Raw genomic sequence first — 52,064 nt, forward strand, 5'->3', positions numbered from 1 at the left:
AAAGATATATAGAGGTGTAGATAGGAAAGTATGTAGTAAAGTTGAAATAAGCTATCTTGATAAATGGTTAAAATTAGTATTTAAGTTTATTTTTATAGGGTAAACACATGGGGTTGTAAACCTAAGAGCATGTGGTTTCGTATTCTCAAAAAAATCCTCTTTGAACGTTCAAAGATTTCCTAGATTCTCTTAATCTTAAATTAATTAAATAAACCTAGAGCATCCCATCGGTGCTCTTGACAAAGAGCACGGATGTGAGCCCGGACCAACTTTTATTACTTTTTTACTCCCTACTCTTAGGCAAGAGCACAACACCACATCCATGCTCTTCCGCAAGGACATGCTCAAGGGTCCCACCATTCTATTATACAATTTAAATAAAAACATTTCCACAATATTAAAATGCATTAAAAATATCCGGAATACTATTACAAAAGAATTAAAAATTACATAATTAAAATATTAAAAATTAAAAATTACATAATTAAAATCCAAAAAAATAAAAAATACATAATTAAAGGATAAAAAATACCCCCGTAGAAGACTATTCCTCTGGCCCTATCCCCAATGTTCTTCGAATATCTCGTATTATTGCCAAATGTGAATCAAGTTGCTCGATGTCATATTTGACCTATCGGCCAAATTGAGTTGGGCAAAAAGGGTCCACAATGAGTTGGTGGGGGGTTGAGGTGGCAAGCGGGAGTGGGGGCGGATGGAGTCGCGGCGCGACGGCGGTTGGTCGTCGCCTTCTTCCTTCCTTGCGGCCGGCGTTGGGAACTGCTCGGGCCGGCGTCGGGGCTACCCAAATTAGCTCCGGCGAGCTGGCTAGCCACCTCATCCTCGCTGGCGTCGGATAGCGATACCGACCTCGACCGTTTGCTGGAGGAGGATGATACGTCTCCCCTATACTTCGGATGCACACGCATCTCCTGCCAAGCGCTGAGGTGCTTGATCGGTTTGTAATTTATGGATTGGTAGGTCGCCAAGGTGGCACTAATGATGTCGAGCTCGCTCCTACCGCTCCCCGCCGACCGCTTTTCTTGGAGGTAATACCCCTGGAACTTTTGGATTTCTTCGTTGGCTCTAAATATGGCATTGCGCACCATACTCTCATTGCGCTCGATGGTTCCAGTCGGGCGGTTTTCATTGTACCGGCGAGAGACGCACCACCAAAACCTATCACCGCTTTGGTTCGTGCCTATCTCCGGATCTTCGGAGATAATCAAACAGGCTTGAATAATTGATCAATATCCGTCGGAGTGTACGGGGTGCGGACACCACGAGGAGTAGGAGTAGGAAGAGGAGAAGTTTGAGAGCCACCGCCGCCGCTCCCTCCCGATCTGGGTTCGGGTGCCCACCCGTATCGCCCATCGGGGGCATCTTGGTCGTCCACTGGGTAAGGCCGGTAGCCACCCGGAACTTGAGAACCTTGGGTTTGAGGAGGAGCCGAAAATTGCGTTTCCGGACTAGGAAATGGTTGTGAGCCGAACCATTCGTGGTTCCAACCGCGGGAGTCAGAGTGGTGATCGCCGGAGCCAGACATTTTTTTTTTGTAAGTAAGAGTGAAAGATTGAGAATTGATAAGAGAAGATGAGAGAATTTAGATGAGAATTGTGTAGTGTGGTGTGAAATTTTTTGTGTGGAAGTGGGGGTATTTATAGATGAAAATGTGAATTTTGGGGGAAAAATTGAAAAATAAATTAAAAGTGAGGAGAAAAGGGATATAATTTTTTGGGAAGTGGGAAAATATTTTTTTATATTTATTCGGATTTTTTAATTAAAATTCGATTAAAAAAAAGAAATTGCCAACGACAATCAGGAAACGCCACGTCAGTTGCTCGCTGGCACGGACGTGCTCGATGCATCGAGCAGCGTCGTGCCAGCGATGAGCAGGGCGGTGTTGCCCCAGCGGCACAGACGTCATCCGTCAGGGTGAGCACCGCTGCTGATGCTCTTATAGATATAGTATTAGTTAATTAATTAATAGGCTATTCATTGAAAAATAATCACTAAAATTTTGTTTCTTGAATGATCCTTAGAGTGAAAACCAACCGCATAATAAATTGAATACTAATTCTATATATATTGCACTTGTTAAAGTATTTACAAAAGTGAAAAAAGAGTTACGAGTATATATTGAGTCGGTTGTAACTTGTAAATATGAATTCTTTATAAGATCGAGATGTATTTATAAAAATATATATGTTTAAAATAAAACCTAAAGTGGAAGTTAATTAAACTAAGTAAATATATAGAAGAATGAGAAAAGGGAAAGGGGATGGTTTGGTAGCTTTAATGTCCATAATTCCGAACCCATAATATATAGAGGATGAAGCAGAGAGATAAACTGATTGGTATGATCAATGTCAGAAAACTGTCACTGCCACTCCTCATATATATAATCAATTCGAATAATTGATGTATATACACATGTTTATTTAGAGAGAGAAAGATAGATTGAATGAATCCTAAGATAGAGAGTATTGTGTTTGATCAGGTGGGGATTGATTTGCAGTAGCAGAAGCGGCCTTTACAGACCCATAACTCTCTCACATTCTCATCTTTATCACACACACACACACACACACACATGTATGTATTAATATAGTCCTATATCTCAATCATCATCAAACTCCTCCCTCGCTGCACACGGGACTCTCTCTCATAACAATAATTCATGTATGGAACTGACACAGACACTGCATGTAATAGCTTTAAGGATTTCTAATTTTGATATATACATATATATGTTCCACTATTTTATTGTTTAAAATTATTATAGGAATAGTTTATACTACTACTATATGACTTGAATTTTAGCACTAGCTTGTTAAATTTAATATTCCAACGTCAATTTATTTTTAAAATAGCCTTATTAGTTTACAAAATTGTTTGATTGTGTTCTGTGACTAGAATCATCCGCCAAACATATTTTATTGTAGAGTTTTGTCAGTTTTACAATGCTGAAATTTTTGACACAAATTTGCGAGGTTTAGACTATCTTCAAATAAATTGAAAATTGTATCAGAAATCAGATAGGAGTGAGTACTAAACTATGATAACCCTTAATATTTGTTATGGTGCGAGTGAAAACATATACATTTGCTACGTACAAGGTAGTAAACGACAGTAAAATTATAGTCTAAATGAGAGTAGTATAAAAAATTATGCGTAAGCTTTAATGTGCTACTTATATCATGACATTAACCCTTATCTGGAGGGTCTATGTATGTCCTAATTAATTAATTAATTAATTAATTAATCATATTTTATTCTCTCCCGAAGATTAGTACGTGTACATGTACACATATATTTACATCGGATTCTTGCGTTCCATGGTGCGTTTTCTTGTATTGGGAGTACATATATTTAGTTATGTTATAAATGTGCATTTAAATATTTTATAAATCTAGGAGACTTTCGACCGATAAAATTCACAATCACTACAAAACAACATTATTAAAATTAATTTATTTTTTATAAAATAAATGAAGAGAATAATTATAATATTATTTTATGATGAAGAGGGACAGAGGCATCTCGAAGATTGCAAACTTAAATCACAGCTAAGTTTGACCGTTGAAGACAGTAAAACAAATAAAATAAAAAAGGTAGCTAGAGTCGGCCACCACCCTTCAGTAAAAACAAAAAAAGATGAAAAATAAAAGCAATAGTATTAATTTAATTAACTTCTCGGTAATATCATAATACTCATGCCACGAATCTCACTCTATTAATATTTAATTAACTTTTGACCATTATTGGAACCATATACCTTTCTAGCCTTTCACACACACAAACCTAATTGGTTTATAACTTTTCAAAATCCAATATCCCTCCGTGTTAATTAGTAGTACTACTAATTTATTACTTGATTTTTTGGCCAACTTGTAAAATGTTGTTTATAAGTTATAACCTTATTATACCGTTGCAAATTTTATTATCTTGATAAATCACTACAAAATTTCGAAAATGCATGGTCGTGACAAATGCAGGGTAAATACACTGTAACATACTTACCCCGTCTGCGAATAGGAGTCCATTTTTTTATTTTAGTCCGTCCGCAAATAAGAATCTTGATTCACTTTTACCATAAATTGTAATATGGTTCATCTTCAACTAACTCATTATACTCACATTTCATTTAAAACTAATATATACAAGTAAGACCCCCTATTCCACTAACTTTTTTTCACTCACTTTTCTAAACATTTCTTAAAACTCGTGCCGCCAAGAAATGAGACTCCTAATGGCGGACAAGGGGAGTATTTCACATTTTTTATCACATTCTTATAAAAGTTTGAAGCTTATATAAATCATACTACAAAATGTTTCATTCGTAATTCATTTAAGTACATTCCATTATTTTTATTTGAATATAGTTAACTTTTTATCTATAGAGTACAAAAGGTTTTATCGTTGTTTCATATTGGTACAAAAGTATTTATCATTATTTTATATTAGTACACAAAATTTTATCATTGTTTCATGTTTTGTACGCTAAATAGATAAAGAATTAAATGATATTCAAACATAATGCATTAAATTGAAATATGGCTTCAAACATTTTGTAATAAGAAATAAAAATAAATGTGAAACATTTTATAAGAAGATTCACATTTTATGTGAATGGTTAGTTATCCCGACAAATGCTGGTTGCTTATCCCATTTTTTCAAAAGCAATAATTTTTGCCTCTCACAATATTAATTATAATTACTTACAATCTTATCCATGTTATGTTCTATTTGATGGATATGATCATGCCACGTGCAACTCTATTTTCTTAATTATCATGTTATTTAATTTATAAATATATGTAGCGTTTTCACTAGTTAGATTTGATAGACCATTAAAAATCAAGTAGAGGGGCATGTCGTCACTTGCCAGTTAAGGAACTATTAATATTCTTAATAAACTTATCACACTTGTAAAATGAAGAAATAATACTAGCAAATATGTCAGTAACTGCATGTATTTTAATTCGACACTGTAGACCTATGAGGAATATAATAACATTCCAATAAAAAAGAATGGGTACGTGTCATTAAAATTTTTTATAAAATGAAAAAGATTGACGATGTGCCACGTGTTGTGCTAGACTAGATTTATTCTCAATTTGGCATGCATGTCCCTAATAATTGGTGGAAGTAACAATTAAATTACTTCAATTTTGCTACTATATTTCTCCTTTTGTTTTGTTTGTAATGTTATTTAAACTTAATTCTAACTTTTTCAAGACACATGTCACACAATATCTGACATATTAATTTTTTAAGTCCAAAAGCAGAAGAAAAACAAAACGTTAACTTTAGTCAACTTGGAGTTTAGAAATTAATAAAATATAACTATGAATTCTACTTGCTGAAAAAAAATGAAGAAAGACTTGGTATTTTAAAACGGTAGTAATACATCATACTATTATTTAGTAATAGTAAATTTCTTATCATACTACCTGAAAAGAAAATGAATCAATTTGAAGTTATGGTTTTTGTCCTTACTTTACTGAAAAAAGAATTGGGAATTGATTAATTGTCGTCCATTATTTACTGCCATAATTATGATAATAAACCCCAATATCATACTTCCACGTCTTATTTTTCATAAGATAATTAAAATAATCACTTCGACAATTTTTAAAAAAGAAAGAAATCCAAGATTAAGAAATGAACGGTCAAAGCGGGGAACAAAATCCAATCCTTGAAAGTTGGTAAAATCACATGGAAACAATAAGTACTATTGAAGCCCACTTTTCCTCTTTCAATATAAACACACACACACACACCACGTATATGCAATTATCCGTGCATCCATGCAACCGTCAAAATTATGTGTGTGGCCCACAAGAGCAACTCAATTAGTTATGGAGAGGCAAGGTTGCAAAAATGGGCAAGGATCGATTCTCACAACTAATTGCAACATTGCTCAGGCACAAAATGAGGCCATGGGAGGTGGGCTTCTGAAAGGACAATGGGTTAACAATCCACCCCCTTAGCGGGCCATTATGTACCCTAACTGAACACCCATCACAATAGTGTTGGGAGGGGATGTGGGAGGCCCTTGGGATTGGGTTTTCAACCTTTTGCAAGAAGAGCAGAAGAAGAATCATTGCCCAAGAAACTGGACCTTAACTGTGTGTGTGTGAGGGAGAGGGATGGTTGAAGCAAAGAAAGATGTGAATTTAGCTAGCTTAATGGATAAGTATATGTTGGCACATCTGAGACATACAATATCTTTACATAAATATATATGTTCTTCTTCATCTTCTTATTGCACATGCATGCGCGTACGTACAGGAATACCAAATACGTATGCACATAAGTATATGCATATATATGTACGTGGATACAACATTCTAGCTAGTGAGAGTGTGCTTTATCTACTTAGCTCGGCTCACACTCATACACTAGATAGGCAGCACCTTGGATGCGTGAGAGCGTTTCTCCTTTGCCGCTGGAGAAACTCCCAGCCAGTTCTTGATAAGCTCGAACACCTTCTCATCACGCAGCAGTGCCCGGTGACCTGCATCGAAACTGTCTGCCTGCACTCCACATTATCAGAGTTCGTCATGAGAGAGAGAGAGAGAGAGAGAGAGAGAGAGAGAGAGGCAGAGAGCGTACCAGTGCTGATTCAGATGGGACTGTTCCATCACCATCTACATAAGAGTATTCTGGCTGAAGACATAGGAACATACAAGTTAGAATACATAAGATTATGAAAATTAGGCACAATGTGTGCGTTTGATCAAAGATGGCAAGGCATAACATCTACTACAAGCTGTGTATGCACGATATCAGTTTGAGAGGTGCGTGTTGCTCACCAGTGTGTGGCATATCTCGGATGGATCGCCTATTGGAGAAGACTCCGAACCATAGCTGAGAGAGAGGTTAGCATATCAGGGAAATTACTAGAAGATCGAAATTCCTAAACTTGTACAGATCTCTACCTACCGAACATCAAAGGGTGTGTCGACAGATATTCCGTAGAACTGAATCCCCTGAGGGAGTTGAGTTTGATCAAGGACTTCCCTGGTGCCCTTAGCCCATTTAAAGATCTCGAAGTTGAAAGGAAGGGTTATCGTTTCTCCATCATAATCCAACTGTAAGCAACCATCATTTAAAACCACTACTTGTGCAGAATAAACGGAAAGATATGTTATTCAATTGGTTATCGATGAGGATGAAACTACCTCGTTGGAGCGATAGGATTCCAGCTCAACGGATGTGTCCTCACCGTTGGAGTGCTTCCTCCACACTTGGATCACGGGTTGCTTCTTCCAATTGAAAGCGGGGTTTGGCAACATCTCGTAGATAGATGGGCACTCAACCAGCTAAAGCATGCTCCGAGAGATTGGCAAGTGTTAACTTAAAATCAGAGATAAGTGGTACATAACATTAGGCATAGAAACTTCTTCCTAGGTTCACTGCAGTTTTAGGCATAAGCAAGTTGGTAGATTACCAATTGATGCATGGACCACCTAGACACGAAAAAGAAGCTTTCGAAGCCTTCGACAAACTGCAATCCAGTAAGCAAAGAATCATTGATGCATCCCGGTGCACCTGTTCACAAACACCTCAGAATTCGTAGATGAAGCAAATGGAAATCCACTCTAAAATGTCCTGTTTAATTAGCAGAGGTTCGGGAATAGAGTACGAGCAGTACTACCTTGGAAGGGAGTGGCAATAGTAATCCACTTATTTACATACAGTATTTGGCAAATATCTGCAGTTTCAAAGTTAAATCAGTCGTTAGGCCTTCTTATGCAACGTTTTAGGAATGCATAAACAAAAAGTAAGGCAGAAGAAATCAAGAAAAGATATATACATAGTGAACTAAAACTGAATTCACATACATCATTGTGAAGAGATATAAAACACGAGACCAGCAATCCACCCGAGTGTGAAATTACAGTGACTTTCCCTTAAACTAGGCCCACTGTACTTTATTCCTCCATCCCTTAACTAAGGGACAGAACCTGCAACCCTCCATCCCTTAACCGTCCCTTATTCCGTCCCTTAAATTACTATTCATTTAATTTAATTTTTTATTTTTTTTCCAACCCAATTCAATTAAAACAAACACACTTTATTAAAAAACACACAACATAATTTAAAATACAAATTTAAAGAAAATAAAAAAACTACTCCGCCGGCTAATCATCCTCCGGAGGCGGTCGAGGTTGAGGGGGAGTCGGAAGGCCAAGTTGTGCTGCCATATGCACAATTCCGTTCCACCAGGTCGCGAATTGGGCGTGCGAGAAGCGGGAAGTGTCCGCCATTGTGGCGGTCATGTACGCCACCATAAGTGTGTCCGAGCCTCCCCGCGAGCCCGATCCCGAGGTCGCCTGGCTTGATTCTCCTCGGCCCTTCCTCGCTCTAGCCGCTTTCGCCGCCTTCGTTCCTTGCGGCCCACGGCTGGATCCTCCAGCATCGCCGACCGTACTCGCAAACTCCTGCGATTCAGCCTCATGTGGGCTGATGCCCTCAGCGGTGTCACCACCAGACGAGTATTGGCCACTCGTCGTATGCTTCGTGCGCTTCGAGTTTGAGCCCGAGCTGGAGCGGAAACCGCCGGCCCACCGTTCCTCGTTCTTCACGGCCTGCCAAACATCAACAAATCTGAATTGTTGACAGGTGTCCTGGTAGTAGGCGCGCAAAGCGGACGTCAAAATGTCGGTTGCCATGGCGCCGCTTTGGTAGCGCGCCGCTTCGGCCGAGTAGAGGCCGCAGAATTTTTTGACATGTCGGTCGACTCGGTCAAAGTGAGAGCGGAGCATTTTATATTTGCGCTTGCGGGAGCCTTTCGGCTTTATCTGGTGGTAGACCTCGCAGACCTTTTCCCAGAAACACTTTCGGGGTTGTTGATTCCCTACGATGGAATCGTACGAGACGGTGATCCAGGCGTTGTACACCGCCAGCGTTTCGTGGTTGCTGTACGGATGCCGGCCTAGATCCTCTTCCTCTTCTTCCTCCTCGTCCTCATCCTCGCCCGACTGGGGTTGTACACCGCCTCGTCCACCTCCACCGCCTCGCTCACCTCGACCGCCTCGGCCTACTCCCGGCATTGGATCAACGGGAAAATCCTCCCGGATCTGGGATAATCCCTGCGAATACCGCGGTGCGGAGGGACGAGCATATGCATCAACGTCAAAGTTGGGTGGTTGGTACCCCCGGCGTCGCCGAACCCTGGGTCCCCGGCGTCGACGCACCGCCCAGTGTGTTGATCATGGTCTCCCAATCGCCGAAGGCGTTGAGATCCCACCCGCCGGAGCCGGAGCCGCCGTAGTTGCCTTCGCCGGACATCTTGTGATGAGAGGAAATTTGAGAGGAAATTGAGATGATAGAAGAATAGATGTGTAGTTGTGTGTGAAATGAGGATGAGTGTAGGAGTATTTATAGAGTACAAAAATTAATTTAAAAATTAAAAAAATTTTAAAAAAAAACAAAAAAAACGGTATTAATGCCGTTAGATTTTTTTTTAATTGATTTTTTAAAAAAAATATTTATTGCGTCAGCACGTGACGACGCCCACTCGCGGACCGGTGAGTGGACGTCACGCACGACGCCGGGTCGCATAAGCGACGGCCCGTCGCTTGTCTCGTCGACACGGGACGCGGGACGGGTCGCGGGACAGGACGAGATAGGACGGGTGTTGCAACGCGGCACGTGACGGACCCGTCTCTCCGGGACGGGTGGCGGGACGCAGGCGCGCCGCGTAGTGGATGCAACTCTTCCATTATACAGACTTCATTTTGAGCTCGTTTTATTATAAAAATAAACAAGAAAATCCATTTTTTGTCGTAAAATCGTTATTCAGAGGACTAGCAACTTTAGTTGCGATAGAGAGCGAAGATAAAGGGAGCAGCTTTATCTCGTTTCTTTTTTCATGATGCAACAATGGAGGGCGTTGCTTCTGCTCTGCGATGCAACTCCACCACATCCCCATTTTGCATTCCCAAATCCCTAAATACAACAATTTCGCGCGCAGAAATTAGATTTTCTGGTCCACCTCGGCTCTCTTTATCAAGTCATTGCTGCCGCTATGGTTCTTCTCAAATTTCACCCTTTCACTTCTCGAAAATTTCTTCTAGAAATGGTGAGTTCCTTTTCGTTTCTTTTTCTGTATGTATTCACAGCTCGTTTATTTAATTTTCGTTATTTGAGTAAAGATGCTAAGTTTTTGGTTGCTTATATAAAAGGTTCACTTTTTTAAATGTCCATACACTTTTGATGGAGTGTTGCTTGCTTTTTCATGGACTGGATTATTGTTCATTTTGGTTAGTTTAGCTCTAGTTTGGGGATTTTGTGTTGGATTAATGTACATATGCTCAAGCAAAACTTGTGATGTAGGTGTATTGTGGTAGCTTTGAAGGTATAGGTGGTGTGGTGTGATTTGAATCTGTGACTTAAAGTTTAGGTAATGAATAAGGAGATTGTCTACTCCACTTCACCGACTAGGTCGCCTCAACAAGCATCCTATCAAATAGTTGTTAGAACGGCATGCAATTCTTCTACATACACATATTGGCATGTTTTCATGATTTACATAATGTTTTAATGCACAATGCAACAACTAGGACACAAATTTTGTGTTTCTATTGGTTAATTAGTTGAGTTTTCGAGAGTGAGTTGGGTTTAGATAAAAGATTATGTGACTAGATGTTGAAACTTGAAATTATCTTATGATGTTTTCATCTTGATGGTCCGTGTTTCTGAATTGACTGCAGAAGGTGATAATATTCTTTTGGCAACGCCTGAGGCGGGAGTAAGTACAGAAACGAGTGAATGGGCTATGCAAGGTGAAGTACTAATGCTTTGAGTTTGTATATTAGACATTGTCATTTGTTCGTGTGTAGATAAGAGTTTGGGAATCTGTGTACAGACATGAATGATTTTGTCGAGCAGCAGCAAGCAGTGTGTGTATTGTTCAGCTAATTTGTTTTGTGTTGAAAAATATTGCACACTTGACGAGTTCATGTAACATAATTTAGAAAATATTTGATTCATTGTGCACGTTAATAATTCTAGATTACCAGGTTGATGATTTAGATATAGCTTATGCATCTCTTTTTTATGTGGACCACAAAATCACGAAAGATGTAATATCATTGGCAGATTTCTATACTTTGAGGAAAGACGTGGAGACTGTCTTGGAGCGTGTTGAAGAGATCAGGGCTAGCGCTGGTCTGAAACAGCTGGAGAAAAACCTTGCCAATTTGGAAGAAGCCTCAGGTGATAGCTCTCTATGGGATGATCGTGCCAAAGCCCAGCAGACTCTTCAGGATTTGACTGACGTTAAAGAAAAAATAAAACTTCTCAATGACTTCAAAGCACAGGTTTTTCAACTCTATCAGTCCAAACTCTCATTCAAAGAATCGGGGATGAATCCATCTATGCTCATGTATGGAAGTACCTAAGATATCATATTATGCAGGCTGAAGAAGCAGAAACAATAGTGAATCTCACAGAGGAGATGGACTCAGTTGATCCAGGCTTCCTTGAAGAAGCAGTTGGTATCATTAAAGAACTAAGGAAGGCGTTGGACCTATTTGAAATAACGCAGCTTCTTTCTGGCCCTTACGATAAAGAAGGTGCCGTAATTAGCATCACAGCTGGTGCAGGGGGTACTGACGCACAGGTAACTCCAGTACCAATCATGATCAAAACAAATAAATAATTTGTATGATTTTTTCTAGTCTATCGTGGTAGGGCTTCATCTATCATGAATATCTTTGGGGAGGATAAGATGTTTATACTTGGGGCCCTTTCAATTTGAAAGATGTATCTCATGATTAGATATGTATTATGTTTGGTTTATGTGATTGAATCTCACAATTTAATCCTAGATGGATAATTATGTGATAATAAGTCATAGCCACCCCCTCCAACTAAAATAACCTTACAACTTAATCCTAGATGGATAATCATATGATAATAAGTCATTGCAACCAAATGGCACCTTAAGAGATTCTTTAAATTCTTTTGATAACTTCCAGTGCAGGACTGGGCTGACATGCTTCTCAGGATGTATGTAAGGTGGGGGGAAAAGCAGAGGTTCAAGACGAAGGTGGTGGATAAGTCGATGGGAGAAGAGGCTGGTATCAAATCAGCTACTATTGAAGTGGAGGGCCGATATGTCTATGGTTACATCTCTGGTGAGAAAGGAACCCACCGTATTGTCCGCCAGTCCCCCTTCAACTCCAAAGGTCTTCGCCAGGTAACCTGATCCGTGATTTTCACATCTTTGTTTTTTCACCCCAATCCGATTCGCTATTTGGATGCCTTTCTGCAGACTAGTTTCTCTGGTGTTGAGGTCATGCCTCTTCTTCCTGAGGACTCGTTGAACGTAGAAATACCAGAAGAAGACTTGGAGTTCAGCTTTTCTAGAGCAGGAGGGAAAGGTGGCCAAAACGTTAATAAAGTCGAGTCTGCAGTTCGGATCACTCACATACCTACTGGAGTGACAGTTCGTTGTACAGGTTAGCCTTACCTGAATATCCACTACCCGTATAAGCTCGATCTCAGCTCATTCAATTTTTCTTCATAATTATAAAGTTCATATAGTATCAGTATGTTATATGAGCTCGAGCTCGTCTAATTTTAAGTAAGCTTTGACTAAGTAAATACTTCAGCTTGACATGCTATTATCAATAGATACAATGGAGCCCGGTTATATACTGGTTCGAATATGCTCGTAAGCCTATCAAAGGACATGTTTGCGAAGTAACAATTCAAAATAAAATAAAATGAAGCATCACCTATGAGCTATTGTTGAACCAAGATTCAAGTCGCTGATGATTAGTTCTGTTTAGGAGTGTTCAGTTACTCAAATTAATCTGGCCCAAGATCAAATTGGCTCGGGGTTGACTGAATTAATGTTGTCACGGGGGAGGTCAAGGCTCATTAGGCCAGACTAATCCTACGTGGCATTGTCCCAGACTCAACCGAACAAAATAGCATGTGATAAAGTCCTATCTAATCCACTAAATCGAGCACCACTTAGTGTACAACCTCATAGTTTGTGTCATATGAATTATATTGAACACTCCATCCGTCCTTTAAATATAGCAACTTTTAAAACGGTGTGGGTTTTAATGCACAATTGGTATTGAAAGAAAAAGTTATTGAAGTATTGTTAGTGAAGAATGGATTCATAAAATAGAAAGTGCATTATTTTAAAAGACTGACCAAAATGGAAATAGTTGTTATTTTTAAAGGACAGAGGGGTTATTTCTTTTCTATACGCTTCTCATATCATGTAGATTGCTTCCTAGTTAAGAGTCTTTTTTACCACAATTTCAGAAGAGCGAAGTCAGCTGGCAAACAAGATCAAAGGAATGAGCAGACTGAAAGCAAAGCTACTAGTGATAGCTGAGGAGCAAAGGGCATCGGAGATCAAACAAATCAAGGGTGATACTGTCAAGGCCGAGTGGGGGCAGCAAATACGGAACTATGTGTTCCATCTGTACAAATTGGTAAAGGATGTACGCACAGGGCATGAGACATCAGATGTCGCCTCAGTAATGGATGGCGAGTTAGAGCCCTTCATCAAAGCGTATCTCAAGTACAAGTACAGCGTGAAGATAGAAGAGCAGCAGTCATAATTGTAAGTATCGTGATTCGTTACTTGACCTTTTAGTCATGAACGGGCAGAGATTGTGTGTATCCCAGACGCCGTTGCTGTTATTCTAGTGTACAGGTCTTGAGGCTGGATATGGCAGTGTTATGTGGTGGGCATGGCTGAGATTGAGGAGTTGAAATGTTTTCACTCTTTCAGTTGATCTTTTTAAGCTTCAGTGTGAAGAGCCGTGCATTCAACTTTCTTTGTAGGAAAAATGTGCATTTAAGTCCATGAACTAACTTTTTTCATTATTTGGTTTTTCATGTTGAATCTTTTGCTATATGATTTTTGACAAAAGGGTATATTTGTTGTTAAATCTAACATTTTCTTGGTGTATGTTTATTTACAAAAAGGGATGTTTATTGTTGAATATAATATAGAATCTAGGATTTTGGGTGAATCTAATCATTAAAAGACATTTAGAAACAACAAATTCAGATCTCAAGAGGAATACTTCATAACAACTTCACTTAAACAAAATAATCATATGTTTCTTACAAATCTACTACTCTCAAGTCGAATCTCCATCACCAAATATTGCTAGAAAATACGATAAATACGGTCATCCAAATTTGCTACTACTACAGAATTCTGGAGTCCGTATAGTATGTTAAACAAACCAAGTTTGAGCTGAAGCTTGTCTTATCATAGTTAAGCTTGACGTGCTATTATCAAGATGCCTTCTTCTTCCCGAAAAGCAAGCCCAGTGAGTAAGTGTTCCCCTTCTCAGCGGCAGCTGCTACGCGTTTTTCCCCAATCTGAAGTCATTTGATATCAATGTGATAGTTATACAGGTGTTTCTGGTGCTAGATGGTGAATATATGCAATGATAAGAAGGTAAAGCTTAGTACCTTATCCATGAGCCAGTATCCAACTGTTGGTGCATACTGAACCAGGTACATAACAGCCAGCACAGGCTGGACCAGAAAAATCAAGGGGGGAAATGTAAAGGGCAGAAACTTATTATAGTCAATAATCCAGTTACAGCTTTAAACATATGGATATAGCAAGAAAAGAAGATGCCTTGTATTGAATGGAAAAACGGGAAGGGTCTCGTATCCAAATGAAATGACATACCTGATATGATATCCATGCTTCCTTCAGACCATGGCTTGCAGCAATTATTGTGAGCTCTGCACACCTCTCAGATGACACATGCTTCTGCGAATTCACATGTGAAAATATAGACAAATTTGAGTGAATTATCTTTGTAACAATAATAGAAGTTGATACTAATACCAATGACATATCTCATGGAAACTATCAAGTTTATATTTCTTCTTGACTTTCAGCAAGGTGTTGAAACCTCAAAAGTCACCACAGCAGTCGAAGTGTAAAAAGGCTAATTGAGCATCTATTAATGCAGATTAACGTAATAGTTCAAAGTTTTACCTCAGAGGAACTTGTTCCAGAGCTAGTAGTGGTCTTCACAGGGCGTGGACAAACAATTGTTACCCTGATCCCTCTTCTACAAAGCTGGTATTGGAGGAGAGAGAAAAGTGAGAGATGAGATCAAGAATATTCTCTGAGATGCTGTACTGATCTCAAGTTTGGTACATAATTTCATTATAATTATTGTTGAAGAGTGCACATTAGGGACCAATTTCCCATCTTTGTTTGAAAACATTAGGTGTATCAGATCCATCAAGTACATAATTGAAACGGTTGAGAAGTACTCGAACAAGTTGCAGGTGTGAATAACATAACTACATAAGGGCAGCAATAGTCATACCTCAGATCTCAGTGAGTGAAAATAGCCATTCACAGCAAACTTGGAGGCCGAATAGACAGCTTGGCCAGGCACAGGAGTCTTTCCTGCAGCACTACTCATCTAAATAGAAAGTAATCAAACAGAATTCTTGAGAAAGCCAATCAAATCTAATTGCCTCCTAGATTAATATGCTCAATTTAATTTTTGAGATTTAGTAAACTGCTTGTGCAGGACTCCTCTTAAGATTTATCAAGTTGATGCATGAAATACAAGGATATACCACAACAAAATGTCCCCTGCCCCGTTTCAGCATGTGAGGCAATAGGAGTCGTGTAAGAGATATTGGCCCCAGAACATTGACGTCAAATGTCGCCTGAGAAGGATGCAATTGCTCAACTGATTACTTATCAAGCTTTATAAAACAGAAATAAATAGATTCAGCTATCAAGTTTCACTATCTTTTATTACTAAATAATGACTTTTATTAAAAATCTAACAAGCTTCATTAGACATCAAGAACCAAGCTGCTTATTTTTCTTTTTAATTGCCAATCAACAGGCAACAAATTGAAACATGGTAATGAGGTATATTAAAGGATATCAGTGACTCTTTAACACTATATGATACCTTTAGACTTTCTTCGCTCACATCTAATGCCAGCGATTTCTGCAAGATGAATAAAGTCAAACATCCAGCTCAGAGGTTTATCATTCATGTCAACACTTTGAGTGATCCAAATCGTAAAGAGTATAAAAGGTACGGGACTAAATAATAGAAACAAAAAAATAACAAATGTAGAAGCTAGCCACCTATACACGGAGGATAAAATGCAAGTTTTCTTAATTCAACCATTCACTAATATTTTATCAGCATATACTAACAGGGCGCTCAAATGCTGCATTGTGGAATACGTAATCCACGCCTACACCACCAAAAAGTAATTCTGCTTTCTGTACTGCCTCTGCCAGATGTTCTTCCCCTTGACTCAAATCCAAAGGTAGGATTACTACCTCATCTGGCGCATGCTTTCCTGTCTTAGCATCAAATGACTGGGGTGAGAAAACAACTTATGAAATACACTACATTCATAATAAAGGGAAAACGGAGCCAACTCAGTGCCAAACCAGTCAACTGCTTCTTGACACGTTCTAGTTCCACTTCGTTTCTTGCAGAGAGATAATCTTTGCTCCCAAAATTGCAAGCTGTTTGGCAAGCACTTCCCCTTTATATTAGATGGATTAAGATCAAGTAAGTCCAAGGCTTCAGAACATCAAAAATCAGCAAACAGATTAACAGCATATGCTTTAAGAAAATGCAAGCTCTTCTCAACGTATTCAAATGCAAGAAAAATCATATAAATGGTACTACAAAAGTAGGTTTACCAATTTAGGGGGAAATTAACTAAAATGATAGCAGAAATCACATAGCCGCATACCAATACCGCGGCTACCTCCAGTTATCCAAATAACCTACACAATTAATCATCCAAAATTGATAAATATAGCCCAATTAAAATCCAGAAACATGAAATATCATAAACAAATTCCCAAAAAATGAGCCAATAACAAATTTCCATACCTTATCCTCAATTTCTTGACGCTTCACTTTTCCCTTGGACAGCAACGTGAAATCCCCAAACAGATATTGGAAGAAGAAAACAAATTATAACTCAAATCTAGAAAAAAAATTCCAGTAAAAAAATTGAAGAGTCTTCTTCGATCCCTCATCAACAAGAGAATGGGATGAACACAGAAATGTACCATCGGCTTTGAGGAATTTGAAGATGAAAACGGCACCGATAGCTAGGAATAATGAAGAAACTGTGAGGGCCAACATCAAAATTTGCCTTTTGGTAGCTAAGATTCTGCAGTTTTGAAGTGAAAGAATAAGCTGTGAAGATGGGGGATAGCTCGTTAATTCGTTATGATCTGGAGTAGAAATTAGTTTTGTTTTTATACCGATATTTTAATTTGAATTGGGTTTGTGAAATGGGCTCAGGTCCAATAAGTTAGAAAGAACAAAATGAGGAAACGGGTTCAGTTTATAAGGGCCCATATGAAGATAAAATTGAAAAAATAGAAAATTTTAATTAATTTGCGTTGCCGAGATTTTAGTTAAACCTCTATTAGCTGAAAAACCTCAAATCTATACTCTCTCAAACACACACGGCGACACAGAGAAATGGCGGCGAGAAACGCACTGTTGAAGTACCTGAGGGTCACTGTGAATCCGGTGCTGCCGTTCCAAAATCCTAGAGCAACAGGCACCGGTGTTTCGCAGCTCATCCGGCGCCACTTCTGCGAAGAAGCTAAGGGCATCTTCCTCGAAAAATCGGAAGTCGCCGACCGTGTCATCAACGTCGTCAAGAACTTCCAGAAAGTTGATACTTCCAAGGTATTCTTATCTTTACTATGTGTTTTATTGCTGTTTATGTATTAGGGCATATTGTCGTGCCATGTGCTTATTTCGTGGATTCATGTTTCCTATTGGGTTTCCGTGAGAAATTGGGGTTATTTGCGAAGGTTTTTACTATTTTTGTGTGTAGGTTGGCGGCGGCGTCGATTTAGCCCTACATAATTACGCTAGATGAGAAATTGATGTCTGCAGCTCGGGGCATTGCAAAATGTGATATTTTTTTCAGGAGATTGCAATCATCCATATTTAGTCATGCTTGGGTTAGCATTCGAGAAATGTGTTAATTAGTACTGTTTGATATGGTAAAATGTTTCACAATATGGGGGATTTTGCTATTTTTCTGCAGTTGTTTTTGTTGGTTTGCGTGATTTTGCTAGTGCTCATTGGTGAAGATGACCTCTTGCTATTTTTAGTTGACTGGAAATACTCATTTTTTGTACTACTACTATGTTGAACTTTGAGGAATTGTTAATCAAGGCAACAGCTGACATGCTATGAAAAATCTGGGTTTTGTGGGTTCTGTGAATGCTAAATAGAGAATAACAGCTAGTGGTCATTGGCAAATATGAATTTTGATGCTTTATGATGGTTGTTAGTGCACTTTTTCATAGTAATGCTTGGCTTAGGATAAATGTGTTGCACACTACTGCTTGGTAGAGGTCAACAGCTAAAACGCTACATAATCCAATAATGTTTTAATCTTTGAGATGGATTGTCTGAAGGGGAAATATAACACTAATACACCTCACTTACTTTTGATGGAATGTTGTTGACATTTTTGTCTTAGAACTTTGGCATGACAAAAATAGTATAGGCATGAGTATTTATGCATTTTTGTTCTCCTTTGATTGTCGCCGTACTTCGTTTAGGTGTTATGCTTCTTTAGCACTTGTTGTTTCAACATAATTGTGTGCATTGGTCTCTATTCTGCACTTTCGTTGGATTTTTAAGAATTTAGATTGAAAGGTTGGTTGATTTACCAGCTTTTCTTGAAAAAAAATTATCTCTTAGTATTCTATTGTCAAAGATTCTTGGTTACAAAGACATCTTATCTTTGACATGTTTCTCTTTCCCCTTGCTTTACTGCACCACGTTCTTCTTCAGCTTGTGTTGTTTCCAGTCTGCGCTGCCATAATATCATGTTCTCCATCAGTAAGAAAATGAGCTGTATTATAGAAATGTAATAAATCTGTCTCCAGTTGAATTAACATAAATTCCACAACCTTTACATGTACTTGCGCTGAATTTGAGGCAGATAGTGTGGTGTTTCTTTCATTTTCTTAACCTTTTCTGAAAGATAATATATGAACTTGCTTAATTTTTGAACATGCTGTACAGGTTACTCCAAATGCTCATTTCCAGAACGACCTTGGGCTGGATAGCTTGGACACTGTGGAAATTGTGATGGCACTCGAAGAAGAGTTCTGTTTTGAGATCCCAGACAATGAAGCAGACAAAATCAACTCCATCAATCTTGCTGTTGATTTTATAGCTTCTCACCCTCAGGCAAAGTAGAGGCAGAGCAGCTTCAGCTCTTGCTTCGTTATTTTCCTACCTCCATACCGAAACTAGCCTTCTAATGTTTGACTATCCTTTGTTTCGTGAGAAAGAAAAACCAAAAAGGAAAATTATTCACATGTTGAAATCCTAAGACTTCTTTGTATTGAATATTGTTATGGATTCTTGTCAAAGTGTGTCTTGCATTTGCAAGTTATGCTGGTTTTCTGCATGATTCGTGGTGATTGGAACTACATATGAAGTTAAGTCATAAAAATAATGAAGTTGATGACTGTTCCTTCTTTTTGCTTCTATATTTTACCTTCAGATCTTTCACTCCTTCGTTCTGTGCGATTATATTGGAGGAAATTTGATTGTGTTCCTTTAGTTCTTGTTTCCCAAAAGTTTGATAAAAAAAAAAATTAATGCTCGGCGTTTGAATAATGCACGTATAGTTCTTGTTTTTGCAAGTATATTGTACGATAAAAATTTTGAAATTAAGTTTAAATTCAAGTAATCCGTCAAATAAATGAATAATTAGCAAAGGTCCGATGCAATATCATTTTATTGTCAAAAGAGGAAATGATGCACTGTGAAATAATTATATACAAACAGAAATATGTGGCATTATATAGAACAAGTAATTAGCAAGAAGTGCTGCGCCTGCATCTCAACTACGAATGAGTATCAGCAGGATTCCGCTTTACTAGAGATAAAGGTTGCATAGTTAGCAATGTTCGGCTCCGGTGACTGCCGGAGCTGCATTATAAGCGGGAATAACTCCGACGACCGGATGAACTGCCGGCAGAGTGGATAAGCAGACATCTTCACGAGAGAGAACAAGGCTATCTTTAGAGGAGACTCATTTATGGCGTCTCTTCTTGGGTTCAATGCCACTGTTGAACAATCTGCTACCACCTTAAGCAGTGCCTGAAACAATCACAACTCTCTTTATCAAAACAAGCATAAAACAACTAGATGATGTAGATTCAATCATCACTGAGAATTAGCACGTTAATATCAAAGATTATAGTTTTGAGATACAAGAATAAAGAGCAAGTGTTCTTCCCTAAATGTGGATTCAATCATTCAATCATGGCGAAATATCACACCAGTTTCAAGATTGGAGTTTTATTGTTTAGATCCGAAATATAGGTTATGAAAAACACTTGTTCTTTTCTATACGTGAATTCAATCATACAATCATTTAAGCATATTGTTCAAGAATCTAGGTGTCTTTAATCTTTTCCGTAAGATTTTAAAGTATATTTTTTTCAAAAATTCATGATATTATTCAAGAATCTATGTATGTTTCCAAAATTTCACATTTCTTTCATTTTGATTTAATTTCAGTATGCAAACTGTCAGAAGAAACCTGCACGGCTCCCTTGGAGACTATGTCCTCACAGAGCCGGTTTGAGTTGCGAACGAGATTACTAAGAGCGCCAGCAGCATTTGCTTTAGTTTTGTCTTCTTCTCCAGCAAGCAGCAAATTAGTCAGCTGAGGGATGGCTCTTCTGAGTTCATCATATAACGAGTCATTATGATAGGCTGCATTCCCCACCTGCACATAGATATATACATTCATTGTTTATATTTTTTGTACTACAGCTATTCAAGCAACAGAATGAGATGTGTTTTGCAAACACTTACAGCAAAACAGGCAAATTTTCTTGTCCGTTTGTCATGATCCGCACATCGATCAATAAGGAGACTGATAATTTGATGTTTTGCCTTCGGAAAGAAAAGGGTATGTAAGTCATGAGGATAATTGGTGGGAGTAATCTTTCCTCCAGAAACACTGCAATAACTTAGGAGGCAAAGGGGAATGGAATGCATACCAGTAAATTGTAGAAATAGGAGCTATGGCGGCACATGTTTCCAATAGCACTGCAGGTCTTGGCGCGCAAGTTGGAGTCTTCATGGGTGAGAAAGCGGCTCAGATCCTCCAAGATGTCCGCTGTATCGATATATTCATAAAATTTCTGCAGGAAAATATGTACTTTTAGATATTTACATCTACTTCAAGGAATCCAATGATAAAGCACTTCACAATCAATGTAAATATATGCATGTTGAGCCAAAAATAATTTAGTAGATAAAACCACACAAGTGAAGCTTTATACTTCAAGTGATGGTAATAAAGGTGCTTCAGAGTAGGAAGATGATAAAAAAAAAATCGTTGTCCTACTTTGACTGTTAAAGACAATACCTTGTCCATTCGAGCTAAATCTGAAACAATCATAAGAAAGTCCAGGGTGACTTCCCTTGGGCAGGGGCTATTAAGTAGCTTCTTTGCTCTGGTTGGCTCCAGCAAGCCTTTGCTTATAAGTTGAACAGAAAGTGGCTGTTGGATACATAACTTGGCAATAAACGCAACTGGCCTTGCTATATCTTTCAGTTCCACATGATCCAAGCATCTGAGGATGATTGTTGGGACCTCTACCTATAAATGTACATAACACAAGACATGAACGACAATCTACAAAGCAGGTATAGCCTCTAACAATTAAAGTAGAAGAAGAAGACATTGAAAACCAACCTCCTCAAGAATCTGAATATACTTTTTCATGCCTCCCTGTATTGTTCTCATCATGTCTCTGTCTTCAACACAAACCCTCCCTCCAGGAGAACCCATATTCAGGACGAAACCACTACTCACTGAAGCATTAGCAGATGGCAGGCCAGGTGCACTTTGTACAGCTACAAAAGGGAATGCTAAGAAGTCGATTACTGCATTTACTGTCTCTCTCACACCATATGTACCTCCCCCAGGTCCAGTCCAGGACGTAACAAGCTTAAGATGAGCGTCGGATATTAGATCAGTAATGCACTTGATGTGTTCAGTCCTCAGTAAAATCTGACAAAACGTTGAAACTGCACCAGAAAGGCACTGACATATTGAAGAAACAGTCCATACAACGCCAGAAGGTGACAGTCCAATTTGATCTTTTGTGTGGCCAGGTCTCTGGGAACCATTTAAAACCTGGTTAGCCAATAAATCAATGAGAAGCTGTGGAGCACCACTTGCACATAGCTGTTGCACAGCCAGAGGTCCTCCCCAATTCAGTCTGGACTCCAACAACCCAATAGACCCATCCTGGATGCCATACCTACAAGGAAGCATTCCTCTCGGTATGCTAAGGTTTGCAGCATTTTCATCACTTGCTGGACCTTTGAGATGGTCACACAAAGTTGCTGTTCGTGGAATTAATGGAAGAGCCATTTCAGAAATGGCATTTTCAACCAACGCCCCTTTCTCAAGATTTAGAATGGATGCAAGAGCAAGCATGGCAGCTGAACAAGAAGGTTGCAATGACGACTGCATTCTTTCATCCGAAGAGATATGGTTTGCAAGGATAGATAGACGAGTAAACTGCTTTTTTGAAGAAGTAGTCAACATGAACAATGCAGAATTTCTTCCAGATGATTTCAAACACTGAGCAACTGCCACAAGGACAAGACATGAGTTCATAACCAATGCATTTTTATCCATGACCTTAAGTCTTGAACTATCTGCTTCAGCATCATTAGTCCCTTTATTTGAAGTAGTACACAGAGATAGTATGGTGAAGATCTCTGAAATAATTGTACCATCTCCACCACCACTCACAACTGTAGTTGCAGGTAGTTTGCTTGGTAATCCACAGAGGATGTTCGTGATAACATCGCTGTGCATGCAACATCTCAAAATAAGCTGCAAAACAGGTCAATCATTTATTTTCATCTAGGAAATTGCACAAATATTTACATGAAAGACTAACAACGAGAAAGTTTGGGTAGAAATCAGAACCAAAGAACTATGACATGAACCATCTACTTCGAATAAGCATATCATTCAAGAAGGGTGCTCAAGTGATACCTGCACTCCAGCACAGAGACCTATCTCATGACGTTGGTGAAGACAAAAATATATAGCAACCTGTACGGCTTTTGACTTAAGAAATGCTCTAGCGATAGAATCAATGGCTTCTCCTAAATCTCTTCCATATGAAGGTGCCTCATCGGAGTTCTTAATATCAAGGTGAAGTAGAGAATGGCTCCGCAAAGAGTTCAATGGAAACAATACACATCCTTTCTGAGAAAGAAGTTCAAATGCATCAATGAGTGACCAAATGCCCCTGCAGGATTCACAAGCAGCTCGCAACAAATTTGTAGATCCTGATATTAGACTTAGGCCTGAGGACTCCAAGCTCAAGCACAAACAATTTAGTACACCTGAAGACTTTGCATGGTCCAAAATATGTTGAATAGTTTTATTTACTGGCAGTGAACTGGAAGTTGCATTAAGGTTTGAAGTGACTACAGATGCTCTTAGAGATTGAGCAACTTGAGATAACATGACTGCAACACATGATGTGCACTCATAAAGAACTCTTCCAGAAATTTCATCACCACAACCTGCAACCTAAAGAATTTACAATATGAAATATTAAAGCAAATGCTTCAAATTTTCTGCTTGAAAATATTTAATACAGACCAAGAAGCTAACCTGTGCATACAATCCAACAATGGCAACCCAGTGTCTGAAATAAGGATCACTAAAACTAGCTCCAGAATTATCTACCAATCTTTTGATGAGTGAGAAGCTCTGCTTAGAAAAGCAAAAACATTTAAGAAACAAGCTTAAAGACAATCCCAGGCCAAAAAAACAACAGGACTCGTCCAAGGAGATAGTAACTAAAGCTAATAAAATAAAACTTGAACTCTTGAGAAGTTACAATTAAAAACTCTACCCTGCAAGCAAGAGTTAGCTAGCTGAAAACTGTCTTCAACTATGTACTCTTCTCAAAGCATGCAGACTGAAGTTCAAAACTCTTAGATAACAAGTGCAAGATTGTAATTTTAAGATAAAACGCATACACACAAGCCCACAAAAGTACACTGTCATAACATTCACCATTATTATAAGACAATAATGACATACCTTTGCCATCAAGTCATTCCCATCCGGTATGTTATATCGAATTAGAGCGGTATTGAATCCAAGTAGTCCATTGATCACTTCATCCAGAATCCCCCTTGAACTGACAGCTCCCCCACCAATTAAGTTTGCAAGAATTCTCAAGGACTGGTTCAAAGTCACAACATCCTGATCCCTGAAAAAAGAAATATGAAGAATAACATAAAGCAACTATGATGCACACCACATACATAAAAATGTAGGAACTAGGATGTGTGTAATTACAGGACAATGATTACTTCCACAAGACATTAATGAGTAGCTGAGGAAACACTATAAGACAATGAGAAACTAATTCATTTACCTGCAAGAGGTTTGCAGTCCATCAGATAGTTTTCTAAATGGTAGCAGAATGGCGGACAATGCTTCATTATCTTGACCAATCATTTTTGCACCCTTAACTGTTCGGGAATTATTTTCTAGCCGGTCCAGCACTTGGCAGCCTGAATATATATGAGACATAGACCTGATCAAAGATGTTCTTATTTTTCTGAACAGTGGGTCCTAATCTGACTTTAATAACAATGATAGTAGTTGGGAATTTGTTTATCATTGGTAGAGTAACAATTATTGTTCAGAGCATTATAAACACTGTTGAAGAGTAACGTAGACTAACATTGTTTATTGATTGAATGGTGATAAGAAGAAGATTAACAGTACATCAAAAGACGACATAGCATAAATAGAACATAAGAATTGCCATAGATGCCACTTGACAGCTCTGTAAAACAGTACAAGCTGACTGCTTAGTATTGTAGGGAATGGAAACAAAAAATCAACAGAACAAGTTTTATTAAATTTACCTGACTGTACATTACCACCCTGACCCGGAAACCCTGGAAACTCCTCCTTTGCCTTCGCATTATCTTTAGTAGAGATAGCACTATTGTTAAGAGGATCCACTGGGGAGCATGCATTTGTACCTACAATCAAATATCATTAGTTAAATTGCAGCATTTCTTTTCTTCAAGGCTCAAAAAACTAGAGACCTACTCTCTGGAGTTGCACCAGTAAATCCACTAGGACTATGAGCACTTTTTTCTTGCTTCACAGCTCCACCAAAACCTCTTGGAGATGCTGTTGTCACATTGCATTGCACCTGGTAGTTGTTGTTGACCAAACAAACATTTACATAAATACACTATTGAAAAGCTGAGCCCAATACTGTAAAAGGTACATTTCTCAAAGAAAAGTGTCAATACTAACTACTATTTCTGCAGATGCATCTTTAACAAATGGATGTTCAAGAAGAGCAGGCCATGTCAGTCTTTGCTGGGGAACCTGTTCCACAAATTAAGAACATCATAAGATATAGAGGAAGAATAAAAGTTAATGGACATATATTTTAATTTGTAGACTTACCTTGTTAAGCAACCCCTGCAAGAAACTTTTGAAGTTTATGCTCATATTGTCTGGATACTTAACTGGATCCTACAAGAAGTACGCTATACAATTAATCATCTCCTGTGCTGGTGAGAAAATTGACAGGAAATAAAGAAAACCACAATACCTTGATGATGTGCCGTATAAGTGCATAAACTGAATTCGTATAGAATGGAGGTTGGCCAACAAATAGTTCGTACCTGGAAGGTTTTTTAAGGAGCATTAGAGGGAAAAGGGGAGTAAAAACTAGCTGAGAAACATGAGAGAATGGTTTAGGAATGGATGTAGGACTGGTAGTTTCTCAGGCATAGCCCACTCATATATTATTTTTATATCTTAGCATACATAAAAAGAAAAATCAAATGACTTTGGCATAAACATAAATCCTGACTCCTAGCTGTAACAAACATGATTTCTGTCACTATACTGACACACTGGTGCTAAAAGACTGTTGACAAGTAAGCATCGGTCTTCTGCATTAAATAGTAAATGCCAACCTTATTACTGCAGTCAGTGTTTGCCTAGACGAATTTCATCTAGAGACACTAGAAGATATTATATCATCAGCCTACGTATTTACTGCAGTGTAAATCTTACGCAATTAGTCTTGGTAGCTAATAAAGTTTAGAGCCATGCAGATGCTCATCAGCATTGTAAACAGCTATTTTTTTCTCTAATACACAAAATAATGTATTACTTACAAAATAACACCAAGGGACCACAGATCTGCAGTGTGGTTGTATGGCTGCTCTCGTACTAATTCTGGCGCCATGTAGAGAGGTGTTCCTTATGAACAAGAGCAGAAAAGTCAAAAGTCATTCATCAAGATACTTTTGTAGGGGCCGCAAACAACAACAATGGATAAAAACCAAAGGGTTCTTGTAAACTGTAAAGTATTCTTACCTTTAATGGATCGCAGGACTACAGTGTTTGCAGACATTGCGCGTGCAAAACCAAAATCGCAAAGCTATTTTACATTGAGAAGCATAAGAAATGAGACAAAGAGGTCAGGCTATTCTTCATTATGAACGAATAACATCATTGATTTTACAGAAGAACCTACGGAAACTCAGAAAAAAAAAACAGTAATATGTGATATGCATACACTTTAATCAAATACAAGTTTTTTGTGTGCAAAATACCATATTTTGAAGCAACATGACAGATGCCGATGGATATGAAAAATTGAGAAACAATAAAAGCTATCAAGATACAGACCTTCACAATGGAGCCAGCACCAATGAGGATGTTTTGTGGTTTCATGTCACGATGAATTATACGGTTTGAGTGGAGATAATGCAGTGCTCTAACCTGGAAAATAAATACCACAAAGTTCAAATGCAATGAAACATCAGGGGCATTAAATTATTCTATAGAAAGAAATCATCATATTCCATGCTGTCTAAAACCTCATTAACAACTTCCAGAAGATCCAAGCAGACTCAAGGTCTGATGATTCAATTACCAGCTGTTTTGCAATTGCTTGAACTTGTTCTTCAGGGAGACATTTGTCATCCTCCAGAATTTCGAAAAGCTCTCCCTGCAATAAGATAAGCCTCAGAAATTACTCATGCTTCCATTTTAACACATTCGGCAGATGGTCAGCTGACATCTGAGATCAACTATATACTGTACAAGAAAAGAACTAATGGTCATGTGCATGAGTTGGCCTAGTGAGTGGTTGATGCTCGAGGCCAAAGGTCTAGGTTCGCGTCCACCGTGACTCGGCCTTTAAATTCATCTTTATTTGCCAATCAAAAGAAAAGAACTAATGGATTGAAGATTGCCAGGGAAATGAGTAATAATTACCTGTGCAAATTCTGTAACTACACAGAACTCTTGTGGGCTTTCAAATGAGTCCAGCATTGCTATAACGTTTTCATGCTTCAATTTTCTTAGTATCTGCGGTGTCACCAAGATCAAAGTTAGCATTAAAAGCATAATTTTTAAAACCACTCAACAACTGCAAAGTTTAATGACCTAATCATGAAGGAACATATAGAATAAGATTATTTACATAAAGGTAACAGAATGGATGTGTCTTATTTATCTATTGAGGAATAAGAATATGAAGTTTTAATTATCCTTATAGAGCTAAAAACATGAAAAGAACATGTAACTAACTTTCATTATTATGTTTTCTTGAAATCTTCATCGAATTCGAGCTAGCCTAAATCATACATTTATCTGCAACTTTGGTCAACAGCATATCTTCATATAAGTACATATTTTACCCACACAGTCACATAAATGAATGAGAAACATATACCTCTATTTCCTGTCTCAAGTTCAATACATCCTTCTCACTTTTTCCATGTTTAGGGATAAACTTCATAGCAACCGTCTGCAGATCTCAAGAAGAAACAGCATTAGCTCTAAACTTCCAAAACGATTAAGCATCCATCCACATAAAGCAATGAACAGCCGCACCTGGCCACTGAACTTCCGCCGCCCTTTGTAAACTTTTCCGAATGATCCCTCGCCAACAAGCTCGATGACATGATAATTTTCAACACCCATAGTCTCTAGGCCTACAGATGCGGAATTGAAATATAAATTATGAAATTGATAATAAGTAACGATTACACAAATTCGAATAACTCATAAAGCGTAAACGCTGGAAATAACAGCAGTGGAGCAACGCCCCATCATTATCTCTAGCTCACTGTAATGCTTAACGGAAATAAATTCGGAATCGGAGGATAACATCAGATTCAGACCAAACCTGAAGAATCCTTTCACCTGGAAAAAACGCCTCCTCCGAAATTATTGAATTATCGATTAAAGTAGTTCAGAAATGGAAACTGTGTGGCCTGCGTCTGGCACACTGTGCGTGTGATGTGTGTTTGTTTGAAAGAAAGAGGGGGTGCAGAATTTGAAAGTTTTTGGTGTGATTTCTGCGTTTGTATTTCTTTTCTTATTTGAAATAATTCAAATCATGTGATGGCGCTACCAAAAATGAATATCCGTTGTATAAAGAATAAAAAATAAATAAATTCAACTATCAGTCGTACGACGTCTTTTAGAGCATCTGCAGCAGCGGACATCCTAACAGACGTTAGACTTGCGTGTCGAACGTCTGCGCGGGACGTCCGCCATTAGGCAGCAGGGAGGCGGATGCGGACGTCTGCTGACACCGGAGTTCCGAAGCATTCCTGGGACGTCCGTCGTGACATCCGTCATTGCGGGTTCCCAACGGACGTCCCGATTTTTAATTTTTATACGGCTCGTTGAACTTCATTTCATTCGCACCACTTGTTTTAACGAGTTTCTCTCTCTCTACGTTTCTTTTATATATCCAAAAGTACTAGAGGTAGTGGTAGTGGTAGTGTTGGGGGTGCTGATGACATACGCCGACGAATTAGATAAAAGTTGCAGGCCGTTACGTTCAGGGAGATAAATCGCGCGATACAAGCGGCCTTACAGCAGCAGCCAGCGGTATCTCGACCCATCCATCGTCGAACTATAGTACCCCAGGACTACCTCGCTGCACACATTCGGTTGTATGAGGACTACTTCGCTCTAGAGCCGCGTTTTGGGGAGAACATGTTCCGACGATATTTTAGGATGCATCGTCCGCTATTTCTGCGCAACGTGAGCGCTCTAGAGCGCCGATATTCGTATTTCAGGATGAGGTTGGTAACCCGGTCACACGCCCATAAAGAAGTGCACTGCCGCAATTAGGCAGCTGGCATACGGAGGTGCGGTTGACATGTTCGATTAGTACCTCCACATCAGCGAGACCACTGCCCGCGAATGTCTGAAGTATTTTTGTGAGGGGGTAAGGGAGATATTCGGGGATAGCTTTCTTCGGAAGCTTACCCCAGAAGATTGTCAGGCTCTGATGGATATGCATGAGAGTCAGCACGGGTTTCTGGGAATGTTGGACATCATAGATTGTATGCATTGGGAGTGGAAGAACTGCCCCGCCGCCTGGAAAGGGGTGTACACTATCGGTTTCAAGGGCAAAAATCTCATGATGATCCTTGAAGCGGTAGCTGACTACCGACTGTGGATTTGATATATGTATTTTGGAGTAGCCAGGTCGAACAACGACATCAACGTCCTCCGGTCGTCGCCCATTTTCAACGACCAGTGCATGGGCGTTGATCCGACCGTCAGTTTCGTTGCCAACGTCAACCAGCACAATATTGACTATTATTTGGCGGATGGGATGACCTTATGTGGCCCGTCTTTGTGAAGACTATCAGATGCCCAACAGACGAAAAGAATATATATTTTGCGGGTCGTTAGAAGGCAGTGCTCAAGAATGTGTAGCGGGCATTTGGTGTGCTTCAGGCTCGATGGGCGGCAGTGAAGGGTCCATCACGGTTGTGGTATGTTGACAACTTCGCTGATATCATGTACGCATGTATTATCATGCACAACATGATTGTCGAAGATGAAGGTCCAACACTGACTGACTGGGCCAATGATGATGTTGATGCTCTCGGTCCAAGCCATGGAGTGGTCACCGCCAATGTACCTATGGGGATACCCCATGAAGAGGCCGATCAAGTCGGTGCATTTGCCGACATGCGCCAACGACAAGTTCATATTCGACTCAGAACGATATAATTGAAGAGTTATGGACACGGAGGGGACGTCGCTGATATTTATAATGTAATTTGTTTAAACTTTTTTTATTGAAATGTATTTTTTATTATTTTTTTAAATGAAATTATCATTGCACTTTCTCCGTTCATATTCGTGTCGAAATTTTAATTCTATAAATTGTTTAATTCCATAAATTGTTTAATTTGGTGAATTTGTGAATATTTACTTTTTACCATTGAGGATATCCGTCATTGTGCAGTTGGGTGTCCTTGTCCCACATAATTTGTCTCATTTTACTTTTTACCATTTTTTATAGTGGACTGCGTATTCTACTAACTCATTTTTACTAACATTTTATTATAAAACTAATATATAAAAGTAAGACGCATATTTTACTAAAATTTTCAATTCTTTTTTTCATTACATTTCTTAAAACCCGTGCCCGGTCAAAATAGGACAAATTATCTAAAACGGAGAAAGTAATAAAGTATAATATTAAAATAATATATAAAATATTAATTTTTTGTTTTTAAAAAATTAATGTGTAACAGCAACCCTGCTGTGCTTGGAGCACGTCAGGATATCCAAATCCATCTTAACTCATTCCCATACCATCGAACTTACATTATGGTATTTCGTGGTTATTTATCTCACATCTATTTATAAGATTGATTTAATTAAAGACACACCTCATGTTATTCTATCCCATATCAAAATATTGCTTGAAATATTCGTGATGGAGAAATTTCGGAATAAGGGTTTAAATTCGATGACATTTCGTAATTAGGGATTCAATTCACTGACATTTCGTAAGTTGGAATCGAGGCATGCGTATTCTTCATAATAAGGGATTTATGATATTTTAGCTTATTTATCTGTTTTTTTAATATTATTTCCCCCTAACCATTTATTAATCGTCTAAATTACCCTCTTCAAATTTTTACCTAAAAAATGATATCTAAACATCTTCCCACTACTGTGTCAGTTTTTATAGTGTGTTGTTTCTTTTTCTCATTTTACATCAATTAATTCATTTCTAGTTAAATTCGCATAACTCTTTTGTGCCGTGGATCAAAATAATTTTGAAATAAAACTATCAACAACAAACACATGTATTTTACTTGATCAAATTAATCTCTAGCTTCTCCTCACATAAAATTATTATTTATGTCCCATTAAATATCTCATATTTCATTTTTATTTCCTAAACAAATGTCACATATCACTTTACTAATTGTTTTAATGGATCGCATATTTTATTAACTCAATATAAAATCGGTATGTGAAAGTATGTCTTACAATCCACTAATTTTTTCCACTCAATTCCCTTTACAAAGTCAAATAATTTTTTAAGACTTGCACCGATCAGATATGAGAACATAATGGAGGCCAACTTAATATTTATTTATTAAGATTTAAGTTTAAAAACTTGGATCTTTAAACATTATAAACTGTACGTTTGTTCAAACCTAATAATAAATTTTTATTTAATGAAAATGAAATGAGCTCGTTTATTTTCGCTTAGGATTTATATCGAGTTTATTGTGAAGAAATATGACAAAGGATTAAAGTAGCCAAAACTTCCCTCACGTTTGTTGTGAAAATCACATAAATCTTTGACGTTACATCTGAAGGGATAATTCAATTCTTAGAAATTTGAAGGGATAATTTAGACAATTGATAAATAGTTATAGGGAAATAATATTAAAAAACAAATAAATAAGCTAAAATATTAGAAATCTCTTATTACGAAGAATACGCATGCCTCGATCCCAAATTATGAAAGGTCAGCGAATTGAATCCCTAATTACGAAAGGTCAGCGAATTTAAACCCTTATTCCGAAATTTCTCTTTGTGGTGTATGAATAGTGTCACCACCAATAACCAATTAATATCAATATTTTTTTAGTTAACTTCATTTAGTTCTAAAAATCACATAAATTAAATGCTATATAGTACTACCATATTTCAGTATATTATACAGCTATACCAAAATACAGTGCAATATATCGTAATATTATTATACATGTGTTATGCTGAAAAATTACTACTAATTTTTACCCAAAATAATTAAAATAGCAATTTAACTATTTAAAATAACGTCCAAAACAGTAAAACTCTATCACAATCAAATATTTGTTATAACATTCAAATCAATAAAACTTCAATAGTCAAATACAAAACAATTTATAAGTCATGGTCAACATTGTCTACATTTCTTGAAATCACATTGTCGAGATGGCGAGAGTGTTTGACATTTTTTCTTTTCTTTTATGGAAGTAGGGTTTTGAAGTTTTTTCTTTTAATTTTTGTATATAAATATATTTTTCAATGTATGCAGTATACCAATTTTCGGCATACATAGTATGTGCAGTATACTACGGTAGAGATGTGATCAATGTCGAACTAATTTTAAAGACTGAACTAGAGACCAAATTAGGGTCATTAGATCTATTTTTTTGATGAGATTAGCTGATGTGTAAATTATTTCGGTCTTTATTACAAGCCTATTTTACTTAATTGTACTAGGTTTATTACTTCATTCCATTACGTAGTACCTTGAAACCACAATATGTTTTTACTTACTTCTAGTTGGCTTTGAAATGATTCATCACATGCTTCATTCGAATTCATTGAACTGAGTTTTTACTTTATTCACTTAAAAAAATACAATTCATTAATAGATTTATTACTTTATTCAAAAACGTTATTTCTTCATTAGATAAGGTTTCTACTTCATTCCTATAGGACTTCAAATGTTTCTACACATACTTCATTTGAATAGTTTATTACATCATTCCATATGCTTATTACACAATTCAACTAGGCTATCACTCCATTTTGTTTTAAGCGCCGTGGCGGTAGTGATAGACATTGAAGAGAGAAAGAACGGTACGTGAAGACGAAACCGCATGTACGTACTGGAATGAAGTAATGATCATATTAGTTTGAAGTAAAAACCTACCGGAATGAAGTTAAATCCTCCTAATATGTTATGACTTATTTGTCATGAGTTGAAGTAAAATAGGTCAGTGATGAATGCGAAAATAATTTATACATTGCGCATCTCATCTATAAAAAAACTAGATTTAAAAACTCTAATTTAATCTAGTTATGCAATAAGGAATGGATTTGTATATAATAAGACTCTACTATGATATATGAAAATTGATATTGTTATTGTACCAAAAAATTTGATATACCAAAATGGATATTCTTAATACTTTTTTGATACAATAAGTAAGGTATTTTGGTATTTCAATATTTTTCTAATTTTCTTGTTGACCAATTACTTTATTAAATTTTTGCAATGATGAGACAAGCGGATGAAACCTATTTATAAGGATAGAGGGAGGGAAGATAGAGACAGGCAGACAATTGCATTTTCTAAACCCCGATTCCCAATCTCAATTTCTATCTCATTTTCCTGCAACAATGGTGTTGCGCAATCCAACGACAATGGCGATGCTCCTCATCGCCGCAATGACCCTAGCAATGGCGGAAGACAATCCGCACCCTATATCAACGCGGGTGGTGACGTTCTATGACATCCTCAGCTCCCACGGCCTCCCTATCGGCATATTCCCAAAAGGCATCTCCGATTTCTCCGTGGACCCCACATCTGGCGGCTTCCGCCTCCGCTTGCCGTCTCCTTCGCCGTGCGAAACCGTGTTCGAGACGCGCCTACGGTACGAATGCGACATCACCGGCCGCATCAGCTACGGGAGGATTTCTGATTTGACAGGTGTTACGGCTCAGGAGTTGCTTCTATGGATCCCGGTGAGGTGAATTCAGGTCGATATTCCTAGCTCTGGGTTGATTTACTTCGACGTGGAGGTGGTTTCGAAGCAGTTCTCCCTCTCGCTCTTCGAGACGCTCAAGGATTGTACATCTCCGGAGGAGATCGATGGTTACGCTGATATGCTGAAAATTCCTCAGGTTAATCAACGCTCATTTCGATATCTGAATTCGTGAAGGAAAAGAATCCTTTATCATCATATGATCTCAATTTTGCATGAAACGGGTCTATGAATTATAGGTATACTTTTACTGTTTAGGAACATTAAGGTTTCGAATGGTGATGGATATTCAAATATATGTGGCTGATATTTGAATATCAGCATTATCGAAGTATACCATCAAATGCATAAATCTTGTTTGAGAAATTGAGTTGAGCTGGATATTATCTCATGTGTCTTTAGCTAGGAGATCGAGTTATGGTGCAATGCGTGTAAGCGGACGCATTAAGTAGGCAAATCCATGATGTTGCTTTGAGACAAATGATACTGATGTGCTTGAGAAGAGCTTGATATTGTTTATTAATGTGTCTTTTGCTAGGAAGCTGAGTTGTGGTATAATGTTGATGCATTGAGAAGGTGGTGGTTTGTGCTTGTGGCTTTTGAATGATGATTGATGGACTATTTGAAGTGTCTGCTCAATTTCTCATATATACTACTACTACTTAATCAAATGTAAAATGTTAAACTTTTGAGAAACATAACATGAATGTGGTTGCTTAGAGCTGGAAAATAGACACGCCTTAGACTCATAGATGTCGTTCGGTTGCTATAACTCATTATCATATGATTATCTATCTAACATTTTCTTGTGAGATTCAATGTCATGAACCAAACATAATGGAGTACATGAGATATAATCTTTCAAACTGAATAGACCCTTAGGTTATTAGCATTGGCGGAACTACGTGTAGTTGGGGGAGGGCTTTAGCCCCTAATGAATTTTTTTTTATAACTTTTTTCTATTATGAAGTTTTAAAATTTATTTATATTTTACCCTCGTTATTATATAAAAGCCCCTATTAATAATCTAAGATGCTTACAAAATTATTTTAAGCTAAATTTTAAAAATTTAGCCCCTACTTACATTCATTTCTGCGTTCGCCACTTATTATTAGTTGTGCTTTGATGCATAATTAGGTTTGGTCATCTTTTAATTAATGTGAGTTCCAATCTTGTGGTCCTAACTTCTCATATCACCCGATTGCAGAAGCCATCTGAAAACATGTAAAAAAAAGGGGAAACTTTAAGGACGGAAGTAGTATTAAATATTTGAATGAGTATAAATGACAGAAAGATTTATTTTTAAATATAAAAAGTGAACGGGAGCACAAACCAAAAAGTAGACATCGGGCAGAAGAAAACATAAAATAGTAAACCAAAAATTAAATAAAATAAAATCTGATCTTTTCTAGCTTTACAAACCACAAACAAAAAGCATAATTAAATCGGGGATAAAAGAAAAACAAAAGCAACTGTGATTCCTGCAGAACTATTTGGCTCAATCTTCTTTCAATATTAGATTGATTCAGCTCTCCATAGGAGCTGTCTATTCCTGTTAATAGGAGATTGGGATTCGTTTTTGCAGAGAAAAATAAAGTAGACAATAATTATCGATGGCGATGGCCGTAAGAGCGCCGATAGCAGGGATAAGCATGACTTCCTCTACGGTTAGCTCCGCCTCTCCGTCGTGCAATCGAGGGGTCATTGTACCGTTCAGGCAATCCTTTTTCGGCCGAGGAGGTAATTTCTTAGATTTCTTGTGGTTCGTGCTGTGTTGATTGAGCTGTCGGTGCAAACTCTCTTCGTTTTTGGGTTTGTGTAAATTTCGAATTTGGTTATTGAGAAATTGGAAAATGATAATGTCAGAGGCATGTGCAAGTTGGTGAGCATCGGTTACTGCTAGGTTGTTTGCTCAATTTACTCCGCATATATCTCTTGGTGGGGGGGTTTTGGGAGATTTATTCTGTCTGCTCTAGCGGAATGCAGTGGATGGTGAAGCTTTTTGTATAGTATTTTTGTTCAATGGATGCAAAATTAAGTACTTATTTGTATAGAAATTGGGGCTAAAGGTTTTCATTTGTATGCTCCTTCACTTCCTAAATAAGTGTCAAAACCATCAAAATTCGTATAGTATATAGCAAGTGGGCAATATATTAGAAATGAGCCACTCACCCCTTAAGGGGGAGGGTAATCCATACTTATATACATGAATTAGGATCATCACCAAGTCAATGTGGGACAAAATTTAAGAGTTTAACACGCCCCCTCACGTGTGAGCCAGAATGACACATCGGACTTCCATCACGTAGGTAGGCAAGAGAAGAGATGAAGAGATAAAATCCATCATCGACTTGGGCCCGCTCTGATACCATATTAGAAATGAGTCCCTCACCCCTTAAAAGGCCTTTTAAGGGGTGATTGGCCAATTTCTAATAAAATATTACTATTATCATTCATAGTTATTGCATTGGAAACTAACAAGGCAAAGAAATTTTATTAAGGACGAGGATAAAATGGGAAGCTTGGATGAAACGGGACACTTGGGAGACAAATTTGAGGAGTTCTTGTTGGTTTATGATTTGTTCGTAGGTCTTGTATAGTCACTTTTGCTTTTTGAGTCTTCGACTGATGCCAATTTTGCACGTTGTGTTTGATGCTTATTTGGATGCATCTCGTCCTGTCATGTTTGCATATTAAGTGCTGTCTGTTGCTGAAGTAGTTAAAAACTAACTCTGCATTGATGTCATCTTTTTTTCTCTTGTAATTTATGTTGGCAATTGAAACTAAAAATATAACATATAACTGTCCTACATCGGTGTCAAGAGAAAACTGAAACTAGTATATAAGTCTCATGGGCCCTTCCTCCTATCACCAATTGGTTTTAGGATGGAACCAATGGATTTCTATCATGGTATCAGAGCGGGTCACCGACTGTGGGTCATATTTAACTGACCCAGCAATATATCTGGGCTGAAACCGAAAAAAATGACTGACCCAGCAGTATAACTGGGCTAAAATTTGGGCCAAGTGGTCCAACCGATCGAAAAAAATTGGGCCGATTGTCCAATCGATTAGAAAAAAAGTCCAACCCCTCCAAGGTTCACCTTGAAGGGTTTGAGGGAGGGTTGGCAATTGAAACTAAAAATATAACATATAACTGTCTCACATCGGTGTCAAGAGAAAAATGAAACTAGTATATAAGTCCCATGGGCCCCTCCTCCTTTCACCAATTGGTTTTAGGATGGAACCCATGGATTTCTATCAATTTAATACTACTATTTTACTCTAAAAAAAGATGAAATGTATTTCTCCCTGTATTTATAGTAGATCCCAATTTTTTTCTTCCTTTTTATGGGCAGTGGGTACTCCAATATATACAACTGTACGGGTTTCTTACTCCAGTAGATCCCGATGTAACAGCCGTGGAGGGGGTGGACTTGGTACTCAGATGAATCTTTTTGATCGCTTTGCTAGAGTTGTCAAGGTTGTGTACATACTTGCGATTCTTTTGAGTCGTACCGGCAGCCAAATGTTACTAACTGTATTTCAACTCTTTTTAAGTGTAGTCATATGCAAATGCTGTAATAAGCTCCTTTGAGGACCCTGAGAAAATACTAGAACAAACCGTTATAGAGATGAATGACGATTTGATCAAGTTGCGTCAAGCTACCGCACAAGTATGCCATGTTTTCATTGCTTTTTTTTACTCCTGCATTTTCTTTCTTAAAGGCTATTAGTCCTGTTGGAACTCATAATACATAGTACTCTTTTTTTAGCAATTTTTTTTCTTGTAAGTGGTTGGGGGATGTAATTTAGGACTTAGCTTAAATCATACTATCAATCTTTTACAGCACTATAGATTGTTGTCGTGAAAGCAAGTTCAATCAACAAAGAGCTTGATTAGAAATATATATTTGAAACTGAGTGTGAGTGGCTAAACTTTTACATAGTTTCAGCAGCACTAACGACACTATTAGTTTACAATGGAACTCAACAACGAAACATCTATCATTAAGGACAGATTGTCCTATAATTAGATACAAGAAAGTTGAAGCATGATTCCTGTACAAAGACCATTATTTGTTAGACATAGTCTTCTCCCTTTTTATTTTGATTTGGTGCGTCTGTATATATGGATTTAGATGATGGCGCCATTGTTAATATGGTTTTAGTTACATCTGGTATTTAGTCGGTTCTAGTGAATTTCGTTCTGCATATAGTATCTTGGAAGGAATCAAATTCATGGGGGTTTACAAGAAAAAGTTGGGGATTTAAGGGTGTTTGAACTTCGAGGTGGTTTTTTTTGGTCTTGGGTCTGGGTTGCTTTGGAAGGCCAGGATAGTCAGTTAAAAGTTCACGAAGAAGAATATATTGTGTGAAGGCAAGCTATGATCACCTTGTTTTATCTCTTGCTTAGGTCCTTGCTTCTCAGAAACAGATGGAAAATAGATATAAAGCTGCACAACAAGCTTCTCAAGATTGGTAAGATCCTCAATCTGTCATATTTTCTCTCTTTCCTGCAGCACTCACTTTAGAATCTAATCACAGGTACGGTAGAGCGCAACTTGCTCTAAGTAAGGGTGATGAGGACCTTGCTCGTGAGGCTCTCAAGCGTAGAAAATCTTACGCTGTAAGGACTTTCCTCTACTTGGTTGGCCAATGAAAACTGTTCACTGTTTCGTTGTACTGAAGTGATGCAAGCACATCCAGTTCATTGTTATCAGCGTGTTACATCACCATTTGTTATTTCCAGGATAATGCAAATTCTTTAAAGGCTCAGCTTGATCAGCAGAAAAGTGTAGTTGAGAACCTCGTCTCCAATACAAGGGTGGGTCTCTTCAGTTTTTATTTCGTGTTTCTTGATGCACTTGCTAGCACGTAAGTGTCATGAAGCTACATAAATATAACTTGCACTCTCTTTTCCCCTTTAAATTAATAGCTATCTATACACTTAATATGTATTTCATTTTATTTAGTTGACTAACTTGTCCTGCAGCTGCTGGAAAGCAAGATACAAGAGGCCAAGTCAAAAAAAGAAACTCTCAAAGCACGAGCTCAATCGGCCAAGTTTGTTCTCGCCTTGTGTTATTTTATACTAGTATTTGCCATCTTCTTTCTTAGTTTACTTCAATTAGCAGTAATTCTCCATTTTATTTTCAGAACTGCAACGAAAGTGAGTGAGATGTTTGGGAATGTAAATACGAGTAATGCTCTTTCTGCATTTGAGAAGATGGAAGAAAAAGGTAAGCCAATCTAATCGACTACGTTTTATTTGCAAAGTGAGCTTCTGCCTGACTATGTCAGTGACCATTCAATATTTAATTATTTATCAACACACAAGAATTCACCTTAATCACCTCGTTTAGTAGTTGAGACAGTAGCCGAAGAAACATAGTAGACGATTATGTAGGGATATTCGATCGTCAAATGTAATGCATCTGATTTTCCTGGAAACTTGTACTCAGCGACGAACCAATGCATCTAGTCTGTGCCTCCTATTAACAATACAATCACGATCACTGATCAGTTGATTTTGTTTTCTTCTTCGACAGTTATGGCAATGGAGTCTCAAGCAGAAGCTCTTAATCAACTAACCAGCGACGAGCTTGAAGGAAAGGTAGGTAGAACCTTTACATAGAGTGGTGCAGAATCTTTACATAGAGCTGTGACTGCATCTTCTCACTTTGCAGTTTGCCTTGCTTGAAACCTCATCAGTCGATGATGACCTTGCGGACTTGAAGAAAGAGCTTTCCGGAAGCACCAAGGTAACTAGCCCGATCCTCAGAAACACTTGTAACCAGTGTGTCAGCATCACGTTTATCGAGTTTCCCTATTTCTGTCTAACAGAAGGGAGAGCTTCCACCGGGGAGACCTGTTGCAGCAGCGTTGAAGTTTCAAGACCCTGATATCGAGAAGGAGTTGAATGAACTGAGGCAACAGACCAAGGAATACTAGTTGGAGGTATGAAGCCTTAGATTGTTAGCTTTTGCTGAAACTTGAATTCTTGAGCAGCAAAAATAGGAATATCTGTACATTATGTCTCTGAAACATTTTTTGAGCTGCTCAAGTTATCTCAAGTATTAAGTTATTTTAGGCATCTTTAACTGCTGTAATCTCTTGTGATAATGGAATAATTACGTAATAGTTTACGAATTTTGGGCTGAATATTTTGTTGCAATTTCAGTTGTTGACCTTAATGATTTTATTCATGTGTTTTTATTTTTGTGTGGATATTATGGAACTGGTTAAGCCATATATTTACTTACAAAATCATGGAAAAATACCACGATATATAATTCGATGATCTTTCTTCATTTATTTTTTTTGTATTTGCATAAAAAATAGGGTCGAATAAAAACGAATTCGCATATGGAGTAAGGAATAAAAATAAACAAAAAAAAAAAAAATTGAGGGCAATATCGTCATCTCGGCCTCCATAAATCAACGGTCCATTTTGCTCAGTAGCTTCACAACCTGAATCAATCGCATAGAGACGATGGCTTTACAGGTGTACAGTTTAGCTCCAAGGACCTCGATACCGTACAATTCTGTGTCTCCGGCGATTATCGCCTCCGCAAAGCAGTGTCGCCCCACTGTGTGCGCGGGCGCGGCGACGGATTACCTGCAGCTGAGTGCGAAGAGGGAGAGACGGCTGAGGACGAAGGCCAGTTCCGAACCGGAGGCGGCTGCGGCGGCGGGACAAGTTACGGAGGTAAACAAGGATACATTCTGGCCGATTGTGAAAGCGGCCGGCGATAAGATCGTCGTACTCGATATGTACACTCAGTGGTGAGTTTTCCATCGCTAATTTATTTAGAGCAAAGGATCACATCGCTCGACCTATCGATTGGATCTCGGAACTGTGTATAGTTGAGAGAAATGTGATCATCATCTTCGATTATGGAGTACTCAATAATTAAGTATGGATTTTAATGCTTGCAAGTTGGTTATGGAGTAGTATATTCACAGATTTAAACTAGTTTATGAGTAACATTATTTCAATTTCAATTAGAATAAGTTAAACGCTACTAATTTATTGCATTTCATTAAGTTAGACTTCTAGATTTAGCCACAGTATTTGATTATCAATTACAGGGTAACTCAATTTAATTAGGTGACGAGTGTTTGTTGCATATTTGCATATGATTGAATATTTGAAGGATTAGGTGATCAAATATGTTCCAAATTAAATGGCTCAAGCTGAACTCGTTTGATAAAGTCACAAACATAAACCTGATTATTAGTTCAAAACTCATTTCACTAAGATGTAAAGACTCATTTCACTAAGATGTAAAGATTGAGTCGACCTTGATTTGTAAAATTCTAACAAGTCTGTGCACGATTGCCTGTTCAGTTCGGCTCGACTCATTTACAAACCTGATTGTTCGTGCAGGTGCGGCCCGTGCAAGATGATGGCTCCAAAGTTTGAAGAGTTGTCCGAAAAGCATGAGGACGTTGTGTTCCTAAAATTAGACTCAACCATGAAAACAAGGTGCATTGCATATACAGATCAAAATCTTATGTGTTTGTACATGTTTGTTTTGAATTTTGGTTTTAATTTGTGATGCAGCCATTGGCAAAGGAGCTTGGGATAAAGGTGGTTCCCACGTTCAAAATATTGAAGGGTGAAAAGGTGATCCAGGAAGTCACAGGAGCTAAATTTGATGATTTAGTTCATGCAATTGAGTTGGCTAGATCTACCTAAGAAGTATTAGTAAATTTCTACTTTTTCTCTAGTTTCAGGAGAGAGATTCCAATTGATGCAATGAAGTTGAATATGCTAAACCATTTATCTTGTTGATATGAAAGTTTTATGTGAGGTCGTCTCTCCATTAAAAGATTAAAATATACTCAATAAATCATCAACTGTATTTATATTTAGAATGATATAGAGTCGTTTACCCTTTGATTTCTTATAGACATACGCACTCTTAGTATTTCAACAATCGAAAAATATTTTAGTACTTTTTTTGTTCAAAATATATTCATTTTGGAATATGATTTTGAAATAACTATATTATTGGACTATGTAGGATCCAAATTCCTCCTCACAATATATTTAAATAAAAAAGAAAATAGATAAAGGTAGAAACTAACGATAAAAAGCGTGTCCTAAACGACGTCAATAACGCCGTCCAAATTTGAAGTGTCAGTTATTCTGTCGAATAAAATTGGCGCAAGATTCATACTTTTTTCTTAGATTTCAAGCTTTCATTTTTAGCTAAATTTAGCCCAAATCACTTTCTTCCGCTGATAGAGCTGAATTTGTGTCTAACACTCTAAGGTATACAATCTTGCTTTCCTTCGCCACCCCACATTTCTTCTGCTGCCCACAAATGAGATTCTTTGCAACAAATATCTCACTCTTCCGAAAATCTACATTTGATCGCATGAATTGGGTTTTCTTTAGAATTTGATTTTAAATTTTACTTGGTGAGGCGGCGATGGATTATGGGGGGAGGCATTTTTTGGGGGTGTTTTTTTGATTTTGTTGTTGTTGATTGAGGCGGTGAAGGGGAATGTGGTGTTTGCAGTTCACCACAAGTATGGTGGGCGTGATAGGGGAGAGGCACCAATCGGATAGCTGAAGGCTCATGATTCTAAGCGTCATGGCAGGGCTCTTACAGGTGTTGATGGATCCCCCACGAACACGGCGTACGCTTGAGCCTGTCGTCGCTGTCAATGTATTTGTGTTGATTGTGATGTTGGTTTTTGTTGATTGATGTTTTTGTGCTTTTGTTCCTTTGTTGGGATGTGTTGCTGCTAGCATTCAGATGAGCTAGATGAGAAAGTCGATAATTGTGGCTTAATTGGTTGGAATGTTATCTGATTTTGACTGGCTAAATACTAGAGAGAGAGTTACCTAGGTTTGATTCAGTTTATCTATGATTGTGTGCACCCAAGGCTTATAAGTGGTAATGATCAGTAGTGGGGAGAGAGAGAGGGAGTTACTTTATCCTTTTTATCTATTATTGTGTGTGAACCATAGGCCTATAAGTGGTAATGATGAGTAGTGGAGTTTATTGTACTGCTAATGGAGGTTATTGTTTTTGTGCTTCGTAGGTTGTAGGCATGAGCCAAATTGGTTAATGAATATATTCATGCAGGCTCTATTACACCAAACTTACAATTGGTACTCCTCCAGTCGACTATCATCTCCAGGTTGATACAGGAAGTGATATTTTAAGGGTGAATCGCCTTCACTGTGAAAAGTGTCCCAGAAAAACTGATCTTCATGTGTGTTTCTTTTCCATTTTCTGTTCCTTTTTGATGCTTTTATAGCGAGGAATATGTTTTCAGCTCACATCTGTGGATTATGGATATTATTTATTGTTAGTTACTTTGCTCACCCTTGGATAGCCCTCTATCTCCGGCACGTGTCTTCTCGAAGTTAAAATGAGTGCAACTAAGACGCGTTCTCATTTAATTCACCAGATTAAATTGATGCAATATGATGTGAAGGCCTCCACCACTGGGCAGCTGGTCACTTGCGATCAGGAGTTTTGCGGTACATTGTTTAGTAGTCCAAATCCGAATTGCAAGGTTGGAATGAACTGTAATTTTGCCATTACTTATGGAGATGGGAGCAAAACTGAGGGTTACTTTGTCAGAGATACCTTCAGACTTAACCAAGTAACTGGGAATGGTCAAACCTCAGCAATGAACGGAACTGTTGCATTTGGGTGAATATCATTTCTTTACAAATGTGCAAGCACTTACTCATTTGCATGCATAAATCATATATTTCAGGTTAGGGGCTAAATGCTCAAAATTGGCAAAAATATACTTAGTACTACTACTTATCTTAGACAATGATCTCCAGTTGTAGGATGAAGACATCTTACATTTGCTGAAAATTGCATTAAGCCATGTTGCATGCTCTTTATTCACCTATTTTTCGTAGCATTTGTGATTTTGATTAAGTTGTGTCTCTATGGATATTCTTGGCATAAGATTTATTAAATGATTCAGTGGTTGAGATTTTTTAGCTGCTAAATTACATTGAGTTCCAAGTGGAACAGGATATTGTGTGCCTTTTATTGCTTTAGACTGTCATATCTCCAGTTCCATGAAGAACATAATTATGCGCATTTTAACTTGTTCCTCTTTTTTATCTAAGTTAGGTGTTCAGCTAAACAATCTGGAGAGTTAGGTTCATCTTCTCAGGCTGTTGATGGGATTGTAGGTCTTGGACAAGCAAATACATGATACATCCATTCTTTCACAGCTTTCTTTGGCTGGAAAGGTGAAAATGATCTTTTCACATTGCTTGGACGGTAAGAAGGGAGGTGGCATTTATGCTGTGGGAGAGGTCGTGCAGCCTACAGTAGGTAGAGTGCCACTAGTTCCAAATCAGTAAGTGAATTCATACCTTCTTTTGTATTTCTATTGTTGTGACATGACATCGTATTATTCTTTGCATTTTTATTGCTATATCCAGAATCTATTCTTTAAATTGGTTATTTACCGAGACTAAGTTTTCAGAGCAGTTTTATGTGAGAGTTAAAAAAGAAGGAAAATGAGATTGGGAGAGGAAGGAAGTTTCAGGAAAATAATACTCGCTCCGTCCCACAGTAGTTGAGTCGTTTTGGCAAAAATTTCTCTCTCTCTCTCTCTCTCTCATACTTTACTCTTCTTTCTCTCTCTCATTTTATTCTCTTTCCTACTTTATAATCTCTCCACTTAACCTTTACAATCGTTATTCAATCTCCGAGCCGAAAAGAAATGCCCCAACTAAGGTGGGATGGAGGGAGTAGTTAACTCTGATTTGACTATGGAAATTTTTAATGTCACCATGGAAAGAATATCCAAGCTCTTATGATTTCCTATTCCTGATTTATTTTTGGCTAAAAAACTATGTCAATTCCTTATGTTGTTTTCAAACAAAATTTAAGTGCCACTGTAAGAGTCAGCTTATCTTTTATCCTAGGCGTCAAGAACATGCTATTGACAGGGAATACTTCCTGGAAGGTGTGCCTAAGACGACCAGTTGAAAACACTGGCAATCACACACGGGCTTAAGATTTAAGTAGATGTCAGATACCTCAAATAATCTGTTAATGTGCGGGGATAATGGTTTCGTAGCCATAAACTATTACCCATGTACATTTAATGTCAGACTGTAGAAATCAAATTAAAATATGACACTTCTTTGAAGGTTAAATCTCAGCTAGATACAGTGCTTATATCACGAGCTCATGTTCGACATTAGATATCGTCACATAATTTAGACTCTAAATTTAGAGCCAAGTTTAGCTACCAAAGGTACCAAATTGGTCCATTATGCATGGTTAAACATTTAGGTCTTTTGTTAGTGGTAATTACACAATTCATACTAAATGTTTAACCTTTAAATACCTAAGGTAACAAATGTGCCAAATGTTATGTGGGTAAATGTTAAATAGTAGCACCTCGCAAGTAATAAAATCCATTATTTTTTATTTTTTTGGATATTATCTGATTGAACTTTTAATCTTATCTTAGGCCTCATTATAATGTTATTCTAAAAGGAGTTCAGGTGGGTGATAAATTTCTAAACCTCCCAGCAAGCTCATTTGTAGGGACCCCTAGGATGGCCATAATTGATAGTGGTACGACCCTGGCCTATCTTCCGTCCGACATGTATGAGCAGCTTATCAATAAGGTATCCGTTTCATTCTGAGCAAAAATGGTCTAGATTTGTTCCTTGGCCTTTATTACGAATTCTTTATATATGGTCCACTTCCTATATCAAACTATCCTTTAGAAATTGAAATATGCAAGCATGTATTATCAAAATTTGTAAGAATATAGACTTATATGATAATGACAATAGATACGCTCTTTCTCAACCATGTATTTCTAAGTATCTTTCAATCTGTCCATGCCTATAGATGATGGAATTGCAACCAGACATGCAAATGCATATGGTTGAGGATGAATTCAAATGTTTCTGGTTCTCCGGCAAGTAAGTGTAGTGAGTAACCAAGTAATCTTTCTCTGCACGTTTTCTTGCATATGCAATATGTATAGCACACGTGGTAACACATACACCCTTACAGATGATTCTTAATATTATAGTAGTAATTACTTTTATTAAAATGTGTTTCTAATGTCAATAGAATCTCAATCTTTGCTAACCTGTGTATCACATGGATTTAAGTTCTAGGCTTTAAAATGTATGAACTGCATTTATGATGGGTTTTTTTTATATCAACATGACTTGAAAATGTGAAAATAGGGGTCAACACAAAGATTTACAATGAGTCAATTCTCTTGCTTTCATATAAGGTTCAGGTGTTACTTTCTTCCGTTAACAAATTCATATAGTATTATTAGACAAAATAACTGTTTCTTTCATGTATGCTGCAGTGTTGATGAAGGATTCCCAGTTACTATAACTTTTCAATTTGAAAACTCACTTCCACTGCCAGTTTGCCCCCACAACTATCTGTTTGAAGTTCGTGTAAGTAAACTCGGTTGTACACTTCACTGTTAATTAGTACATATGGTTCCAGAGGCAATTTCACTTTAATCCGGATATGAAAATATCCTAAATTTCTTAGCTCATAAATCTTAATGCATCGTTTATCCGTCTTAACTGGCCCTCTTATGCCACATAGTTGAATTCACAGGATACAGAATATTGCATTGGGTGGCAGGTCAGTGGAATGGACGCATTGGATGGGCAGGAATTGACTCTGTTAGGAGGCGCATACCCCCTTCACTTAGCTACTCGACATCATGCAGATATTAACACGTAATAATATACTCAGATATTAACACGAATTTGATTTATGGAACTCGATTTCTCATTTTCATCGACGACGAGTTACACTAGTCTGGAGGGGTGTGTAGAATTCCACATATAGGTTCTGTAAAGTGAGTGGCGTGAGTGGCAATGGCTTTAATAATCTAGTTTACAACTTTTCGGGCGAGTCTTGTGTAAGACGGTCCAACAGGCAGAGATCTGCCAAACAGGTCATAATCCTATTTTGACCTGTCAGACGGATATTCACAAGTGCATCGCCTTTTCTAAAACGACCTTCGTCTATGCTGTGTATACCTAGACTATACTTTCATACTATTATTACTGTACAATATTCATATATATACCTTGAAAAGATTGATGTTTTTTTACTAATTGCCTAAGTTGAAGGATGTTAAATGTTTGATCATCTATGACTTGTAGATATTGCCTTATCCGACAAGCTTGTCGTGTACGATCTTGAAAATCAGACGATAGGATGGGTGCAATATAACTGTGAGTATGGCTGTCACTTTTTCTTTTCTCATTTCCTCTATTTATCCGCATCAGGGTTGTAAATGAGTCGAGCCGAGCCGAGCAGTAGTAGGCTCGAGTTTGCATCAACCGGAAACCATTCACCTCATGCATCCACTAGATCGAGCTTGGCTCGTTTAATATATAGTTAAAGTTCAAAAATACCTATAGGCTCGAGTTTGGCTTGCTTGTTGCACGGTTGAATATCTAACAGTCCTTTTTCTGGATCAAAATTCAAGTAGCTCACACGTAGCTCGGCTTATTATCTGATTTCAGGTTCATCGAGCATCAAAGTGAGGGACAATGCGACCGGGAATGCTTATGATGTTGTCGCCCACGACATATCTTTCGATTCCACCAATTTGAGAGCTGACATTGTTTCTACCCTTATGTTAGTAGCCGTTGTTCTCAGCCTGATCGTGTGAGCACTCGAACGAGAAGCATATGGTCGTTTCGTATAGTGAATGGCTTGGCCATGGATCGGATCTCCATGTTGCAAGGTGAAATGTAGTGTCTAAGAATGGTGGAAATGTGAGAATAGTTTCTTTTACGTTAATCCTCAAGAGATTGCTGCTTTTAAAAGATTTGATTGAAATGTGAGACTTATTTCATTTTGATGGTATAGAAATTACCCAAGCAATGTCAAGTGAATGACTTCAGTTTCTTTCATTTGTTCCATTTATAGAAAGTTCACCCAACCTTATATAGTATATACAATTTATACTACTAAGATCTACCATTAAACACTAATAATAATATGGGTCTCATTATCCACTAACACTATTTTAACTATCCTTTTTTCACATCTCTCTTACTTTGTTAATTATGCATTAATTTCCATGTCATCCCAAATGTTCTTATTTTATACTACTACTTTTTTTAGGCCGGAGGGAGTATAATTGAACATTAATATTAATGTGGAAATTTTGAATGGGGGTAGCACATGTTGCGAGAAAAAATTCTCAGTCTATGTATACCACATGGCAATCTTATTTGGTGTGCCTCACTAATGATATCTTGCCAAATAGAAATATATAGCATACATGGCTAAATGATCATAATGACATAATATGATGCGTTTAGGAAATTTTTATATTCCCATATATACACACACAATAAGCTTAAATTATTAATCATTCATTTTAATTAAAAAAGTCGTTAACTGCTATTGAGATTTAGTAAGCAAACTCTTTTTTGTATTATGCTTTTTTTTCACTTGAGTGTCATATTTATTCATTTTTATGGAGGCATAAATATTTGGAAAAAGACATTCTCCTGTAATATAATGGAAACCATCCCTATTCCATAGTATACAATTTCTTTTAACGTGAACACGAAAATGATTATCATATTGCACCAACAATTTATTAATCGAGACTGATTTTTTTTATATTGATATCTTTATAAAATATAAATTATATTTATTTATTTTATGGGGATATTTATCTTTTTATTGATGTATTCATAAATTAAAATATGTTAACATTGCACACAATAAATTTAATATATGAATTACTATAAACTATATAAAGATTATATGTTAAGTTAAAATATTGATTAAAATAGTTAATAATAATAAAACGATCTTGATGGATTTTATACAATAAATAATATATGAATAAAATTTATTATGAATTTAAAAAGTTTAAATTCTACTACTATTTATTAGGGTATTCAAATTAAGGATTACAATCTTATTTTATGCAATTAAAATAAGGTTATCTTAATAAAGAAACACCAACTATAAATCTAAGAAGATAGTAAAACTTTAGTAGGCATAAATATGTCGTCTTTAATTTATAGTAGTTACTTAACTGTAAAAAATAATTGTAAAATAATGAAGATAAAAGTTAAACATATAGTATGAAGATATATTTAATAAATTATAAATATAGTGAAGAATATATTTACTTGAACAAAAAAAAGACCAAATTTTGATACATACGATTCTAGAAAATTAGGCGATGAAGAATAAAATATGAATAAATATGTACTCAAGTAAAAAAAGAAAAAAAACATAATATAAAAAGAGTGTGATTATCAAATCTCAATTGACAGTTAATGTCTTTTTTCATTGAAATGAATGATTAATAATTTAAGCGTATTGTGTATATATGGTTGTGTATATTATATATGGAAACATAAAAATTTTCTTAAAATATCATATTATGCCATTATAATCATTTGGCTATATATGCTATACATTTTCATTTGGCAAGATATCATTAGTGAGGCACACCAAATAAGATTGCCATGTGGTATATGAAATTTTTTCTCCACATGTTGCACTCAAGGATGACGTGGTCCATATATTTGTCTATTGCAACTTGTTATATTTGTGTCTGTGTCATTTTTTATTTTAATTTTTTATTTGTTCACGTTTAGTAGTCCAAATTCGAAGACAATTCCATGCTTCTATGCATTGTAATTTCACGCACAAAATTATGAAACAACATTACAAAAAAAATACCAATGTAACTTACCAAATAAAGTTTAGCTAAATTTTGCAATTTGTACTTAGCCTTAATTAATGACGATTTTGTTTTATTTATTTTTCTTGAACTACTCACCACACGCACCTCTTCAATTATTTATCAATAAGGCCATCTCCAACCATTTACACCAAACTCAAACCCATTTTTTAGTATGAGTCACGCCAAAAAGTAGTTTTACTCCAATTATTTACTCCAAATTCAAACCCAAAAAAATATTCCATATTTATATACTTTATATACATTTTTAATTATACCTACATATTTATTTAAATTACATATTCGTCCCACAATATTGGAAGATCCGGTTCTGATTTACCAGATTATTAGATTATATTTTTCATTTTATTATAATAATTTGTTGTTCTGTGTTTTACTTTATGTTAATGCATTGAGGTTTAACTTGCTTTCTTAATAAAGACTTGCACTTGTTGTGCAACATCCATCCATAGCTCTTTAGTAATGAATGAATCTCATCTAAATAACTTATAAACTATTTATACATAATTGAAACTTCTAAACTATTGACACATAATTGTGATGGTAAGCAATAATAACAAGATTTTTTAGCAATATTCATTCATATATTTGTAAATTTATTAGTTATTATTTGCCAAAAAAAAAATACTCCCATCGTCCACAAAACATAGATCACAATTTTCATTTTTGGACGTCCACAAAAAATAGATCACAGCTATTTATGATAAGTTTTCAACAAAACAATAACCATACACATCATTTAATTTACCACTTATGCCATTAAACACTACTAATAATATGAACCTTACATTCTACTAACACTACATATCTCTTACTTATGAGCTAGGAAGCTTGAATAGCATCCCACACATTTAGTAGTTTGAAGACTTGGGAATGAAACTAGCTACTCCTATTGATTTAGCAAATGTCTTTTCCTAGATTGAGTGTGGTGTTGAATTGGTGGTTGGTCTGAGAAAGAGACAAGCCACTGCACAATCATCAACCTCGGCATTTGGATGCTCATTCGACCATACTGCAACTGCTGCATCCACTACTGCTTTAGCTGCCGAGCCTCTAGGCCCCGTGGCCACGATAGCTACCACTTGCTCGATCGAGAGCACCTCCCATACCTAAGATTCAAAATGAACTACTGTAGTAGATAATTTATAGAAAAATAGTAGGTAGAGATGTTAGCTAGGTAGTTACCTCGCCCGTTGCTAACACTACAAAGTCGTCTTGATCAGTGATGCGCCTGTGGTAGATAATAGGTCCGAGTATGATGTCGCGAGCGTCCTTGCGATTGTGTGGCTTAGCTAATGTACGACAATTTTGGATAGGCTTGAGATTGGCAGTCAAGCGCACTGCAATTAATGCATTATTCTTGTCTCTCATCCCTACCACAGCTCCCGAGTTCCCAATTTGTGCAATTGTAAGATCTCCCCCCTATAGAATAATACTACTAAATAATCTCAAGCCAAGCCATTATATGTTGTGTAGTGGTGTTAGACTTTTGGAAATTGAAACTAAAAAACATAATACAATGTATAAAGAGAACTGGAACCAATGGATTTCTATCATTGACGATGGAATTGTACTATTATTAAGTAATGAACAAATGTGTGAACCTGTTTACAGAGGGTGATTGCTGTAGTAGTCGTACTGCAGTAGCAATCAAAATTGGTGTCTTTGCTCGTCGCATCGACAACATTTTGGACAACCTTACTAAGGTAAGGCATAGGGCCAGGGCCGTATTGCGCCATACAGAAGCTCGACTCTATCCTCCCATGCCCGAACTGCAATGCTGCAATTCATTATAACTATACAATACAATACAACACGATGCAATTTCAATACAATATAAATTGCTGTCATTTTTCATGTTGGGAAGTTCTTGACTCATTTCTATATATGGTAATACTTTTTTCACTCTTATTTTACTCTCTTAAAACACTAAATATTCATTTCTTAAACTCGTTTCGCTTCAACTATGAGGAGTACAGTACAATACAATAGAATAGAATGACAATAGAATAGAATGATGTAATGAGATTGAGAAGACGTGTGTTTGCTAATAACCTGCGTAAAAATCCGGGGATTATGCATGGACAGACTTTGGGAGGAAAAGCAGCATCCCATGGTTGATGAATCAGAGTGATGAGATTCAATACAAATACAAATAGGTACTCCTCCTTATGCTCTCATCTCTCAATATATATACTAATAAATCGCCTATTTAAATTTTTGAATCTCAGCTTCTCGACCTAATTTTGGATTTGTTAAAGTGGTAACGGGATTATGATCCAAACTATATTTCCTATCCATATTCAACTATCCCCTAAAAGTAGCTGCACTATTAACTAATTATTTGGGATTATATATTTCACTTCC

The 52,064-nt window shown here is 37.2% G+C and overlaps 7 protein-coding genes and 3 pseudogenes across 7 annotated transcripts; 6 read left to right on the forward strand and 4 right to left on the reverse strand.

The window, feature by feature from the left end:
• Positions 1–6,404: 6,404 nt before the first annotated feature.
• Positions 6,405–9,062, reverse strand: LOC121764551 (phospholipase A(1) LCAT3-like). The gene is made up of 9 exons (XM_042160558.1): positions 9,035–9,062; positions 7,847–7,918; positions 7,664–7,720; positions 7,457–7,557; positions 7,188–7,328; positions 6,949–7,097; positions 6,819–6,873; positions 6,619–6,672; positions 6,405–6,539 (listed from the first exon to the last, which is right to left on the reverse strand). The coding sequence occupies exons 1-9, from the start codon at positions 9,060–9,062 to the stop codon at positions 6,405–6,407; spliced, it is 792 nt and encodes a 263-aa protein (XP_042016492.1).
• An 808-nt stretch (positions 9,063–9,870) lies between these two features.
• LOC121765314 (peptide chain release factor PrfB1, chloroplastic-like) lies at positions 9,871–13,934 on the forward strand. The gene is made up of 7 exons (XM_042161409.1): positions 9,871–10,093; positions 10,725–10,796; positions 11,113–11,333; positions 11,432–11,635; positions 11,999–12,214; positions 12,290–12,476; positions 13,300–13,934. Exons 1-7 carry the CDS (start codon positions 9,895–9,897, stop codon positions 13,599–13,601), a joined length of 1,401 nt encoding a protein of 466 aa, XP_042017343.1. The 5' UTR covers positions 9,871–9,894; the 3' UTR covers positions 13,602–13,934.
• A 135-nt stretch (positions 13,935–14,069) lies between these two features.
• Positions 14,070–17,249, reverse strand: LOC121765315 (annotated as a pseudogene).
• Positions 17,250–17,438: 189 nt separating this feature from the next.
• LOC121765922 (acyl carrier protein 2, mitochondrial-like) lies at positions 17,439–19,544 on the forward strand. The gene is made up of 2 exons (XM_042162218.1): positions 17,439–17,723; positions 19,083–19,544. Exons 1-2 carry the CDS (start codon positions 17,511–17,513, stop codon positions 19,257–19,259), a joined length of 390 nt encoding a protein of 129 aa, XP_042018152.1. The 5' UTR covers positions 17,439–17,510; the 3' UTR covers positions 19,260–19,544.
• A 223-nt stretch (positions 19,545–19,767) lies between these two features.
• Positions 19,768–28,474, reverse strand: LOC121766134 (serine/threonine-protein kinase TIO-like). The gene is made up of 23 exons (XM_042162480.1): positions 28,313–28,474; positions 28,018–28,118; positions 27,857–27,931; positions 27,397–27,489; positions 27,053–27,127; positions 26,806–26,898; positions 26,491–26,554; positions 26,289–26,373; positions 25,715–25,787; positions 25,567–25,635; positions 25,411–25,485; positions 25,198–25,303; positions 25,008–25,127; positions 24,509–24,647; positions 24,169–24,340; positions 23,734–23,832; positions 23,104–23,649; positions 21,784–22,938; positions 21,454–21,687; positions 21,083–21,226; positions 20,895–20,975; positions 20,617–20,805; positions 19,768–20,171 (listed from the first exon to the last, which is right to left on the reverse strand). The coding sequence occupies exons 2-23, from the start codon at positions 28,105–28,107 to the stop codon at positions 19,929–19,931; spliced, it is 4,020 nt and encodes a 1,339-aa protein (XP_042018414.1). The 5' UTR covers positions 28,108–28,118; positions 28,313–28,474; the 3' UTR covers positions 19,768–19,928.
• Positions 28,475–33,603: 5,129 nt separating this feature from the next.
• On the forward strand, positions 33,604–34,551 carry LOC121764552. Its single transcript, XM_042160559.1, has 3 exons — positions 33,604–33,924; positions 33,982–34,083; positions 34,483–34,551. The coding sequence occupies exons 1-3, from the start codon at positions 33,604–33,606 to the stop codon at positions 34,549–34,551; spliced, it is 492 nt and encodes a 163-aa protein (XP_042016493.1).
• Positions 34,552–35,362: 811 nt separating this feature from the next.
• LOC121764611 (probable membrane-associated 30 kDa protein, chloroplastic) lies at positions 35,363–40,122 on the forward strand. The gene is made up of 11 exons (XM_042160630.1): positions 35,363–35,684; positions 37,304–37,428; positions 37,511–37,621; positions 38,362–38,426; positions 38,493–38,574; positions 38,698–38,772; positions 38,941–39,011; positions 39,105–39,187; positions 39,497–39,561; positions 39,635–39,709; positions 39,792–40,122. Exons 1-11 carry the CDS (start codon positions 35,558–35,560, stop codon positions 39,897–39,899), a joined length of 987 nt encoding a protein of 328 aa, XP_042016564.1. The 5' UTR covers positions 35,363–35,557; the 3' UTR covers positions 39,900–40,122.
• LOC121764612 lies at positions 39,793–41,828 on the forward strand (annotated as a pseudogene).
• A 173-nt stretch (positions 41,829–42,001) lies between these two features.
• Positions 42,002–47,851, forward strand: LOC121764613 (annotated as a pseudogene).
• Positions 47,852–50,560: 2,709 nt separating this feature from the next.
• On the reverse strand, positions 50,561–51,836 carry LOC121765035 (probable protein phosphatase 2C 33). Its single transcript, XM_042161076.1, has 4 exons — positions 51,753–51,836; positions 51,302–51,469; positions 50,883–51,119; positions 50,561–50,806 (listed from the first exon to the last, which is right to left on the reverse strand). The coding sequence occupies exons 1-4, from the start codon at positions 51,810–51,812 to the stop codon at positions 50,612–50,614; spliced, it is 660 nt and encodes a 219-aa protein (XP_042017010.1). The 5' UTR covers positions 51,813–51,836; the 3' UTR covers positions 50,561–50,611.
• Positions 51,837–52,064: the final 228 nt, after the last annotated feature.

The sequence above is a fragment of the Salvia splendens genome, chromosome 14 (genome assembly GCF_004379255.2).
Source record: "Salvia splendens isolate huo1 chromosome 14, SspV2, whole genome shotgun sequence".
Classification (NCBI taxonomy): Eukaryota; Viridiplantae; Streptophyta; class Magnoliopsida; order Lamiales; family Lamiaceae; genus Salvia; species Salvia splendens.

Coding starts and splice junctions, on each gene's coding strand:
- LOC121764552 (XM_042160559.1), top strand. CDS start 33,604: ATGGCGATGCTCCTCATCGCCGCAATGACCCTAGCAATGGCGGAAGAC. Junction 33,925..33,981: donor AGTTGCTTCTATGGATCCCG/GTGAGGTGAATT, acceptor TTCGACGTGGAG/GTGGTTTCGAAGCAGTTCTC. Junction 34,084..34,482: donor ATATGCTGAAAATTCCTCAG/GTTAATCAACGC, acceptor GTCTTTTGCTAG/GAAGCTGAGTTGTGGTATAA.
- LOC121766134 (XM_042162480.1), bottom strand. CDS start 28,107: ATGGGTGTTGAAAATTATCATGTCATCGAGCTTGTTGGCGAGGGATCA. Junction 24,341..24,508: donor GGACTGCAAACCTCTTGCAG/GTAAATGAATTA, acceptor TTCTTTTTTCAG/GGATCAGGATGTTGTGACTT. Junction 22,939..23,103: donor GTCTCTGTGCTGGAGTGCAG/GTATCACTTGAG, acceptor CCTGTTTTGCAG/CTTATTTTGAGATGTTGCAT.
- LOC121764551 (XM_042160558.1), bottom strand. CDS start 9,062: ATGCCGGGAGTAGGCCGAGGCGGTCGAG. Junction 7,721..7,846: donor ATCTCTTCACAATGATGTAT/GTGAATTCAGTT, acceptor TTGAAACTGCAG/ATATTTGCCAAATACTGTAT. Junction 6,673..6,818: donor CCGAGATATGCCACACACTG/GTGAGCAACACG, acceptor CTATGTCTTCAG/CCAGAATACTCTTATGTAGA.
- LOC121764611 (XM_042160630.1), top strand. CDS start 35,558: ATGGCGATGGCCGTAAGAGCGCCGATAGCAGGGATAAGCATGACTTCC. Junction 38,427..38,492: donor CAACAAGCTTCTCAAGATTG/GTAAGATCCTCA, acceptor ATCTAATCACAG/GTACGGTAGAGCGCAACTTG. Junction 39,012..39,104: donor GCACGAGCTCAATCGGCCAA/GTTTGTTCTCGC, acceptor TTTTATTTTCAG/AACTGCAACGAAAGTGAGTG.
- LOC121765314 (XM_042161409.1), top strand. CDS start 9,895: ATGGAGGGCGTTGCTTCTGCTCTGCGATGCAACTCCACCACATCCCCA. Junction 10,797..11,112: donor GAGTGAATGGGCTATGCAAG/GTGAAGTACTAA, acceptor TATCATTGGCAG/ATTTCTATACTTTGAGGAAA. Junction 12,477..13,299: donor AGTGACAGTTCGTTGTACAG/GTTAGCCTTACC, acceptor CCACAATTTCAG/AAGAGCGAAGTCAGCTGGCA.
- LOC121765922 (XM_042162218.1), top strand. CDS start 17,511: ATGGCGGCGAGAAACGCACTGTTGAAGTACCTGAGGGTCACTGTGAAT. Junction 17,724..19,082: donor AGAAAGTTGATACTTCCAAG/GTATTCTTATCT, acceptor CATGCTGTACAG/GTTACTCCAAATGCTCATTT.
- LOC121765035 (XM_042161076.1), bottom strand. CDS start 51,812: ATGGGATGCTGCTTTTCCTCCCAAAGTCTGTCCATGCATAATCCCCGG. Junction 51,470..51,752: donor ATCCCCGGATTTTTACGCAG/GTTATTAGCAAA, acceptor GCAGCATTGCAG/TTCGGGCATGGGAGGATAGA. Junction 50,807..50,882: donor TAGTGTTAGCAACGGGCGAG/GTAACTACCTAG, acceptor TTTGAATCTTAG/GTATGGGAGGTGCTCTCGAT.